The 60,948-nt window shown below is 43.0% G+C and overlaps 2 protein-coding genes across 3 annotated transcripts; one reads left to right on the top strand and one right to left on the bottom strand.

The window, feature by feature from the left end:
* Positions 1-4,703: 4,703 nt before the first annotated feature.
* On the top strand, positions 4,704-14,279 carry NAGK (N-acetylglucosamine kinase). Of its 2 annotated transcripts, XM_058550991.1 has the most exons (10): positions 4,714-5,164; positions 6,994-7,078; positions 7,223-7,321; positions 8,178-8,319; positions 9,140-9,250; positions 9,969-10,081; positions 11,551-11,638; positions 12,602-12,699; positions 13,212-13,290; positions 13,953-14,279. In XM_058550991.1, the coding sequence occupies exons 1-10, from the start codon at positions 5,136-5,138 to the stop codon at positions 14,141-14,143; spliced, it is 1,035 nt and encodes a 344-aa protein (XP_058406974.1). In that variant the 5' UTR covers positions 4,714-5,135; the 3' UTR covers positions 14,144-14,279. The 2 variants fall into 2 exon arrangements, with proteins under 2 accessions (XP_058406975.1, XP_058406974.1); XM_058550992.1 differs by lacking the exon at positions 9,140-9,250 and having other exon boundaries at positions 4,704-5,164.
* A 9,169-nt stretch (positions 14,280-23,448) lies between these two features.
* On the bottom strand, positions 23,449-51,268 carry PAIP2B (poly(A) binding protein interacting protein 2B). The gene is made up of 4 exons (XM_058550987.1): positions 51,116-51,268; positions 27,199-27,347; positions 24,541-24,717; positions 23,449-23,583 (listed from the first exon to the last, which is right to left on the bottom strand). The coding sequence occupies exons 2-4, from the start codon at positions 27,334-27,336 to the stop codon at positions 23,527-23,529; spliced, it is 372 nt and encodes a 123-aa protein (XP_058406970.1). The 5' UTR covers positions 27,337-27,347; positions 51,116-51,268; the 3' UTR covers positions 23,449-23,526.
* Positions 51,269-60,948: the final 9,680 nt, after the last annotated feature.

Raw genomic sequence — 60,948 nt, 5'->3', positions numbered from 1 at the left:
ATTAGCTCTTCGTGAGCTAGTGTAAGCCAGGTCCAGCCAACGCAGCAAAGTTACCTTTATGCATCTATGCACCTGCTCAAAGGTGCCTAGATATGCAGGATTGCTTAGGTTCCTTTAAGAATTGAAATTCTAATTCTGTACATACACTAGTACAGAAAAATGCATAGAGATATTATCTCAAATACATGTACTATAGACACATTAGTCACTTAGAAACATATACAAAGACAGTTTCAAATTGCCAAGGTGTATTTACAACACAGAAATACACAAATAAATATGTACACATCTACATACAGATCAACACAAGACAAAACATGCATACATAATACACACACACACCCCCACACGCTCAGGAAAAGGGAATAAACCAACCTGATTTTCTGGGTTTGCTGCCCTGGCCTAAGGCCCCATGCTTCTCAGAACCACTTCAGATCAACGGCAGATAATGTCCCTCTTTTCCTTCTCTTTCTGTACGTGGCTAAGGAGACTTGAAGAGCAGACTGTTTACAGTCCATCATATACATCTGCTTCTGCACTCTGGGGCCCCTGTGCCATCCCCCAACCCTGGCTCCCGCCCCTTCTGGGTTGTTTCTAGCGGTCCTGTAGGCCTGGAAAAGCCCTTCCCTTGCTTTATAGCTACCAGCCTCAGAGTCCCACCTCCACCCTCAGTGAGGCAGCCCCTCACACTCTCTCTTTCATTGTGGGAAATTCAACTCCAGCCTCTGTCTCTGCCCTCATCCCAGATCAACAGAGGGAGAGGTCAGCATGGCCCTCCACTTGGATCCCCTCCCCGTGACTTCTGCTCTGCCCTGTCCGTTATCACAGAGCGGCAAAATTAATTTTAATAATATGTAATTTTAACCCACTATCTCCAAAATATTATCATTTCAATATGTAATTCATACAAAAATTATTGGAGGTATTTTTACATTCCGTTTTGGCATTACACCTTCCTTGTTCACCTCTTGCCTGGGCCATTGCCCCAGCCTTCTAAATGTCTCCCTGCTCTAGGCTCTTCCCTCCCATTTGTCCTGCTATAAGGAACCTGACAGATTAATTATCCTAAAGCACAGTGCTGAGGTCACACATGTACTGACAACTTCCCAATGCAGGACAGATTAGGGCAAGATCCCTTTGAAATCCCCTGACCACTTGCCCAACTCCTGCTTCCTGTTTACAATTTCAGTTCTATTTTCTCCAAACATCTTTCTCTCTCCAATCTGTTCCGCAAATTGTCTGCCGTAGAATCTGCTTGCTCCCTTCTTTAGTTCACAGTGGAGCATTTACTACCTGTCTTGTTTGTGGTACAGTGCTTTATCGATTATAAGGCCTCTCAAAACTGTTTATGGACCTCCTATCATAGTACCGAGACTAAGGTTAGCCCCGGAAATATAGTGGTGAGTAAAAACAGATATGGTTGTGATTTCACAAACCAAGTCAACAAAACCTGTTGAGGACCTTGGATCCCAAAGTTCTCTGCCTCAAAATCATAAGTGGAGTTAGAAGGGAAGATATTTTTCCACTGTCCCTATTACCTGTCCTCCCCTCCGCAATGGAAATATGGCCTCCCTGGAGTCATGGGGACAAAGTGGAGAAGACAGAGAACAAGAATGTGGCTTGCAGATTCTTAGAGGATTTTACCAACCTCGTGAGTGTGCAGCAGGTGGGATGTTGCAATTCCAGCACAAAGGAGCAATACACTTTTACAAGGCTAGATAGACGTTAACACTTGCCTGCATTGCAACATCTTTATTTCCTTCCCATTACAGTAACTGCCCACATCCCTAATAAGCAACATCTATCATTTGTGTCAGCCTAGGCTCATTACTTTGATTTCAGAGCCTCAGTTTCCTGACTTGTAAGATGTGGTTAGAAATCTCTGATATTTTTATGGGGTTGTTAAAATGACCAAATGAGATAAAGGTACATAAAAGAGCTTTATAGAACTATAACGTACAACACAAATGTATAGAAGTACTATTAATCTTTTATTCAACGTCATTTTCTTCTTTAAATCAATCATGTGCCATTATTTATTCATAAACAGGCACTCAGTGACTTTGAAATATCCTGGTCTGGATGAATAGGAGACAAGATATAGAACAGTGTTGCACAATAGAAATATGTGAGCCACAAAGATGAGCCACACGTGTAATTTAAAATTTTCTAAGAGCTACATTAAAAAAGATAAAAACAGACTGGCAAAATTAATTTTAATAATATGTAATTTTAAGCCACTATCTCCATAATTTCAATATGTAATTCATATAAAAATTATTGGAGATATTTTTACATTCTGTTTTAGTACTACATCTTTGAAATCCTGAGTGTATTTTACACTTACAGCACATCTCATTTTGAACTAGCCATATGTCAAATGCTCAGTAGTCACATGTGGCTACTGTGTTAGCACACACTAATTAGTAATGTAAATAAAAATTAGTTAAGATCTGTGTAGTACTTTACGGTTTCCAAAACTTTTTTTTTTTTTTTATGAGGAAGATCAGCCCTGAGCTAACATCCATGCCAATCCTCCTCTTTTTGCTGAGGAAGACCAGCCCTGAGCTAACATCTATTGCCAATCCTCCTCCTCTTTTTTTCCCCAAAGCCCCAGTAGATAGCTGTATGTGATAGCTGCACATCCTTCTAGTTGCTGTGCGTGGGACGCCGCCTCAGCATGGCCGGAGAAGCGGTGCGTCGGTGCACGCCCGGGATCCGAACCCGGGCCGCCGGTAGCGGAGAGCTCCCACTTAACCGCTAAACCTGGGGGCCGGCCCTGCTTCCTTTTCTAAACAAGGAATACAAAGGGAAACTTGAATATTATCATACATATAGGTCCCAAGGCTCACTGCACTAGTGCACAAAAAGGCACATTCTGTCAAAAGCCACCTACAATCTCCTCTCCTCCAAAAATTCTGCCCAGTTTAATCCCACTAGAATCTATTAGTACCATTATCCTAAAAATATGTGTGTTGGATTAAGCTCCTTCCAGCTCTGATTGCTATGGATGTAAACGATATAGGTGGATGTGAACGTTGACATGAGTGGAGCTATATTAAAATAGAGCCAGAGCAGCCATTTCGGAGGAATTGCCTTGCACATCTTGTTTTCTTTATCTTCCAAACTGGACCAAACCGCCAAGAGTCCAAAGAAGTCAGTAAGGACAAGAATATCCTGTTTGTCAAGACTAGTGGAACTGGCATTTGCTCATGTCCTGATCGCTACCCAATCAATCAATGAAGGACAAATCTTCACTGAAGTACAAGCCTTGATGATTGAACCTCAAGCCAATCTATGAAGTACAAACCTAGCCTTACCTTATCCAGCACCAATGGACTCTTCTTTAATACAACTCACCTTATCCTCCCTTTTTCCCATAAAAACCCTAAGCCCCCTCTCCTGTAACCAGGACACTATTTGGGTTTCTTTCTAAATCTGTGCTCCCGGAATTGTGATTCTTTGATCCCAAATCAACGCTTTGCCTCTTAAACTGGTTTCTGTTTTTACAGGTTGACATGAGGATAAAAAAAACCTACTGCTGTCTCTGATATTCTCTATCATGTAGTGATTTACTTTTTTTTTTGGTGAGGAAGATTGGCCCTGAGCAAACATCCATTGCCAATCCTCCTCTTTTGTTTTTTTTGCTTGAGGAAGATGGTCCTTAAGGGAACATCTGTGCCAATCTTCCTCTCCTTTGAATATGGGACTCCGCCACTGCATGCCTTGATGAGCTGTGTGTAGGTCTGCGCCCCCCTCCGGACAGGTTCCAGACGGGCAGACCCAGACAGCCGAATGGAAGCGGGCGACCTTAACCATTACACCACGAGGCCACTCTGTCATTTACTTTTTAGTTACTCTTGGGGATTACATTGTAGTGTTTCAGCGTCCCAAATAGGTAAGAAATAAGGAAAAGACTCCTCTCTTCTAGCTTAAAAGGCTCACATACAGCAAATGTTCACGTCGAAGCACAACCAGAGGCTCACATACAGCAAATGTTCACGTCGAAGCACAACCAGACCCAGTTGGCTATCAAGGAAAGAAGCTCCTAGCGAAAGATTTCTCTATAAGACCGCAGGCAAGTGGGGGGGTGGAGTCGGGGACAGGCCAGCTTCAGAACTGCCCTGCGAAGAACCTGTCCCTAGGCTGAAGTTCCCGAAGAGATGCCAAGCGCAGCTGACGGCCTCCTGGTCCACGAAGCTGCCCCTCGCGGGCCCAGAACCGCCCGGAAGAGCCCGCGGAGGCCGGCAGGAGCCCCAGTTTGACTCCCAGACCTGGCCAGTGTTTTCCCCCTTCGCGCTCCCTTTCCCTTTTCCGACCCCGTGTAAGGAAGAGGAGCGGGGTGGTGGCTGGAGGGCAACAACAGGCTTGTAAAACCGTATCTGCTAGTTTGCCCGGTAGTCCATGTCCCCGCAAATACTCTCCACAAGGAACTGCAGGGGGCGGGTAGTACAAGCTGGGCTGCAAGGCCAGCCTGGGGGGCTTGGCTCCTTCCCCAGCCCGCCTCTCGTTACTCCCGGGTACGCATATTCACGCGAGTACAGGGTGAAGTCTGAGTGGGTGTTTGTGTGTGCACGTGTAACTCCCGCCATCGCCGGGCAGGTATTGGGTTAAACATTACGAACTACAGTTCTTCCAGGAGACCTACTGAGCCCCAACATGCCTGCGCAGCTCTCCCTGCCCACACCCCCGTGGGCGGTCCTGCCGTCCGTGCATCATTGGCCGTCACCGACAGCCTACGTGGCTCACAGGAGTGCGCATGCGCCAGGCTGAGCTGCCAGCAACTTCCGGGTGCTGAGGGGCGGGCAGGGCCGCAGTCGGACACCCCTTTCTGGGTCCTCCGTTCGGGATCCGGTGTCCATCTCCGGAAGCAGGGTCCAGGAGGTGGGGAGGGGCTGGCCGGGGTCCGGAGGCGCCGCTGAGGACCGCACTCGCTCAGGCCGGGGACTCACCGGGGCGGGGCCGGCTTGGGCAGGCTGTGCCTCGCGGCGCCACGCCCCGCGCACGCGTCCTCAGAATCCGGTGGACCGTGCTGGCCTTCACGTGACGCGGGGCGGTGCTGAGCGGGCGTGCGAGAGGGAAGCGCCAGCCGGGGCGAAGCAAACGGCGGGAGCAGCGGCGGCGGGAGCAGCAGCATGGCCGCTCTCTACGGGGGTGTGGAGGGGTGAGTGCGGCTCGGCAGAGGCAGTCCGGGAGGGGCGGCCTGGAAGCGGCCTGGGCCACCGTGGGTCCAAGGGCGGGGCGGAGGGAAGGCTGTGGCCCGGCCACAGGCAGGTTGGTGGTCTCCCGCCTCAGGGTCTGGCCACTTTGGCCTTTTGGGCTGCGAGGCCTTGCGGAGGAGGGGTGTGTGCACGCGCGGCGGTGCCCTTGAGCGCATGGGCGTGTGTCTTGCAGGGACCTGCGTGTACCACGGCCACACCCCGGGGGCTCCTTTGTGTTTCACGGCGGAACCACGCCCCTTTCTCCCACGAAAGACCCACTCCAGCGTCCCCCGCTGGAGAAGCTCCTTTTCCCTATTCGCGACCCCAGAGAGAGTTTTGCAGAACAGGTGTCAGGTGTAAAGTTGCAGGTCCAGGGGGTGGGGAGTGTGAGTGTGAGTGTGGTGGTAGCTGGGACAAAGATCTTTGCTGGAGGGTATCTGGGAGCTGGAGCAGCTGCGAGCCAGAATGCTAGCCTGTCTGAAACCCCTCCATTCTTGTCGGCACTCCAGGGTCCTCACGCTAGATCGAACCCTCTGTTATTGCATTTTTCCTGCTCAGAAGCTTGTCTACTGGACTTTTTGTAATAGCTCTTCCCCTCGATTTGAATATGGGCAAGACTTTTGCCCTGTCTGGGCTTCAGTTACCCCATGTGTAAAGTGAGAAGAGGGATGAAGGAGATGATCGCCAAATCCCCAGCCAGTGACAACGTTCTGTGAATCAGGGTGTGTCAAATCAGGGCATGATAGAGGGTGGCTGTTGTCTCAGCCAGGGCACTTACTTTTGAGATTGGATCACTTTTATGGCAGCCACATCTCACTGCTGACTCAGGGACCCCAGTCTTTTTTTCACATTGTTAAGGTTGATCTCCCCCATCCTGTATCTATTGCACTTTTTAAAAAAAATTAAGTACAGGAGTTTGCATTCATCCCTGTTAGGTTCATGTGTAAGATGTGATGCACTTTTCCAGTTTGTCAAGAGATTCTTTTGATGTTGAATCTGCTGCCTCATGCATTAACTATCCCTTGAAACTTCTTGTCATCTTTGAGTTATGATCAGCAGGTCTTCAGTGTCCTCTTCTGGTAGTCCTAAAAGTACTAATGAATAAAGAAACATACATCACATCCCCACAGACCTCCCTCCAAACTACCTTTTCCCCCACTAATAAGCATTTGACCATTTAGCTGCTTAAGTAGGTATAAACTCTCCGTGTCATCTGGTCAGTATTGCTCACAAGGGTGTCTTGAAGACCTTGCAGCCGGACCAGAGTCTTGAAAGGCAGCCTTTAGCTATTGTAAGAGAAGCAGAGAGATGTGCCATTCTCTTTAGTCACATTTACTGAGTGTTGCCTGTGCCAGGCCCTGTGCTAGGCATGAGGATAGATAAATGATCTGGAGCTTAACCTAATGGAGCTTGTAGTCTAGCAAGAGGCAGGAAAACAACTAAACACACTCTTAATACAGAGAATCCTTGAGAGTTATGGGGGCACTGACATGGCTTAACTAATGGAACTATAGGGGTGGGTCACACATCAGAGGTTTCAAGGACTAGGTGATGTATAAGTAGGGTCTTGCAGGATAAGTAGGACATCCCCAAGGGAAGCTACGCAGGAACTGTGTTTCAGTCCAAGAGCACAGCAGACACCAAACCACAGAGGTTGGGTTTGGGAACGGTGATTGGGTTTGCTGAAGCTGTCTCCATCACACTGGGCTCTGCCTGTGAAAAGTACTGCACAAGCTTAGCTGTTTCTGCAGGTTTTTCTGAGCAAGACTGAGTGCCCCCTTGTGTTCTGTAGGGGAGGCACACGGTCCAAGGTCCTTTTACTCTCAGAGGATGGACAGATCCTGGCAGAAGCGGATGGACTCAGCACAAACCACTGGGTAAAGGCCACACTGAGGGGACCACTGGGCTTGGTTGTGGTTTTATTCTCTGTAACTCCTGTTAAGGTGGTGGCTGGGGGCTCATATAGCAGCTTGTAGGTCATGCAAGTCTTTGTAACTCCTCCTTCCCTTGATTGGGGCCAGCTGATCGGGACAGACAAGTGTTTGGAGAGGATCAACGAGATGGTGAACAGGGCCAAACGGAAAGCAGGGGTGGATCCTCTGGTACCTCTACGGAGCTTGGTGAGTCTGGGGTAAAGCCTGAGAATTAAGTCACAGCAACATTGAGACAGCGAGTTTGAACTAGACAAGTGACTGACTGCAGGGGGAAAGGTCTTGAGGGCTTAGTCTCTGGTCTGGAAACTCACATGATGTCATCTATTGTTGTGGCTTCAGTTGTCACCTACAAGCCACAAGGATTGGCAAAGCACAGAGCTTTGGAGAGCCACTGAACCCTTGGTTTGAATCCCGGCTTTGTCATTCAACATCTCTGTGACCCTAAGCAGGTTACTTACCTTCTCTAAGCCTCAGTTTCCTCATCTGGAAAATGCAGATAACAGTAGCTATCTCAGAGTTGTTGGGAAAATAAAATATGGTACATCTCAAGGTGGTTAGCACAGAGCCTGACCCATAAGCACTCATTAAAATTTAATTAATTTAAAATTAAATGTTAGCTGTTATTCCTAGCTCAGACCTTCCTCCCAAGTTGCTCTAGCTCTGGTTACTCTCTGGACATGTCCTCAGTGAGATGTTCTGCATACACAGCCAAACGCTGTGTATTTCATGGGGTTTGTCTTGTCTCATCTTATCTCGCCTCAACTTGCTCCTCTGCCTGATTTTGCTGTTGGGGCACTATTGTCCTCCCAAGCTCCAAACCTGGCATTGTTGAATCCCCTCTCTCTGGATTCCCAGGCCAGGCTCTTGCAGCCACACCCTTCTCATGGCTCACTATGTGGGGTGGAAGAAGGACTGGGGCTAGCTGAGCAGGATATGCCCAGATGTAGAGAGCAGGGGGCAGACATCAGGAGGGGAGGGGGTTGAGAAAGGAGCTGGGTCTGGGGCCCTGCTCGCTCGCTCGCTCACCTCCCGCGTGGCCTAGGGCCTCTCCCTGAGCGGTGGGGAGCAGGAGGATGCGGTGAGGATCCTGATGGAGGAGCTGAGGGACCGATTTCCCTACCTGAGTGAAAGCTACTTAATCACCACCGACGCCGCCGGCTCCATCGCCACAGCTACGCCGGATGGTGAGGAGGTGGAGGGAGGGGTGAGGTTGAGAACTGGTCTGATGGGGAAATCCCCTTAGATGTAGCTGGCAGAACTTGTCTTGCAAATATCTGGAAGGCAGTCTCCATCATACTCCCCCTCACCCCAATTCTTTTCATTAGCATAAGTCCCTGTCAGAGCAAGGACTGGACAGGAGGGAGGGCAGGAAGGGTATCTTGATGGGAAGCAAGGAATGGAGTCAAACATATGACTCTGTTCCAGATCAGGGCACCCTGGGGCAGTGCAGTGATGAGGCTAGCTGGGGAAAGCAGTAAGTGCTGAGAAGAAAATGGGAGGAGCTCTAATAGGAGCGTGAACAGCGTTGGTATCATGGAATTGGCATTTGAATCTCAGCTCCTGTTTTGCCAGCTGTATCATCTTGGACAAGTTATGGAACTCTCTGAGTTTCAGTTTCCTCATCTATAAAATGGGGGCAAGTGTATTCATAAGGTGGTTTAGGGTACTGAGTGAGTATCACTGTGTGGACAGGATGCTAGCATGGTCTCTGGCACATAGTCGGTACCAAGTAAAGCGGGTCATCACTTGAAGGCTGGCTGGGCAAGGAGACACAGATTCATGTTCCTTTTTGTCCCCCAGAGAAGGGCTCTATGTGATTGAAGTTTATCTGAGACCCAGGCCCTCCACCTTCAGGTGGGAGACTAGCCAGGCTTGGTTTTCTCTACAAGATTGGGTGGAGATCCCTTTTCCCCTGGGCTGGATTCTGTTCCTTCTTTCCTCATTCGGAAGCTGTGCTCTGTGCAAGGCCTTGGCCACACTGAGTCTCCTGTGCCCTTTCCCCAGGTGGGATCGTGCTCATCTCTGGGACAGGCTCCAACTGCAGGCTCATCAACCCTGATGGCTCTGAGAGCGGCTGTGGTGGCTGGGGCCACATGATGGGGGACGAGGGCTCAGGTGAGCTCATGCCAGCTGGGCCTGGCTCAGGGTCTTGGACTCTTCCCTTCCTGCATCTTTCCATCTTCCTCTCCCCTACTATCAGCCAGCCAACCCCTTGGGACTCTGGGGACAGCCTCTGAATCTGATCGTTGCGAGTACAGGATAATGACTGAGAGATCATAGAGATGTGAATGCTCGACTAGTGGCTGGTCTTGCTCTTCAGCAGTGATTTGTACCCAGGATCCAGATTCGTGCCTCAGCATGATAGCTATTGCCTACCTGTATTGACTTTTGGAGTCCTTAGGGAAGAGTTGACACTATGAAGGATAAGGCCTCAGATGCCAGGAGATACTGTACCAGTCTGCTAGTGGGAAAGAGGTATAGAGGCTCCGCCCACCATCACCTCTTTGTAGGGAACAGGTGTACGTTTTCATAGGGGCTCTTGGGGTCCAGCTCATGGCAGTGACTCTAGTGGTTTCTGTGACAACTGACTGACCTTGTTTTATTTTTGGGTAGGAGCTGGTGTGACACAGCCTCACCTGTTCTGTCTTCCCCCTCCAGCTTTCTCTTATGCTGATCAGTCAGAGACACTTTAATTAGAGGCCCCCAGGCTAGGAATTGGGACACCTTATTTGCTGTAATACTCAAGCTGATCGCTAACCCTGTCTAGGTCTGGGTTTCCTTCCCTGTGAGCTCGGGGAGATTGCCCCATCTTAGCCCTCTCTGCTCTCCGCAGCCTACTGGATTGCACACCAAGCAGTGAAAATTGTGTTTGACTCCATTGACAACCTCGAGGCGGCTCCTCATGACATTGGCTTCGTCAAACAGGCCATGTTCAACTATTTTCAGGTACTCCCCCTGTCCCCAGTAAGCATGCACACCTGGGATAGGGCAGTGGGAGACTGAGCAGGAGTGAATGCAAGGGAGGACTGGGTGAGTCAAAGGGAAGTTGAGGTGCAATTGTGGATCAGAGCTGGAGGATGGAGAAGTCATAGGTGAGGACAGGATTCAGAATGATGTGGGCATTGTGTTCCAGGAGGGTGTCAGGCATGAGGAAGGGGTAGGCTGGGGATAAGACATCATTCTTGCGCAGGTAGACCCTGCTGGGAGGTGAAGGCAGACGCCGTTTTAGGCTGTAATGAGAAGTGCAGGGTGAGATCAGGAGACAGTGCACACACAGAGACAGCAGGTCAAGTCTGAGCAGGTGTTAGACAGTGAGTTGCTGCTGGCCTGTATGGGTCAGAGAGGAGAATGCGTTAAAGAGGTGGGCGAGGAGAGTTCTTCGGGAGGGATAGCTTCCTACCCAGGGCATTGGGGGGATTGACTGGCCTTCTTGTCTGGGCCATGTTCATTTGTAGTGGGTTAGGAAACAGCTGCTTTTAGCTGGACTAGAGGTAAAAGGTGGGAGAGGAGAAGGAAGATAAGTTTATTTGATGGACATCTCTGAGTGAGGGCCACTTAGTTGAGCTGGAACATGGGCCAAGGAAGGAAATTAGAGATGCTGGAAAGTAGGACCTGTGTTCTCATAGCTCAGGGATTGATGATGAAAGGAGAGCTCTGGCCTGGGCCACGGTGAGGAATAGGGAGGGACCAGGAAGAGAAATCACTTCTATAGCAGTTGCTGTAGGAAGGGGAGTTAAGCCATCCTGACTCAGCAGATTGGTTCTAAACCTCACTAATATGTCTACCGGTCCCTCTTTTTATCCTTTAGTTGTTCTTATAAAGTCGTTGCATGGATTAAATGAGATAGTGTGTATAACATGGTTAATACATTGCTGTGGGTGCTCAAATTTTAGCCCCCACTTCTTCCATTTTAGTGATGTGTTCTGGGCAATCACTGGTTCCTCAGGACCTTCAGAGGCATTACAGGTGTGTAAGTTTGCTGGGGTGGAAGAAGGACCTTCTGTGGTCAAATAAGTTTGGGAGAAACAAATAGATTTCTTGGGTCAGGACTTCTCAGAGCCTTTAATTTGCTAATGTGCATTGTGACTCTCTAAGGGAGAAAGTTCTTAGATTCCTTTAACCAAAGATGTCTTTTCAAGAACAACTCAAGGAACTGGAGAACACACTTGGGTGAGCACAGATCTGTGCTCTGCTGCATCCAGGCTAGTCTGTAAGGAGCAATGGAGTCCATGTTGGGGAAACAAAGAACTTGCCTCAAATGAGAAATCTCAAATCCTTGTACTCGCTACAGCTTAAAACAACAAACATTCCAGCTTTTCCAACAGTAAAACATCAGGAGGGCCAATTTGGGTGAGCAGATGGGGAATTTTCCTTTGCTTCTGATGACTATCTTGTGCCCTTTCTCTGTTTCTCAGGTACCAGATCGGCTAGGAATCCTCAGCCACCTTTATAGGGATTTTGATAAATGCAGGTTTGCTGGGTTCTGCCGGAAAATTGCAGAAGGTACTGGAGGCGGGGCAGGGTTTTATCTGGCTTTGTTCCCCAGACTGCCCTAATTAGGGGGTGGAGTAGGGTTCAGAGGGGGACTGGAAGCCAATTTCCCTTTGACCGAGTGACCTCAGTTCTCTGCCACCGTGGGCCTTGGGTGCAGGTGAAGGACGTGGGTTATGATGACAATTGTTTTATATGACCTATGTTTCTCTTCTTGATAGCTATCATGGCTTGTGCAGGCTGTATGTCTGTTTCTGAGAAATTTATGAAGTAGTTGCCCTTTGGGCAAATCTATAACTTTTTCTTTTCTTTTTAAACTAATGATACCTAAAGAACTAGGAGATCATGAAGAGGTCAGGCATATTTGGTTGGGTGTCAGGAGAAGCTGAACCGTAGGGCTTGCGTGTCTGCACATTGCTCTTTCTCCACTCTGGGGTCCGTACTCCCTTAATCTGGATTCCTGCAGCCTCAGGGCATTTTAGGGCCCTCTTAGATCCTGTTGGACTGAGGCCCTGTCAGAGCAGAGCTGGGAAGGGTCTGACCAACAGCAGACTGTTGGAGGTGGGTGGGGGCCCCAACAGGAGCACCAGCCAGCTGCTCAAGTAGAGTCCTGTGTCCCCAGAGCTGAGAGACCTTCAGGGACAGACTCAAAAACTCAGTGTAAGGTGGATACAAAGCAGGTGCCAGTGTGCTTCTCTACTGGGGCTGCCTTTCCCAAGCGCCTGGAATGAGCTACCTCTCTACAGGACACCCCTCCTAGGGTGGAAGTACCTGGTTGGGGCAGGGGGAGGAAGGATGGAGAAGCAGGTCTGGAGGCTTCCTTACGCACATGCCACGAGGTGGGCATCCATTCCTGACTTAGACGTCTGTTAGCGATAGGTGGTCCCTCTATTGCTGCCCTGCAACAGAGAGAAAATAACTGGAGACTGGCAGCTCCTGGGTATTCACCAGCTCCCTTCGCTCCTCCTCCCGCAGGTGCCCAGCAGGGAGATCCCCTTTCCCGTTATATCTTCAGGAAGGCTGGGGAGATGCTGGGCAGGCACGTTGTGGCAGTGTTGCCTGAGATTGACCCGGTGAGTTGAGGTGGGAAATGAAGGCTGGGAGCTCTTGGGCCATGTTTGGCCTTTTCCCATTAGAGTTGAGATTGTCCCATCAAACTTTGTAAATTGGATATGATTTTAAATGAACTTAGAGTATGAGAAAAATGCTGTAGAAAGTCTGTAACAAAAAAAAGTTCTTTGATCCAGTGCCTCCCCTCTGGCTGGTCCGTAATCTGTATTTATGTGTGGTAAATTGGTTTAATGTGGTGCATGTGCTGTGCCCTTTTTTTCAGTCATGTTTCTGTCTGTTTCCCTCCCTTCTTTCCTTCCTCTGTATTGTTGTTTAACCCTTCTCCTTTCCCTTCTCTCCCTTGCCTTTATGAATCTCCCTGTTTTCCTTCCTTTTTTTCTTTTCTTGAGTCCACCTTCTGGTTCTTGGCTAGAGGGAGAGTAACTAAGATAGGATGGGCTGGTCTTAAGAAACTACCTCCTTCAGCACTGGAGAGGCTTTGTCGCCCCCAACATCCATTTCTGCTCTCCCGCAGGTCTTGTTCCAAGGGGAGATTGGCCTCCCCATCCTGTGTGTGGGCTCTGTGTGGAAGAGCTGGGAGCTGCTGAAGGAAGGTAAGTACAGGGTGGGGGCAGGAGATGACAGGCAAGGGCGAGGGCTGGGGCTGGAAATGAGGTGGCCCAGGAAAGCTGCTTGCCCCAAGGAGGACCTGGCCCCTGAGGCCTGGATAGGCCACTGATGCCTCAGGCCAAGGCCCTCAACCTTCATTCTGCCAGGGAGCCTTTTTCAGTGTCCCATCCAGCTTCCTTGAACTCTTAAAAAGATGTTCTTTTCCAAAGGATTTATTAAATAAGCACCACTTTAAAGATGAATCTTACTTAAAATCAGAGCTCTGACCAGCATGTGGTGACATCCCTAGTCAGCATAATCCTAGCCAGAAGGAACGAAATGTGCCTTCTTCACCCTTGCAGCCTTGTTTCAGGTGGCTGTGTGGTTTCCATTAGACTTTCTGAAGTAGCTTGAGGACCCCCGTTGCTACCTTGGAGTTCCCAGCATTGGTGCTCGGCGGCTGCTGGCCCCAGTACCACACAGCTCTTACTGGGCTCAGGTACGCTGGTGCACTGTCTGTTAGGGATTTGGCATGTGGGCCCCTCTAGGACCTCCACAGGAATGCCTCAGGGCCTGGGCTGCTTCTTTCCCTCCCTCTGTCCCCTCCTCCTCCCTGGTCTCCACCACAGGCTGCTGGTTTCCTCTCATCTCTGTCCTTTTTCTCCAGGTTTCCTTTTGGCGCTGACCCAGGGCAGAGAGATCCAGGCCCAGAGCTCCTTCTCTAGCTTTACCCTGATGAAGCTGCGGCACTCCTCCGCCCTGGGCGGGGCCAGCCTAGGGGCCAGGCACATTGGGCACCTCCTCCCCATGGACTACAGCACGAATGCCGTTGCCTTCTACTCCTACACCTTCTCCTAGGGGGCTGGCCTTGGCTCCACCCCCTCCAAGCCCAGTGGACATTGGGGGCTGGAAGGAGGAGGCTTTTTCTCCTTTTCCTTTTTTTAAAAAAAAAAACACATATAGAAGAAAATAAACGCACTTTACCCACTCCCCAGTTGGATTGTGTTATCAAGCACACTTGCTGTGTACATCCTCAGTGCACCTGCCAGCCGTATTCCAGAGAGCTCAGGAATGGTTTTAGCCCAAGGTTTAAAGCCCCACCCCTGGGTGCTTGACCCATGGTCTGCCATCTGCCCACCATGCAGTGGGGCAGATAATTTATCTGTGTGCCGCCCCTCCCCCACATTAGCATAATTATATGCTATGCGGCTGCCAGTTAACCTGTGACCCCAATTTTCTCCTGTCAAAGTGGGTAACGAACCCTGCCTGACCTTTTTTTAAAAGTAATTTACTTTTTGCTGAGGAGGATTAGCCCTGAGCTAACATCTGTACCAGTCTTCCTCCACTTTATATGTGGGTTGCCGCTACAGCATGGCTGACGAGTGGTGTAGGTCCACGCCTGGGATCCAAACCCATGAACCTAGGCCGCCAAAGCAGAGTGCACCGAACTTAACCAGTGCACCATGGGGCTGGCCCCCTGCTCGACCATTTTCAGTGGAACTAAAAACATCACCAAGAATAACCTTAGGCATATCACACCCTCTCCCAATAGTCCCACTAGGATTTAGGGGACAGGGTACAGTTCTAGTCTGGGAGAATTTTTACCTCACTGGATTTGGTACTTACAGATAAACAGCATATTTTGCAGTATTTCCACATGAATGAGTTCTTGAGAGGTTATGAGGATGGCTGAGATCTAAGAAAGCTAACTGACACGACTAGGTGGCCTACCTATTGCTAGCAACTCCTAGCCTGGCTCTGGTTACAGGGTGACACTTTGTATTTGTGGTGTGGCACTGGAAACGATGAACACAAGTGAAGAGCAGACATGATTCCTCTGGATACTGTGGTTTGATTGGTAACGACAAGCCCAAAGCTTTCTGTTCTGCCCATGCTGCTTGGTGAAGACTGCAAGACGGTCTTTTTTTTTTTTTTTTTAATTTTATTTATTTTTCTTTCCCCCAAAGCCCCAGTAGATAGTTGTATGTCATAGCTGCACGTCCTTCCAGTTGCTGTATGTGGGACGCGGCCCCAGCATGGCCGGAGACGCAGTGCATCAGTGCGCGCCCGGGATTCGAACCTGGGCCACCAGCAGCGGAGTGTGCACACTTAACCGCTAAGCCACGGGGCCAGCCCCAAGACAGAGTCTTGATCCACAGTGGCTGCCTCTAGAGTGTTGAGGGTGTAAGCTCTTGGAAGGCGTGGGTCATGTCCTGGGCGTCAGTTCTCAAACTTATATGTATCAGTTATTCTAGAGCTGGCTTTAAACTCTGATTTCTGTCTTCTCCCCCTCTCTTAAGGTGTCTGATTCAATTGGTCAATAATGAGATGGGGAATTTTCATTTCTACTAAATACCTTGGGTAATTTCTGCTGCAGAGGTCCAGGATCTGCACTTCAGGGAGATCTACCCTACAGCTTCTGAGTTCTGATTAGGCCCCAGAGGGGTCATGGATACTTGTTTCCCAAGTCATATGACACTGTTATTTCACAGTGTGGAACAGAATGACACCAGCTCTCATCCCATCAGCTCTAGCCCAATACAGCAAGCTGGAGCTTTGAGCAATTACAACTCAGGCCAAGTCCCTTCTGACGGACAGCCAGCCATCTTCACGTCCAGCTATGGTCCAAACCACTGGGTTCCAACTCGCAGCAAGTCTTCAACACATCTGATAAAAAGCTTGCAAAGAGAACAGGGACACAGTGGAGGTGCCTGTGCTGTATCTCATAGTCTTAACACTAATTAGTGAGCTTAGGAGAAGTTTTTTTTTTTTTACATAATCTCAGGACCAGGACCAAGCGTATTTTGGATTTAGAATCTAAAACTTGATTGGTGAAAAGCTTATAGAGACCTACTTAGTTCTTCAGGATACAGCCATCACTCTTCCTTACCACTGTCTAGGCTCTCCTATTCCAATTGGACAGTGGAGGTTTTAGAACAGAGTAAGGAGCACATCTTGATTGATTTTTTAGTCCTAGCACATAAGTGTTGAATAAATGTTAGCTGAAAAAATGCAGGCAATGTTCAAGTGCACAAGGTCAGATGTGTTCCTGGTTCCTTTAGCCAAAGGGGATGTGATGAGGTAGCTTATTCTCCAGTTAGTGAGACTATTAGAGGTTGCATTGCAGAAAGTCATAAATGATTTTTGATGAGTTTCTTCCCCTTTAATCTTAAACTTATAATCTCTGTCCCTAATAAGATATCAGGAGCAATTAATGGGATTCTGTATTACCAAGGCATTGGAGATATGTATATTCATCTCATCTGAGCCTGTAACAGCCTTGTGACAAGAGCTTAGAACAAGAACTGGACTTGAGTGAGGCCAGCCCTGCCTTAATCTACCTGTGTGACCTCATGAACAGCACAGCCTCCTCAGTACCATTCATTCAGCAAACTTACTGCATGTCTTCTAGCTGTGATGGGTGCTGTAAGGATTGAAAATTAGTACACTCAACACTATACCAATTGAAAGTTGGTGAAAATTTATGGAATTGCACCCTTAAAATATCTGAGCTTGGGGCCGGCCCGGTGGCGCAAGCGGTTGGGTGCGCGTGCTCCCCTGCGGCAGCCCGGGGTTCGCCGGTTCGGATCCCGGGCGCGCACCAACACACTGCTTGTCAGGCCATGCTGTGGTGGCGTCCCATGTAGAGTGGAGGAAGATGGACATGGATGTTAGCCCAGGGCCAGTCTTCCTCAGCAAGAAGAGGAGGACTGGCAGATGTTAGCTCTGGGCCAATCTTCCTCACAACAACAAAACCAAGCAAAAAATCTGAGCTTTTCTGTAACATACTTCAATTAAGTTTAATGAAATTTTTAAGATGCATACACCATTCACATCTTCAAGGATATGAATAGTTTAGGTCCTGTATATACATAACTATAGTATCTCAAAAAGCTATAGACAAGTCAGCTCATATTTTTTTTTTCTGGTTTTAGGAAGTAGGCAAAGAAATGACAGCACTCAAAGCAAAACCCATGGGCCACGGTCTGGTCCCATGATCTTTTTACTGTATGATAAAGCCCATCAGGGAATCACTGGGAGGTTCAAGTCAGGGGTAAACTAAATAAGTACGAATTACGAAACTGATCTCCCCAACAGCAGGGACGACGTCTACTTGTTACCCAGTAGCCCTGGTACCTAGGACACTGCCTGGTACCTAGCAGGCTTCTAAACTTGTTCAGTAGGTGAGTCAGTTTTGCCTAGAAACAGGAAAATAACAGCTATCTAATTTCCCTTCAAGCTCAAGGATTTCCTGTTACCACCTCTTTGTTCAAAGCTGTACACATTATTGCCACTATTGCTACCACGTATTAGGTGCCTAGTATGTGCCAGGCAGTATTTTGAAATTAAATTAGGTCTAATTTTCACAATAGCCCCAGGAGGGAGGTGTCACACCTTTACAAATAAACTGAGGTTCAGGTGGTGGAGGTGGGGTTCACCCAGGTCTGTGACTCCCAAGCCAATGCATTTATACTATTTTGTAACACTATATAGAATGGAAAATTATGCAACTAAAACTGCGATCCATCTTGAGATAAAAAATGTCTCACAAACACACACACACATACACCCCCTGTAGTATGATATATAATGACCCAATCCCAGCAAATGCATTTTATTCTCATTTTATTGAGATTTTCAACAGCTGCCATTTGGTTTGTATAGCAAATTTTTTAAAAAGTAACTTTTTTTTCCATTTTTGATATTTTTATGAAAATTATTTTCCTCTATTTTAAAGCCCTGCCCCTCCCCCAAAAAGTATTAAATAACTACCATGTAATGTTTATTTAGGGGGAAAAAAGGAACAAAAACAGCTTTTAAACACTTGTGAAACGGATAAAGGTCCAAAGTCAAGACCTGGGCTGCCCCAGGACCCCATCAGCACTTCACCGTCCACACCAACAGATGGGTGGGCCGTGCACAGACCCTCTGGGGGCGGCTTCTTCCACAACTCCACTCCCCTTCTCCTCTTGACTTCCTCTGCTGGACATCCTCCTTCCCTTCAAATCAGTCCCACAAAGGCAGCACGACCGTTAATACATGTTCAGCTTTGTAATGGAGACGATACTGTATTTCAAAAGTTCAGAGATCCCCCTATCCATAGTCGAGGAGGAAAAAGTACCCAACATAGTACTGATGGTTTCACTTTCTTGTCCACTCAAACACATGCTCATACCTATTAAATTATCAGATGCTTCAAAAGTCCTGATACATAGACAGCACAAAAATTCCTTATAAAAAAGAAGTTGCAAAATTATCATAAAAATTTCTGCAGCAGTTCAGGCTCCTCATGTGGAGCTTCTGATGACAAAGCTGGTTCTGATAAGTAGTTCCTCTGACATGCACAGCAGTTCCCCCTATGAGTTTTATGTTCTGAGAGTTCCACTGAGACCACAGGAGGTTGAAATCCAAGTTTAAAAGACTCCTTGCTAACAAAATGTTGTATTATCTATCAATGGAATACTATTCAGCAATAAGAAGGAACAAACTACCAACACAAGTTACATGTCATGGATGAACCTCAAAAATATGTTAACTGAAAAAAGCCAGAATCAAGAGAACATATTTTGTATGATTCCATTGATAACATGTCCAGAAAAGGCAAATGTATAGAGACAGAAGATTAGTGGTTGCCTAAAGCTGGGAACAGGGATTATCATGTAAATGGGCATGAAGGATCTTATTGTGGCCGATGAAAATGTTCTAAAACTGAGTATGGTTATGGCTGCACCACTCAGGAACGTTACTAAAATCACTGAATTGTACATTTGAAATGGGCGAATTTTCTGATATGTAAAATATGCCTCAATAAAGTTGTTTAAAAAAAAAAAAAAGTCCCTGCCTCCCAAACCACCCATCAAGCATTAAACATTCCTGAAAGTTCACAATCAACAGGGCAGGATTATCACTTAGTGTTGAGTTACAGAGTGAAAACACTGTACTATTTTATAGCAAACAGCCTAGAATGTTTCTTCATTATTTTGAAATAAAAGGTAGTCAGTAAGAAGGTAGGATTGGGAAAGAAATCTCACAAATGAGACTCCTAGTAGTGACAAAATCTAAGGGGGCTTTTTCTTTTAGAATAAAGATGGTGCACCTGTCCCTTTGCAGATTTCTCTTCTGTCCCCTGGGAGTAGAGTGGTGAATCTCTTGGTTGACACCCTGTAGAGATCAGTGTACCATACTCAGCTGTCCTATTCGTATGATCCCCTCTAAAAACTAAACTGACTGGGGACAGCAGTAGGGGGTTGGATGGTGAGGGCTGAAGGCCAAGTACCAAGCAGGAAAACTTGAATGTCTCCTTTAGTCAGCCTCCTACTCCCCTATTCTTTGTCACCAATTGCAGCTTCAAGATGGGAGAAATAAAGACAGAAGATTAAAAACAAAGGGAAAACAAAAACCTCTCAAAATTGTGACTAACCAAGTCTGTGGATGAAATTCACAAGGCAGTAGAGCAGTGGCCACAGGAAGTACTCTGCATACTTCACAGGGTGGGGTCAGGAGAACTATTGATCCCTGCGGACAATGAGGGGGAACTTGATTCACATGGGGAACTGTGGGCAGAGGTAGGGGGAGATCAAGGTTCTTGAAGCATACCAGATCCGGGTCAATCCTCCTGTTCTTTCCACACACTTCCCAAACTAACAAGGTTCGCATTATCCCAGAGAGTGGCTGGGGATATACAGTCTTTCCCAACAGGCAGACATCTCCAAGTCTTGGTCAAATTTTTCAGGTCTCTGCCTGTTCCCATACCTCAACATCACCTAAACCAAGAAACGTTAGTAACCTGTGATGCTGGGACCCTTCTAGAAGAACACTTGCCCCCTCCAATCACAGTAGGGTAGATTCCCCACGATGTTTCTACACGGGGTTTGCAGCAGCACTAATGCAAGAAGATTCAGTCAAGTTGTTTCCTTTGGCTACTTCTTCACACATCTTTCCGGTCTGACATATATTAATTGCCAGAGTATTCGAGTGACCTCCTTACTTCCTGGCCTCTCCAAAATCGAGACAAAACTTTGACATTACAGCAATACACAATTTGAAAAATGCTGGTTAGTATTTCACTAAAAACATTTTTTAAGTCATAGTTAGCATTATAGCCTTAATTAAAGAGACCCCAGCTGTTCTGACTTTGGAAACTAAAGGTCCAGCCTTTTCCTCACGATCCTTTTTGGTCTGACCTTATATGATCCCCAAAGTCAACTGCTGCAGTCAGAAACTGGCCCACAGACCCAAAGCTGCAGGCGCTCAGGCCTGGGCTCTACCCATCCAGTGCTCTGCTGCAATTCTAGGGCCAAGAGAAACTGAAAAGGCATCGCCTTTATTTTCCTCCCCTTGAAGAGCAAGAGAGAACGATCTTCATCTTGGAGTTTTAGAGTCCAATAATCACAAAACTCAGAAATCAATCATTAATAAACTAATACTGGGACCAGCCAGAACTGGCAATTGTTAAAAATACATATTCTGTTTCGGTGCAAATTCTCAAATTTCCAGTTGCCAATAAAAAAAGTTTCAACAGGGTAGTGGCTTAAATTCAACATCAAAATGATCACCTACAAATACCAGCCTCACCCTTAAAGGGTAAAGGTGTCCAGCCTGGCTTGCACCCAGAACCTCTCCTACGAGAAAAGTCTGAGACAGGGGCTCCCAGACTTTCCCCAGTGAAAGTCCAACAAGACCCACACGCATTTTCTGCTAAGGAATTGGCAAATTCTAACTAAAGCTGAGCCTGTAATCTGGTTAACAATTGGGTTCCCACCTCACAACATAAAATAGATGCAGAAAAGAGCTGGGCTACAAGAGGAACCGTTGGAAGCACAAGCCTATAATTAAAAAAGGGTCACACTGCCAGCTGCTTCCTGATCCCGGAGTCAGCACACCCTGTCTGAAGAGAACTGGAAGGTCCAGCCTTCAGGTCCACTGCTCATCTGGCAGGAAGCTTTCTTAGTCCTGACCAAATATGCCTGTGAAACCATACTGAAGTCTGACATCCAAAATGGGAGACCACAGCAGATGGAAAGACAAACCCTTTGGACTATACCTGACATCTTAGCCTATCCTGGTGTCAGAAGAGCAAGCCTTGTTCAGGATGAAGAAACAACTCGATCTCAACCCCTGTAGGACTTTCCAGACCAGGAGCCACACAAGACTCCATTGTACTCTTTGTGATGGAGACACCTACAGTCTAGAAAGTGGCTCTTTCTGCAATCCCAACACATTTCCAACAGCCTTTAGAATTCTGAGCTTGGACAAGCTAATGGAGACTGAAGGAGGAAAAGCAGCCACAGAAGAGACAGACCTCTATTTCTGCACTTCCAAGGCCCTCTCCTTATTAGAGGCAACAACCCCAGCTGAAAGCTGAAGCTGGATTAAAGTCTCTTTATTCACAGCCCTTCCTGAAAATGAGTTACAAGTTCCATTCTCTCAAGGTAGAGGCTTTGGGAAGTAATGTGCACGTCTGGCAATACAAGCTCCCTAAGCTACTCTCCTATGACATGTGACCTAACAAGGAAGGTCACTTTTCAAATGATGCCATCCTATAGACCCAAATGAGGAAAAGATGTGAGTTTGTATTTTAAATCAGACATTAGCCTGGGGCTGTTCAAAAAGTCAACAAGGGAGCTCATAAGAAAAAGGAAAAATTCTTAAGCTTTCCAGACCCTAGTCCTTTCCTTCCAACCTCTGTCCCACGTCCACATACTGAATTTACACAGACTTTATTTCAAGTTACATGATCTTTTCCTGATATGCCTATCACACAACACAGTAGCAGTCACACAGAAGCCACTGTGCTCCTCAGGCCTCTGCAAGTCCTCGTCCTGGGAGAATCACTAGGACTGGACAGGCTCTCTTTTAGACCTGACTCTGCCACCTGCATCTCTATCACACAAAGGCAGCTCCTGGTGCCCAGTTTAGTTCCTTACGAGTATCAACAAAAACTCCTGTGACTTACAGGCAGAAAAGATAAAAGGAACATACCCAGAGAGCCCCACCTAGAAAACTTGCAAAGCTGGGTGTGTGGGAATGGCAAAATTTTATAATTGCTGAAACTATTCCGGTGGATCACACAGTCACCTGGGTCAAGCAGGACTCACTCTCCTAGGCCATTTTTAAGTTCTCTTGCATAATTCTGTAAGGTGGGGAGAAGCATCCATATTGTGACTAGAGCTTCTTGCTAGTGTCCTGAAAAACATATTTACTGGTAAAAGTGCAAAAACCTTTCTAAGGGAAGTAAGATACCAAGAGGACAAAGTCTTCATGGGGCTGGAAAAAAATTAATTGTCAAAATAAACTTAAGACACAACTAACATGATTCAAGGATGACTTCTCCAGCCTGAAGAGAAGCCAAAAGCTGATGGCCAAAGCTCTCATATACCTTTGGTAACAATATCTTTCCTTAAAAACAAGAGTATGGTTGGAGTGGAAAGGAGACAGGGGACTAGATACCCTGAGGGACAAAGTGGCAAATCTACCCTAGTGCTCTTTTACCTTGTAATTAATGAGTTTGATGGTAGCTGTAAACAGAGGCTTAAGAGTAGGCCAAGAGTAAATGAATGATTCAAGTCTCAATCACCATCACAGTCCTCCCCTTCCGATTTACAACTTCCATCAACCATCAAAAGAGTTACCATAAACCAGTACTTTAAGTCTCTGTTTTCTTGAATGGGGTTCAAGGTAGGGAGACACGGGCTTGGCAGGCCATTGGTAAGCCCAGTTCATGGCAGGAAACCCCCAGGAGTCTGGGGAGCTGAGCTGCGTACTCTGGTTTGCAACACCTGCTACTTCCACTCATCTCTCTTCCCATCTAGCTTAAAAGACTTGACAAGTAGTTCTCCAGGTGTTCATTGCCCTTGGTAAGTATACAGCAGGGTGAGAAGGGCATTCTTAAACACCTAGATTTTCTTGGTCAGCTTATTTTGTTTAAACACACACAGCAGAACATTCCTGATGGAGGGGAATAAAAAGATTATCATTTCCTTAACTCAAAAAGCTAATAATAATAATAGGAAACTGCTCCAAATGAAAGTCAGTAGAACAAAAGGGAAATACTCAGAGGCTTGCCGAGTAAGACTGAGCACATTGGTTACTCCAGTCACAGTGTCAAGTTAAACTGCTGTTCCCCACCGCCCCGCTGTGCACCCCCACCCGCCCCACCCCCACCTTCAGCTCCGCCTTTTTGTGCAGCGCTGTCCCCAGACATGGGGACACACAAGTCCTCCTCAAAGCTCTCTGTCAGCTCAGTACTTCACTCCTGGAATAAATTCCTTGGCATCCGGGTTCAGCTTACTTTTGCTCTGAAATAAGAACCAAGAGATAATAAATCCCAAGGAAACCTGTACTTTAAAACTTATTTTCTCCCTGCTTCCACTATTACCATACCTTCCTCTCAGCCTCAAGGAGAGAAAAAAACAGAATTCCTTGCAACTCAGGCTGTTTTTGCTGGGCTGCTCTCAATGGCTCCTGGCATACTAAGCCCCAACCAATCTCATTTTCTCCTTCCTGCTTTAGACTTCTGGTACCCTTCATGATGTTTTCATTAGAGGCTTGTAAGTTCGACTCCAAAAATAATTTTTCAATTCACTGAGTACCTTAACTTGATGAAATCAAAGTATTCCATCAAACCAGTTACTACAATTCCTATTTTTTTTTCATCTTGCTGTACTCTCTTTGGTTATCCACTCTCATGAATATCCAAAATCTTGGCAAACTGCAGGGCAGAATCATTCAGAACATGAGTTGTGTGAGAATTATATCACTCACAGAATTCTGACATTAAGTAAACATGGGAGGCAGGGAATTCATTTCTCTGGTCTTCTAATTATAAGTGGAAAATGGCCTCTTAGGAGTATTTTCCTTCCAAAATGAGCAGGCCATTTTTATAACAGCATCATTCAAAACTATAAATATAGATATGAGGGACAGTAAAAGGAAAGAACAGCAGAAAATGATAATTTGAAACCAAACCTCTTCCATGTTCAATTTTTTATTCTTAATCCCAACTCTACTTTGAAGAGCCCATTGGGGAAAATGAAAGCTGGTAATGCTGCAACAATAATGTTCTCACAGTGCTTTACGAGGTGCAACGTGTCTTCAGTGCACCCTCTTATAATGCCCATGTGATGAGTGAAGAAACAGTGCCTCAGAGGGCTCCAGAGACTTGCCCAAGGTTGCAGGGCCAGCAAAAAAGTCTGTGACTCCAAATCCTATATTCTTTTCACTATGTCACATGTGGAACTACATATGGCTCTTACCAAAATATCTTCAGAATCATGACCATCTCCGACCGACAGTCCGTTTAACTGCTGTTGCAACTGTCCCATGGCCTGAGGCAGGTCTCGTGATGGAATAAACCAGTCTTGGTCTTCTTCATCCAGCATCTCCTGGAAGCAGCGGTCCAAAAAGTCTTGCTCCTGCAGCTCCTCCTCCACCTAGCAAGCAAAGATGAGGAGCTCTGACTTACTGTCGCAGTGGGACTCAGCCCTTCCAGTTTTTTCTGCACTTCTTTCTTTCAGAGGTTATTACTCCGAAATTAAGAATGATCTTGTTTGACATTTACTAAGAATTAAGATGCTTCTAATGACTGACTAGAGAAAATAAAATTTTCAATTTTCCTACCAAATTCCATCAACAATAAGACTGAGGAAATAGTTATTCAAAATAGCAGAAATTCCAAGTATACACAGATCTTCTAAGATCTCTAATATGTGACACAGATATTACCCATTCATGTGGCACATGCAGAAAATCATTTTAAAGCTTGAAATTCTTTTCTCGATCTTGTTAAGAAGCAACTCTTCTTAAATTTCCCATTTTACAAGTATGAAAAAGGTACAGGAACTCTGTAACTAGACCACTACCTGGATAGTGGAGATTAAATCAAAACCAGCTCTTAGCTTCTGGCCCACTTTTCTGGTAATGAGGCCTCAAAGGGAGAAAAATTCTTCTAGAACCTTAGGAGGATAAAAAACACTTTTTGGCATACCAATAGAAAATGATGTCCTCGATGCAGTATTCTTTCAAAACAAAAAATAATAGGACTATTTAAACAACTCCCTATTTCTTAAAGATTACCCTAAACTAAAGGAATGTATATCTAGGATATTTTACACCTCTTTGCTGACATTGTTAACTCCTAGTAAAGAGTATGGTTCACTCTGCAGAATTCGTGTGATTTTAACAGGCCTTCTGCTTCACATTTGGCTATCCTTTTCCTGCAGGCTGCCTGGTGACAGATTCATAGCTCACTGGCGCCACCACCAGAGGGGAGGTCAAGCAAAAATAATCACCCAGGGCCGGCCCCGTGGCTTGGCGGTTAAGTGCGCACGCTCCGCTGCTGGCGGCCCGGGTTCGGATCCGGGGCGTGCACCGACGCACCGCTTCTCTGGCCATGCTGAGGCCACCTCCCACATACAGCAACTAGAAGGATGTGTAGCTATGACATGCAACTATCTACTGGGGCTTTGGGAGGAAAAATAAATAAAAATAAATAAAATCTTTAAAAAAAATAAATAAATAATCACCCAAACTGGCCAATGCAGTTAGCCTCATGAATTCAAAAGAAAAGTCACTGGTAGCAAGACTTAAAAACAGTATTTCAATATAACAATCAGCCATACTTTTTTTGACCTCAAATAAATTAGATAGTTACGAAGTTCTTATAATAATAACCACAAAATATTTCCAAGCCACCAGATTTAACATGACTGCTCAAGATCTGCCCTAACTCTCCCCAACAGCATAACAGCGTGTTCCCCCTTGTTAAAGCTACCCTTATTCACAGGCACAACCCACGAAAAATGTTACCTGGGCACAGGAGTGTGACAGGAAGCATGGTCTATGTGCTAGTCACATAAATCATGACACGGTGCGCCACTTGGGGTGGAAACTGCTGGCTGCCCCCACTAAACTGGTTTCCTTCTTCCCAGAGCACCAGGCTGTTCGGTTAAAAACCACATTTTGCGTCTCCCATGCTGGATACAGCTGTGTAACTATTCATCACGTAACATTTCCAGAAGGGATGTGAGTACTTTGGCATCACTTGGTTAAAAGGAGATCCCTTGCCTTGGCCTTCGGCTCTCTCCCTTTCCCAGTGGCTAGACTTCTAATTATCCTTCAGCTACTCAGTTGATAAATGCCCTGGGGGTGGCAGAGCAACACCATGAAAAGGATCATGTGGTTGCAGAATCACCTGTCTACCGGGAATGCTTACCTTGGGCTGTTAACATCACAGAGATATAAGACAAAGAATTACTGCTAAATCTTTGTTGAAGTAGTCTAACTTTTCCCCACCTAACACACTTCTCTATCTCAGACTCACATTCTGCCAGTCCCTGAGTTCCTATTTGGGGCATGCCAGGTTGGCCTGTCTGTTCACAGCTGCTGTTTCCCAGAAGTCTATACCAGGTCACCATGGCATTAGATCCTCTTTTATTTATTTATTTTTTTTCTGTGTGAGGAAGATTGGCCTTGAGCTAACATCTGCCAATCCTCCTCTTTTTGGTGAGGAAGACTGGCCCTGGGCTAACATCCATGCCCATCTTCCTCCACTTTATATGGACGCCGCCACAGCATGGCCTGACAAGCTGTGTGTCGGTGCGCGCCCGGGATCCGAACCGGCGAACCCTGGGACGTCGCAGTGGAGGGCACACACTTAACCGCTTGCGCCACCGGGCCAGCCCCTAGATCCTCTTTTAATCAATGTGGTAAAAAACATCAGTATCTTCTTCCAAAGTACTGTCACTCTGGTCTCTTACTAGCTGAAGATGCTTCTGGGTCAGCCCAGACCAGGCCTCCCTGTATTTTTAAGTTATTCTAAAGCCAATGAACCCATTTCTTTTGTGACAGACTGATAGTAAAATAGTAGAGCTGCTGAGTTACACATATCAGTAACCTTCTACTTCTTTCTTTACCTGTCTGTTGAAATCCTCTTCATTCTCCATCCACATGTACTCTGCAAATGGGTTTTCCTTCTCATCGTGCCCATTTAACCCCTGGTCCTCTTTGGATTTTACACTGGGTGATGTATTCGCCACACTGGATCCATTCATTATGACAGAACCTAAAGAGGAGCAAAAGAAAGGATAAAATGATACAAGGATCAAGCAAGTGAAAACTCATAACATCTAGATTCTTCCAGAAACTTCTGAAGTTTTAAGTCAAAGTTATTAACTATAGATGAACAGAAACTGCTAGTCTGTAACTGTCATAAAACTAACCATGTCCTGCAGTTATCAACTATACAGATGTATAATTCTTTAAGAGTTAAAAGAAGAAAATGTCTAGGCTTAGTTAGCCTTTCTAGGCAAGTGGGTAGGTGGGGGGAATCTTTTCAAGGCAAATTTCTGTAGGTTCTAGAACCTAATCAAGATCACACAGCTTCCTTAACATTTAAATAGGTAGAGAAAATGCATTCTTAATGAACACTGTAAGCAACTGCCCCTTATTCTGATTCTCAAGCTCTGTTTTTGTTTAAAACATATTTCAAAAAATGATAGGGGCTGGCCTGGTGGCATAGTGGTTAAGTTCACGCCCTCTGCTTTGGCAGCCTGGGGTTTGTGGGCTTGGATCCCGGGTGCGGACCTATACCACTCATCAGCCATGCTGTGCCAGTATCCCATATACAAAGTAGAGGAAGACTGGCACAGATGTTAGCTCAGAAACCATCTTCCTCAAGCAAAAAGAGGAAGATTGGCAACAGATGTTAGCTCAGGGCCAATCTTCCTTACAAAAAAAAAAAAAAAGGATACACATTCACTGTATTGATAAGCAAAAAGAAAATTAAGGTCACCAGTTGTCCAACCATCCAGAGTTAAAAACAATTAACAATGTGGTGCATATAACCTTCCTGACTTCCCCTATGTTTAAGCAGATACATATACACACACACACATTCCCCAAGTATGCATTCTTCCAGTAACAGCATGAAGCTCCATCATTCACGTTTTCTCATTTCTAGGTTAACATACCATACCATCTTCTGGGGTGTTTCCAACGTTTCTGTATTATAAAGGTTGGATGACCTTCTTGTGTTCATCTTTCTAATGATTTCCTAAAGATAACTCCTAGAAATAGAACTGCTATATGGGAAAGTACGTGTTTTTTAAGGCTTTTGATTTACTGCCACACTGCCATAAGAATTTAAATTCCCACCAGTAGTACGTAAGTGCGTGTTCCTCTGCATTCATGAGTATTATTATTTTTTAAATCATTGCCAATTTCATAAAGAAAACTTGCAATTTATTATTTACATTTACATTTCTTTGATATTTACTGAAGCTGAATATTTTGAGATGGACTTACTGGCCGTTTATATTTCTCATATTGTAATTTTTAGCTAAAATGATTTTTTTTGCTAAAGTACTTTGCCCATTTTCCTATTAGGGTATATATCTTTTCCTCAAAAAAATTCTTCTATTATCTTTCATAAAGTAATTTATAAATAAAAAATATTTTATTTGCCTAACATTTTTGGTGGGAGTTTTTGCCAGGCTTAATTTTTGTCTACAGCTTGTGTGAGTGTCTATCTTTCTATGGCCTTTTAAACTATGTACTTTTTTTTTTAATTGTTTACACTTTGGCTTCCAAACCCATTTTGATGTGTTCACTATCATCTGGAATGTGTTTTTTTTTTTCTGTTCTTTATTTAAATCTTACTCATCCTTCAAAAACCACTGCAGTCTTTACTCATCTCTTCCCTCCTCTACAATCTTATACCTAATGAGCAAGGAGTTAATACTACTTAATTGTTGTATCTCGTATGCATAATTTTCCTCTTTCCTATTAGATTCGCAACTCCTGAACAGTAAGATGGAGGTTTATACGTTTTGTAACTCATCTCAATATTAGGAACTCAATAAATACCTGTGGATCATTGTGCTTAGGCAACTTTCCCTTTCTAGCCTGTTTCCCTTCAATCTCAACTCCATCCCCTCCCCCATCCTCCTTGGTGCATCTTTAAGTTTTCTTTAACAAATTATTTCCTCACTCATTTCCATCTTGGCAACATTCACGAAAAAGTCCTTGTCTGCTTCTGGGTATGCTAAAAAATTATTGCTTACTCCCCTTTAAAGTTTTTGCAATTTTCTAACCTGTTATGGACATTAGAAAATCTAATCTTCTTAAAAGACAAGGGAGAATGGTGAAGAGTAAGGAATAGATGGAAAAACAACTCACTGATAGTTCAAAAAGAATTTCTTTTAAGACAGAATCCATTTAATTCACTGTTGGCTTCAATAGCGCCCTTAGTATGAAATATATCCGTTTAACATTTTAGATAAAGACAAAAGAAATCAATGATTATTCCAAATACTACTCCATAATAATAATTCCATAAGGCTACAGAGGGGAGGAAACCAGTTCTTTATTTTCACCACTTCCATTTGCAGCATAACAATGATAGAAGCAAGTCTGCTCTAAATGCCAGGGCAACTGCATACCTAAGTAGGGTATTCCTAGGCACAGAGACTCTTAAAGGTCCTGATCCTTGCTGGGTAGCAGGTTATACAGTTTATATTTTCAAAAACTCATTTGGCAGTTGTCTTCAACCAGCACAGTGATTTCTCCCTATCAATGTGGAAATCATCCACAGAGAATCAGAGTTCAGTTTTCTAAAACATCTGCCTTTGCCCAAAAAATAAATCCGAAGTGCACATGACCATAAGGAAAAACGGAAGGCGGAGGAAGAAAGAACAGAATACCCTTCTAATTTAAGAGCAAGATGTAGCACAGAGAGCAAATTGCAGGATGCACTAGTTCAAGAGAAAGAGAATGGAAAATTACCATAATCTCAACAAGGGGATGTTACCCAATTTAATGCAAACACTTGAGAAGAAATGAAAATACTGAGATACTAGGAAAGTGGTTCTCTCACAGTAGGCTGTACAGTGCAGATTTGTATTTTATACCCTTCTGCCTGAGTCTTCCACACAATTGGAAAATTCGGTTTCTCTAAATAGCAGCAACTGAACAACTTAATCTGTAAAGTGCTTAACAATTTATAAAGTAGTTTCATATCTATGATATGACTTAAGGTATATAATCTGTCCAACTTCACTTTAAAAAAAACAACCAGGGTCGGCCCCGTGGCTTAGCGGTTAAGTGCGCGCGCTCCGCTGCTGGCGGCCCGGGGTTCGGATCCCAGGCCCGCATCGACGCACCGCTTCTCTGGCCATGCTGAGGCCGCGTCCCACGTACAGCAACTAGAAGGATGTGCATCTATGACATACAACCATCTACTGGGGCTTTGGGGGAAAAAATAAATAAAATTGAAAGAAAAAATTAAAAAAAAAACAAAACATCTAGATAATGCTATAAGAAGACCAAAGAAGGTACCAGATCCTGGGGTTAAGCAACCTGAGTTGCTGGGTTAGTTCAAGAACAACACTAGTTTATGGGCCTACTGGGTGACAGTGAACTGGTGCTTAATATGCCCCTCGACTTCAGTGGCAGAGTGGGAATGGGAAGAATTTGCTGGAGACTGGTAACTCCTAGGTAAGGCATTTGGGGAATGACTTCCAACTTGGGAAAGACACCAGCTAAGATAGGACCACTGCCAGTAACTTCCCTGACTTTCCTGCTTCCAGAGTTTCATCTAACATTGTCTTTCTGTTCCCAGCTCCTCTCCAGCTCACCATCTACCATGCTTGCCCTCTAACAGCACAGTGTTTCTCTAACCATCCTATTTTGACCTTTTATGTTCATTCTTTCACTTGATTTCATCCATATCAAGACACATCATTGTGAAATTCTAGTGTAGTGGGGACAGAGAAAATACCCCCAAAGCTTCCAGAGATGGGGGAAATCCTTGGTTACATAAGAAGGATCATGAATCAGAATGGCTGCCATGTTGTCAGCTACACTACAGAGGCCCATGTGCAAGGAACTGAATCCTCTTAACCAGGTGAGTGGCCTTAGAAGTTCATCTTACCCCAACCAAGAAGCCTTCAAATGAGACAGCCATCCCAGTTGACAGCTTGACTGTTAACTTCCTGAGAGACTATGAGCTAAAGACACCCAGCCAAGCTGCCCCCAGATTCCTGACCCACAGAAACTGTAAGATAATAAATGTTTGTTGTTTTACCTGCCAAGCTTTGGGTAAGCTGTTACACAGCAATACATAACACAGGCGTTCAATAAACAATGACAACTAGCTCTGCCACACAAACCACTAGTTGCCACATCTTTCCTCTTATCCATCAGGAGGACAAATGTGCAGTTTGAAGTAGGTCATTGCTTTAGAAGTTCTTCAAGAATTTGACCTCAACAGGAGATAAAAGAGTTTATGTCTGGTCTGTGTCTATACTGCATTATGAAATCTAAGAACTATTTGAAACTTATTCCCCCTCCACCTCACTTTCCCTCTTACATACGTGGCAAATATGCTGAAAATGGAAAATAACAGTAGTCATTTTGGCTGAAGATGGGAAAGCACATAGGCCTGTTCATAGCCAAAAGAGGGGTGCTAAAGCCTGCCAAGCATTTGATTTAGCACTTTACCATGGTCAAGGGTTTGTGTCTAAAATATCTGGCTTGAAATTGGGACCTTGGTTCCCAGCCATGAAGAACTTCAGGACTTTTGATGTCTCTAGGCTATTTCTAGAATACATGCTTCATCAGTTCAACACTTTGAACACCCACAACTTTCAGATCCAACATGCTCATACCAAAAACTAGCTATGCTTTGAACCTAAATGAGATCTTTCAGAAGCTATAAACCTGGATTGTCCCCATGATAACAGCTTGACTGTGAAGAATACACGGCACTTTTGACTAAATTACCTGGGAAAAGTCTATTGAGCAGTTGATATAAAAACTAGTCTCTACTATTCTGTTTCCTACAGTCTTGTTAACTTTGTTCAGTCTGGTTAATACCATTTTAAAATTAAATATTATGGATAACAGTTTTAAATTTTATTTTACTTCAAATATGCTGCCACTAGATTCAGGTTTTGTCCATTCTCAATTACATCTTAGCAACCCAGGTCATTAGACACACTCACTCATTAATATCTGAGTGCTCTTTACCCTAGGCACTGTGCTTGACTGGTGCTTTGACAGGGTACACAGTCCTTGCCCTGGTGGTATTTACATTCTCTCAGGAGAGAGACATGCAAATAATTAAGAATAATTATGATCCATCTTATAAAAGGACAAGTAAAAGGGACAATTAGAAAAGAACAGAAGGACTCAATCAAGTCCAGAAACGTGGGATGGTTAGGAAAGGTTTCCCTGAGCAAGCAATATTTTCACTGATTCCTGAAGAATAGAAGTTAGCTAGCAATACAGAGAAGAGTGAAAAGCATGTGCAAAGACTCAGAGGCAGGAAGGAACTTGCAGGAACTAAAAGAAGGTAGGTATGAATACAGTTGGAGGGTGAAAGGAGAAACAGTGGTGAGAATGGCAAGGAAGAGAGATGAGGTTGGGGGCAAGCCCACGGCCTAGTGGTTAAGTTTGGCATGCTCTGCTTCAGTGGCCCAGGTTTGGTTCCCGGGCGCAGACCTACACCACTTGCTGGCAGCCATGCTGTAGCGGCAGCCCCCTTACAAAACAGAGGAAGATTGGCACAGATGTTCATTCAGGGCGAATCTTCCTCATGCAAAAAGAGGAAAATTGGCAACAGAAGTTAGCTCAGGGCAAATCTTCCTCAGCAAAAAAAAAAGAGTGAGAGAGAGAGGAGGTTACTCAGGCAGACTGGGCCAGATCATGCAGGACATTAGAGGCTACATGAAGGATTCTGGATTTCATCCTAAAAGCAAGGAAAGACATTAAAAAGGGTTCTTGGCAGCATAGTGACACAATTCAATTTATATTTTGACATCATTCAGCCTGCCATATGGAAAATGGATTAGAGAGATGAGAGTGGACAATGGGAGACCCATATGGTAGCTAATGTGTTAATCCAGATGAAAAAATGGTGGCTGCTTGGACTAAGATAATGGCAGTAAGAAGAGAGTAAGCAGATTCCAAAACTATTTTAGGTTGTTTTTGGTGACGAACTGGAAGTGAGGAGACAGAATGAGGGAAAATATCAAGGATAACTTTGGCACAAGCAACTGGGTGGATGGTAATGTCATTCACTGAGCTAAGGAACTCTGTAGGAAGGGCAAACTTTTCTTGGGTGGTGATGGGGAGTGGGGGTAAAAAGGGTGATGAGTTCTATTTTGGACACATTAAATTTGGAATGCCTCTGAAATACTCAAATGGTGACATAAGTAGGTTGTCTATATGCATCAAGAAAAGGGTAGGTTTGGCTAAATATGGAAATTTGGCATAGTCGTTTATATAAATAGTAAGAGAAGTCATGGGACTAGAAGATATTGCCTAGGGAGAAAGGGCAAAGTGAGATGAGAAGAAGGTCCAAGACCCAGACCTGATGCATGTGAACATTTAAAAAATTCAGGTAGAGGAAGAGGATAATATAGAAAAGAAGACTGAGAAGAATAAGCCAGAGACTTGAGAAGGAAACCAGAAGAGTGTGGAATCACAGAAATCAAGGGAAGACAGAACCCTAGTGTAGTGATTTGGATGGTAGCCCCCAAAAGATATGTCCACATCCTAATCCCTAGAACCTATGAAGGCTACCTTATTTGGAATAGGGGTCTCTGCAGAGGTAACTAAATTAAGGACCTGAGATAAGCAGATCATCCTGGATTATCCCAGTAGGCCCTAAAGCCAACGATAAGTGTCCTTATAAGAGAAAAACAGAGGGAGATTTGAGACAGAGAGAAGGAGGCAATGTGACCATGGAGTCAGAGATTGGAATGCCAAGTCAATCTCTGGACAGGCAAGTCAAGGAATGCCAACAGCCACGAGAAGTTGAAGAGGCAAAGAAGAGACGCTCCCATGGAGGCTTCAGAGGCAGTCCAGCCCTGCTGACACCCTGATTTTTGACTTCTGGCCTCCAGAATTGCGGGAAAATAAATTTATATTGTCTTAAGCCACCGGTTTGTGGTAATTTGTTACAGCAGCCAAAAGGAACTAATACACCCAGTAAGGTGGGTGTGTTGAGGCTGCTGAAAGGTCAAGAGGAAGGCTGAGCAGTGTTCACAGAATTTAGGACCTTGGAAATCTCTGATGATCTTAATGGGAAAAGTTTCCATGAACAGAAATGAGAGAGAAAGCCAAATGGAGGAGGTACGAATTGCAGGAGACGGGAAGTATTTGATAACTCTTTCAAGGAGTCCAGCTGCCAAGGAAAGGACAGGAACGGACAGAAACTGGAGGGGTAAGAGGTTCCTGGAAACTATTTTTAAAGACTGGAGAGTATAAAGCATGGTTAAGTGTTCATAGAAAGAGTCTAGTGGAGAGGGAGAGGCTACAAATAAAGGCGAAAGAAGGAATAACTGATAGTGTAGGCCATGGGAAGGCAGGAAGGGATATTTATTTTTTGAATAGCTAATATATTCACATGATTCAAAATCTAAATGCCTAGGATTCTTAATTAGTTAATAGATGGTGGCATGGTGAGCATGAATTCAGAGCTGACGGAAGAAGAGCATGGTGAGAGAGATTTTATCCATTACAAAGCCACATGAAACATCCTTACCCCATGGCAGGAGATTTCACTCTCCTAGTGGCAGGAATGCTTCTGTTGCTGCCTGGACAGTTGCTGGATAAATCTATCAAACTCCAGCTTTGTGATTTTCTTTTTGTTTCCTCTTCTAATTATTCACAGGGTCATATATATGTGTAGGGGTGTGTGCATATATATACATACATATATACATATGCATACATTTTAAAGCTACATAAGCAATACAAGAAATAATTTTATAAAACCTTTTAAATTCATATAGAACATATTTTTATATGCCATGTTATACTTTGCACTAAAATAATTTCTCTCTCTCCTTGTTTTACAAAGTCTTCTTTTACTAAGTACATAAACCCCATCCACTTTTCTCCATCATCTGGTGGAAGATCAAGGTAGAAAGGAGGCAGGATGAGTAGTTCAGCTTTTTGGGGGGTAGGGTGGGAAGGATACATAGGATATGTATATAGAGATTTAAAAAACAGGTTCCAGGCCCATGGGTTAGTGGTTAAGTGCAGTGCGCTTGGCTTCAGCGGCCTTGGTATGCGGCTTCAGATCCCGGGCGCAGACTTACACCACTTGTGAAGCCATGCTGTGGCGGTGACCCACATACAAAATAGAGGAAGACTGGCACAGATGTTAACTCAGGGCTGATCTTCCTCAGGCAAAAAAAAAAAAAAAAAAAAAAAGAGGAAGACTGACAACAGATGTTAGAGTGAATCTTCCTCATCAATCAATCAATCAATCAATCAATAAAAATAAAAAACAGGTTCCAGGTCAATCTCTAATTAGAATGATCTTGTCCTCTCTATTTCCACTTCATTTGTTCTCGGAGAAGCTGCATGGACTTTAACAGAAAATAAGGAAGTAATCACCCTGCTAAGTTTTCCTGTCTTGACCTCAACACACAAATGCTCCATTAGTTATCTTCCATTTGATGCAAGAAAACGGCTTGCAAGTAGAATATCAACGTGCTTGTTAAGCACACAGAAAACTGAACTTACCTGCAATTAGAAGTTGACAAGAAGCTTTCAAAAGCTTATTAGTTGACAAGTCAAGAGGAAAATCATTTGGGTTCCCTAACAGTAAAATACATTAAAAACAAAAGTAAATTACAAATAGAAGCATCTTCTAAATTAAACTCAAGGCTGCCATATCAGAAAGAGAACATAAATAGAACACAATCTCTTTTATATTGTTTAAAATGTGTCCTATACTGACCTATAAATTTGCCCTACTGATGAAAAGGAATCTGAAAATCTGGATACAGACACTTTGGGAAGAACAACAACACTGAACTTAATTACTGCAATAGTCTAGTCCCTGGAACAGAGCCAAGAATACAAAATAGAAGCATACTCAAATAGGTTTAAGCTGCATTTAGCAAGTGTTAAGAAGGTATATTCCTATTCAGTGGTTCTCATTCTCTAGAGTACAATAGAATCACTTAGAAGCTTTTCCACAATCATACCTTTCAGATATTATGATTTGTTAGGTCTGCACCAAGACCCAACATTTGTATTTTTGCTTGTTAGCTGCTATAGGTGATTCTGATTATAGAAAGGCTAAATAAAGACTAAGAACAATTCCTCCAATATAGTGGCAAACTCTACATGGAATAGTCCAAATTCCAATTACCCTAAATCCCACATCAGCAGTTCCCAAATTGGTGAATGCTCTTTGCAAAAAAAAAAAAAAATCCATGGCCAAGTAAATTCATTGCTCTGAGAAGTCCTATTTAACTACCAAGCATTTCCCTAATTAATTGTCTTTATTATTTATTTATTATCTATCACTTTATTTTTTTTTTGATGAGGAAGATTGGCCCTGAGCTAACATCTGTTGCCAATCTTCCTCTTTTTGCTGAGGAAGATTAGCCCTGAGCTAACCTCTGCACCCACCTTCCTCTATTTCGTATATGGGATGCCACCACAGCATGGCTTGATAAGCGGTGTGTAGGTCCGTGCCTGGGACCCGAACCTGCAAACCCCAGGCCAGTGAAGCAGAATGTGTGAATTTAATCACTATACCATCGTGCCGGCCCCTATTTATTACATTTTTAATCTAACACCCATTAACACTCCACAAACTTTTAGAAACAATGCCTCAAGGATGTTCTGTGATATTATTATTACCCTATTGGAAATGTACAGAATAGACATAAAATGTACTCCATAAAGCATTCAAAGGCACTTCCAAAGGCAGAATCAACAGACTTGCTGATAGTCAGTGGTAAGCTCTCTGTACCCCAGATCCACCCTCAAGTTCTACTTGCCCAGATAAAGGCCATCAATCTTCCTCCCAGGATAACATCAAATGATGGTCATCACAGGGACCTTGACTTCTCCATATCCAGCTCCAAAAAGATACTATATGCTATTAACAGGGAAATATAGTGAACTGAAGTCTTTAGCAGATAACATTAATCAAAAACATTCCTATGGGCAAATTATTACATATGAAATATGTGTAACCTTTCTCAATAACAAAACAAAAGCCTCGGGGCCGGCCCTGTGGCTTAGTGGTTAAGTGCATGCACTCCGCTACTGGCGGCCTGGGTTCGGATCCCAGGCGCGCACCAACGCACCGCTTCTCTGGCCATGCAGAGGCACCGTCCCACATACAGCAACTAGAAGGATGTGCAACTATGACATACAACTATCTACTGGGGCTTTGGGGAGAAAAAAGGGGAAAAAAGGAGGAGGATTGGCAACAGATGTTAGCTCAGGGCCAGTCTTCCTCAGCAAAAAGAGGAGGGTTGGCATGGATGTTAGCTCAGGGCTGATCTTCATCACAAAAAAAAAAGAAGCCTCTAACTGTCTTAGACTGATCTGATGACAGTTTAATTTGTTTTTTAAATGCACAATACTGTCAGAAATATCACTATAGGCGCCGGCCTGGTGGCACAGTGGTTAAGTTCACGCACTCCACTTCGGCGGCCTGGGGTTCACAGGTTCAGATCCCACGTGCCGACCTATGCACCGCTCATCAAGCCATGCTGTGGCGGTGTCCCACATACAAAATTGAGGAAGACTGGCACAGATGTTAGCTCAGGGACAATCTTCCTCAAGCAAAAAGAGGAAGATTGGCAACAGATGTTAGCTCAGAGCCAATCTTCCTCACCAAAAAAAAAAGAAAGAAAGAAAGAAAGAAATTCAGAGCCAGAATTCCATCTCTGCCTAAGGTCTCCCCCACCTCCACCCGGATTTCATTTTTGATTACATATATATTCGAGTGAGCATTACTCATTACTTGTTTTGGAAACAGTCTATTTATAAACTTAGAAGTTTCTTGCGGGCAAGAATCAAGTCTTTTACAGCTTCTAGCACGTCTCTGTGTATCCACAGAGGTCCTTAATAAACAATCTGTCAATTAACTGCCATTTCTAGAATGCTGTATTCTAAATTTCATTTCCTAGGAAGGAAGCCCATGCCCTGAGGGGCTAGGATATTTGTTGAGCACTTTTCTCTGAGTATTAACAGTAATTCCCCAAAGCCAGTAACAAATTCACTCAGGAATCTGTTTTTGGCAGGTTAAACTACTCTTGAGAGGGAAAAAACTCCTACTTCTATTCTAGAAAATGTTTTTATATGTTCTTGTTTACTATTTTAGCATTTAATAACACCAGGTGGCTATAACATTCCTCTCATGAGCTATCGGCTAGGCATAAAAGCTTGCCACAGCGAAGTTATCTAAACTGGAAGAAATCCATACCATGGATCCCAACAAAAATCACCAAGAGGGACCACATGCTCATTTTATTTGATATATTTCTGGAGAAAAGGATTGTCTGCCACAGCAAAGTGGGGAGAAAGGAGCCAAGCAGTTTAAATACATATGTAATGAGGTAGAAAAAACTGTATTCACTAGAAGTCTTTTCAGGAAAGGTACCATTTTGGGTGGGAGAAACTCCTTGAAAATTAATTTGGGATAGAAGGAGAGTCCTTGAGGAGCCAGGGTAAGAGCAGAACTGTTCCATGGGAGAAAGGGGAACGTTTCCCTGGCTAATGGAAGCACAGTGCTGGAAGAGTAAAGAAGAAAAACATGAGTCAAGAGTGGGACATTTCAGATAGTGAAAGGCCTCCCACTGCGTCATGTGATCTCTACCCTAAGACCTTCAGTTTTCAGTAAAACTAGCAGGGTCATCTAAAGCTTAGGAGCCTATGGAGTTTTTGGGTGTGGAAACCATTGAAGAGGCAGGATTTGACGTCTAAATTGCAAGGGCAGCACAGAAATAGGTCATGAACTGGGGAAATGTTTGAAGCAAGTTTACCCAGACCTCTAAGGGAAAGAGGGCTCCAGAGGACAATCGAGTGACAAACTGATCTACCCAAATACAAGGGGAAAAGACAAGAATAAAGTAACAGCTCTTCTGAGTAATTCACTGACATTCTCTCTCTCAAGCTTCACAACAATCCTATAAGGTACATGCTGCTATTATCCCAGTTTTTCAGAGGAATTCTCTGCCATTTCAGAGACTTATTAAACACCTTGCCTAAGCTACAATCTAGTAAGTGCCAGAATTGGAGCCTAAGTTTAGGTCTTTCTGTCCCCAAAGCCCATGCTCTTAGCCACTACCTTACACTCTCACAATTCTCACTTTAGTCCAGAATCGCTATGACATAAAACTCTGATTTTTCTCAGATACTGCTAATGGGAGTGTGGGAACCAGGCTGAAGAAAAATGCAAATCAACAAAGGACCAGGTCTTTGGAAGGAAAATACAAACAAGGTCATACTACATGCTAGTGTGTTTAAATCAAAATAAATTATATTCTCTACCATAAACATTCAAGGCTCCATTTAATTTGAAGCTTGCCAGCACTTTTAGGATGAGAAAGCAGACCTCCAAACAGGTCTATAATCCCTCATGCACAATTCCAAAATCCAAAAAGCTCTAAAAACCAGAAATTTCCCATATGTTTCATGTCAAAATTCAGTTGACACTAAAACTTGGCCTGAACTGATGTGAAGTTATATATAGCCTTCATTTATCCCACTTAGTGTGAACACTCCTGTTTTGCGCAGAAATATTAATGTGTATGACTAAGGGTGCTGCACCAGACTACTGGGGCATTATATAACATACAGAGAAAGCACCTCTCCAAAATCTGGAAAACTCTGAATTCCGAAACTCATCTGGCCAAAGGTTTTGGACACTCTATGGACTTGTATTCCAAAGTATTTTAAAAATGATTTCCAAGAATGACTAGATCAGAGGTATCCAATCTTTAGGATTTCACAGATCAGTAAATTTTCAAAAATACTTGGAGGACAACATAGGACATTTTTTTTTTAAATAAGTAAGGATGGTAAAAACATCCTTACCAACATCATTTTATAAAAGGATGTTTTAATACCAAAAAACACAGGAAGGCCTCCATTCAATGCAAAAGACAATTCTTTAAATTTAATAAATTTCACTTTACGAAAAACACTATTTGGTCCTAATTTTTCTTATTTTACCACAGGCTGGTGAAAATTTACCTGGGACCAACACCAGTCTGGTCAGAGGCATAGAGCCCAGCCAGCTACATAAAATTACTTCAGGAAGTTGTTAAAAATGTAGACCCCCAGGCTCCATCCTCGGAGATAATGATTCAGAAGGTCTTAGAGGTGGGGTCTCAAATCTATACTGTGTTTTAGAAAGTTCGTGGGTTGTTTCTGATGTGCAGCGAAGCTTCAGAACTACTGGTCTAGTCCATAGGATCTAGTTCTACTCCTCTTTTCCTCACCCAAATTGTTCTCTGAGGGGGTAAACGGAGCAAAACAGGAATGTTTCCAAGTAGGGAGTCTGCCCAACCCATTGTTTGTAATACCAGTTATTTCTCCAACAGTCAATGCTAGACTAGCTGGTCAACTTGAAAAATGAGGCTGTTAGCAGAGGAACAATAGAAATTAGATGGCAGACAAGTGAGAAAAACTTGTTGAAGCAAAACTCCTCCATGGAAAGGTGTGGCTTCCAGAGTTTCCTTTCTCTTCAACTTGAAGATTCTATATGATGCCTAAGTTCAGCACAGGTCTACCTGTCTTTAGCTAAAAAAAATAATAATAGTTAAAAAAATATATGTGTGCATGCATGTGTATTATACGTATGTATATATATATGTGTGCATTCTATATATGTGTGTGTAGGATATAGATAAGGAATCTATCTATTCCTTCATAACTGTCTCCTGTATCCAGCTTCTATGCCAGGTCTATGATTTTGGCCTTCGTTTTTCATCTTCAGAGGGACTACAAGAATTACTAGTATTACTTCAACCAATGCAATGACAGATCACTAAAACAAGTGAAAATCCATAGCATGCCTGATGTTTTATGCAGCAGACTATATTCTCCAACATTCCAAAAAGATAAAATCCAATGATTTCTCTTTTTTTTTGGAAAAAGTTTCTCTTATTCTCTTAAGTTACTGCTTAAAAAAAAATCTTAAGGATGAACATAGCTAATACCTTTAAAAACACACAAAACTTACAATTTAATAAGTACTCAAAGTTCTTTCCCAGTTAAAAAAATTACTGGACCCTTCTAAAGCAAGGCTAAATGGTAAGGGATATGGGGAGACAAAAAGGACATATAAATAACCCCTATTCTCGTGGGGTTAATCACTAAATCCTATTTGACCAGAATCCCTTGGTCTCTAAGCCTTGCAAATGAAACGGAATTTCTTGCTTTATATTTGTCTAGGACTCCCAATCATGAAACAAGGATTGTGTTATGTCACTGTTTATTGCTATTTACCTGAACACAACACTATGCTGGCAGCAGACAGTTGAATCTTTCATGATTTGCTCCACAACCTGTGCCCTTCTTATACTCCCAGACCAAATTCAATTTTCTTCTGGAACTAGATTTCTAGTATTTACAGTTACTATACAGCAGTGGTTCTCAAAATATAGTCCCTGGCCCAGCAGCATCAGTATCACCTGGGAACTTGTCAGAAATGCAAATTATCAGCCCCGCCCACCGCCCCTGCCGAGTTGAACCAGAAACTATGGGTGGGACCCAGCAATCTGTGTTGTAATAAGCCCTCCAGGTGATTCTGAAGCACGCTTATATTTGAGAACCACTGGTAGACAGCAAGTAGAAAAATGTGTTTCCTTCTGTAGGTCCAAAGCTAGGGGTACTATAAATTCTATCTTGATAGGAAATAAAGACCTCCAATTAAAAGACATAATCTCCTCACAACTCCCATCCTCAATCTAATGTGTTTTATTTTCATGAGATAAATAAGAAAACAAGCTGCAATCAGAGATTTAGTCTGAAATGTATACTTAACAGGCATCAGTTCCCATCCAGCCTGATTTCATACAATACCATTTACATCCTCTTACATCTGAAGTTCTAAAAAAGAACCTTCAGAATATGAGCCTCAGACACTTTAGGAATTCTGTATAATAAAATATGAAATAGGTATGAATATATCAAACTTACTAGAGAAGAAAAGTTCAATTATTTGCTACACCTTAGAATTGTATTCAACATGGAATTAAAGTTTAGGATTTTTTTTCACCTTCATACTTCCAAGTTAATAGAATTAAACCAGAATACACTATTCTTCAAAAGCTTCTAGCTAGGCAAAGTTTTACTGCATTACTTCTTGCTTTTAGTGCGGATAAAGCAGAGCCCTGGCAGGCACATTCTGTGTATCTGCAAGGCTGCAGAACAACACAGTTACATCCGTCCAACAGTATTAAAACAAAGATCCCGTAAACCCTGAAGGTGAGTGTCATATCTCAGCACTAGCCTTGGTAATAAAAAGACACCAAGAACACTACCATGAAACAAAAGTAAGCTCTCACTAGATAATTACATTCTGTTCTGCTCCTATTTATACTAAAATCACTATGTTAAAACTTCACTTCCCCTGAGATTACTGCATTTTAAAGGGTGGGCAAGACCAGTCTATAGTCCACACAGCACCTACTTTCAAAAAGCAGGTGATTGCCATGTAACTGTTTCAGAGTACAAACAAACGAAGAGAGCCTTTTAAGGATTACTATACAAGTAGCTCAACACATCAAACACAACACAAATAGCACAAAAGAAACCCACAGACCAATCTCCATGTTACAAACATATAATTTCAAATAAAACATGAGCAAATAAAATCAAGCAATTTATTTAAAAATAAAACAAAACAAAAACACTTTGATCAAATAGAGTTCAGCTTGGAAATGCAAGCATGGTCTAAAATTAAGAAATATCAAGATGCATTTTGTATTAACAGGCAAAGGAAAAAAAAAAACTACAAGTACCTCATAGTTGCCAGAAATACATACATATTATGATTCTACTTTTAAAAACGTTTATAGGTATTAAAAAAGGTCTAAAAAGCAAAAAAAGTCAGAATGTTTTAGGTGGCAAAATTAAAGGTCATTTTTCTTTATATTTTGTTTTCTGAATTATCATAAAAAAGAGTGTGGTTTCTTTTATAATCAGGGAGAAATGTTATTTATATATATATATATATTTCAATCTCTTCTTTTTCTTATTTATTCTCATGTATGTGTGTCACATGTAGACCAGAGGGCTTGAATTCCTGCCTCATGAGGTGATCAGCCCACTTTTGGGATGTGCATTAAACAAAGCTGCCCTACCTTCATTTTTTTTTTAAAGGTCCTTCTGTAGCAACACACAAAATAATACAATCTTAAGTTCAAAAATATGAAAAGTGTGATTTCAATTGAAAATAATATGTATGCATATGAAAAATACTACAAGTGAATATGGACAAGAAAGCAGCTCTTAAAGCAATGAGGACTGACATCTGGAAACGTTGTTTTAAATTCCTTTATTGTTCTCAAAGTATTTTTAAAATACACAAACTTGAGTAAAAGGAGAAAAAAGAGGCTGCCAACCCCTTCCTGGGGTTGCTGCTGTTGCTATGTATTCACCTGGTACCAAAAAGATGTGCAGCCCCTCAGATCCTTTTTTCTTCCCTCTTTCTCATAACCCCATTTCATTCATTCACTCGAATTTTTTGAAAAGGTTATACAAATACGATTCAAAAAATTTTTTTAAATATATAAATATATACAAAGATATGGTGAAATCCCATTCCCACTCCTATTTCTTTTATTGGTTACTTATATACCATTTTAGAATTTCTTTTTTGCAATTATAGCAAATACGAATGTATATTCCTATTCTACCCTTCTTTCTCTCTCAACACAAAAATTAGCATACTAAACACACTGTTCTATACCTTGTTCCTTTTTTAAAAATCATAATATATTTTAGAACTCTTTTATATCGGTACATAGATGTTCTTCATTCTTTTTTACAGCTATACAATATTCCATGGTTTGGATGTACCAAAGTTTATTTAACCAGTTTCCTGCTGACAAACCCTGGAGTCATCCGTATCATGCCATTACAAACAATGCCAAGCATAACCATGCACATACTGACTGTGCCTTTCATGAAGGTTCTGAAGTAGTTCAGGATATTAGATTACCACAAGGCCACATGTTCACCAGGCTGAGAAGTTAGCTCCTTTTCTAGTTCTCATTATATACAACAATACGTAGCAAAAGACTTAACAATTCCTTGAACCAGGCACTTGTACTCTTAGGGGACTTATCTCATAAAAATAAAGTGACTAAACAAAACACCCACGATGAACCCATTTCTATAAAAAAAAAAAAGCATACACACACACACATGCATACACATAGAAAGTATAAAATATATCCATCAAAATGTTAACCATTGTCTCAGTATGGTGGATCTACGAAGTGCTTTGTAGTTTTTTTCCCCCTTTTTGGCTATCAACACTTTCTAATTTTACAATGGTAAATATGTACTATTTTTGTAATGTAAAATTAAATGTTAATTCAAATTAATTTGGATACATTCCATCAGTCTGTCTTATATCTGTATAGTGCTTCAGAGTTCATAAAGTATATTCATGTGCATCATTTATTTCTTACACTAACCCTATGTATTTTCATTTTATCAAAATGGAAAAGGAGGCAACAGACGATTAGGTAGTTCTGCCCAAAGTCATTCAAATAGAAAGCTGGCAGAAACAACTTGCAAACCTAGATCTGACTTCAAATTCAGCACGCTACAAAAACATGATTGTTGCTTCCTTAATTTTAACAATACCGAGAGTTAATCACATAACCAGAATTTGACAGATGAATTAAAATTACACAGCATAAGGCCTCAGTTCCTAATGCTCATATAATCAGATCTTACTGAAAGGAGAACATTGGCATACAACCTCCAGAATTCCAGAGTCAGAAGAGGGTGTGGATTTTCAGTATGTTCCTAAATAAAATACCTAACTGGCAAAACGTATGTCTAATATGGCCTAAAATGCATGCATAATAAAAGCAGTATCCTCTCCAGCTGGAAGATTCTCACTTTTAAGACAACGTTTGCCTTTGCCACCAGCATTGACTCCTGCTCTGGTTCTGCAACACCCCGGGGTGTCTCCAATCACCTTATGGAATTTCAAAATATGAATATACCATGCTTTTCAGGGGAGGGGGTGATTATATAACAATTTTTTTAAAGTTTGGGACTTACTAAGATGATGATAACTTAGCTAGAATGTAGTCTTTCTCTCCAAATGTCTTTGCTTCTTTTCTATAAGATTAGACAGGTTATTTTACAATGCACATAGAGACCACTGATAAATCTTGGTTTGGTATGTATTTAACTCATTCCTCAAACTCTGTCTCATATAATTCTGTTCCACAAGATGTTTAGGTATGCTGCAGGGGGGAAAAGGAGAAGCCATGGTTAAATACAATGTACCCCTTTTGGAGATCCACAAATCAAAATGGACATTAATATAATAAAGGCTCTAGAGAAGTCCTGCACTATAGATACCTTTGTTTAACTCAGTTTATTTTGACACAAAATTCTACTATGGCATAATCATTCACATCTTGTGCTAAGAGAAATTGGTTGAAAAAATTTAACTTTTAATTGAACACCCACAACAGATATGGCAAAAATGGATAATTCTTAAATCTTTCCTACTACACAATATGTCTTCAAAAAGTCCCTGCTTTCAGTCTAGTGAACTCCTTCCTCTTCACTCACCAAAGCCTAGCTCAATTATTACCTCATTTGAGAACTCTTCCCCCAGTGCTCCACATAGTACTAACTAGTCCTTTCCCCTGGTTTACACTGCATTTTATTCATATATCACCTCACTTATCACATGAAAAATCAGTTCATCCGTCTGTCTCACTGCTAGCTTGTGAGCTCTTTGAGAATAGGTTTGACCATATTTTCAGTACCTTGAACAGTGTGGGACACATGTGAGCTTCGTGATGAAGAAGTAAATAATTTCACTACAGTGTGCTAGTTCCCAGAATTCAATACTTGTATTTCTAAACTGATGGATACCCTACCAACAACTTGAGAATGTTATGCTTTCTCTCTAAAACTTGCATCCATAACTGAGCAGCTATTGTCATGGTTAACTCAGTTGTGACATGCCCTTTGGCCAAATCCATTCATAGTTTTTACTTAGGTGATTTTTGTTTGTTTGCTTTTTCTTTGATTTTTTTAATCTACCAGGAGTGTCCAGTAAACTTCATTATCTTTTTAGATCTCTGTGCCTTTGCACCTGCTGATCCCTGCTTGGAATGCTGTCTCAAGGTTTTATTCATCCAGAAAATATGACTACTCATCCTTTAAGAACCAGCTTAAACAATGCCTTCTCTGGGAAGCCTTCACATCCTCCCATCCTTTCAGGAGGAGTTAGGAAGTCCTCAAGTTATACATTTGTGCATCTATTACTATATTATCAGGCACTGAACTAAGTGCCAAGGATAGAAGGATGAAGATGTGGACCCTGCCCTCATGGAGCTCATAGTCTAGTAAGGAAGCAGCCACATGAACAAATAACCACACTATAATCATATTAAATCCAACACCAAAGGAAGATTTATGGAAATGTTGTGACATGCGTCAATTACTTTGTTAGGTGCTTTATTAAACATTACCTATGATCATGTTAGATAGATATTTGAATTAGACAGAAGTCCATGAAACTCTAAGGATTTCCATACCCTCAGTTGTCTTCTGAAGAAACTGTCTCCAAGGGATTCTTTTTGTATATGCTACAGTCTGTGGGACAGACAACGCATGAAACCAACCCTACTTCTTTGGCCACAAATGACTGGACCAGGACTCAGAGCCCTAACTAAAGACAATCTGTAGGTTGAACTTGAGGGAGATCACCTAGGACATGGCTTGGCTCAAAATTCTGCACAATAAGGGTCCTCCGTTTTAGAAGGGGACAAACCTATCCAATCAGATGATTTCTCTTGGGAAATACAAATGTTGGTGAACAAAGTAAAAGAAGGCAGGTCTCCAGAGTTCAAATCCTATTCTAAATACTGCTAAGTTATTGTTCTATAAAGTTTTGAAAACACTAGGGCCAAGGGACAATATGGCTGCTGAGATGATTTCCCATTCAAGTTTACATTAAACTCTCATCATTGAAGGTAATATGTGTGTGCCTCTTCCTTGTAACTTACAAGGGCCTAACAAATCATATCACCACTTTTGAAATTAGGAATCAGGCTTAAAAGCTTCGACAGCTTGACCAAACTCACTCAGTTGGTAGGTGGCAAAGCCAGAAATCAAAGATCAGGTCAGCCTGATTCTTCTAGAATATCTTGTCAGTTATATGGGTAAATGGCCTCAAAATCAACTAATGGCAAGTAGAGGCTGACACAGGTCAATGGAGCAAGGCTCAAAAGGAAGAGTTTATGCACAAGAGAACAAATGTTCTGGAAGTCAGTATGGTAGGGGATGTGAAGTGGTGGTGGTGGGGGGGGGACACTGCGTTTCACCTTCATCAAGTTAATCTATAATTCCAACCTGGACCTCTCCCCTCAGCTCCAGAACGTCTGTCCCTCTTACTCAAATATAACATCTATAAGGGCAGAAGCTTAATCTCTAGTTTGTTCATCACAGTCTAAAACAGAGCCTGGCTTATAGTAAGTGCTTAATAAATATTTGTTGAATAAATGAATACGTGAACGAATTCTCACAGAAGCTAAGGGAACATTTTACAGTGGTTTGGGGGAGGGTTACCATGAAATAGACCCCAAGGGTCATTTACAAGTACAGGTGACCCTCACCTCTTGTGGATCCCATACTTGCAAATTCACCTACTTGCTAAAATTTGTAACTCCAAAAATCAATACTCATGGTGCTTTCACAGTCATTCATGGGCATGCACAGAGTGGCATAAATTTTGAATCACCCCTTGGGCATGTTCCCAGCTAAGGTTGAACAAGACAACGCTCTGCCTTCTTGTTTCAGCTCTCAGAGATGACTAAAGGACACTGACGGCAGGGGGCAGTGCAGTGTAGAGCAAGAAGCTCTGGCTCCCGGACCAGTAGGACAGGGTTTGAATCCTAATTCTGGCACCAGTTAAGGGGGCAGCCTCAGGCAAGTCATGTGACACTTCTGAACCTCATTTTCTCTTTTGTAAAATAAAGACAATAGAATCTGTCAGGGTGAGTTGTATTTAGGATTTAAGATTATAATCAATGTGAGATATTTATGTATGTACATATTTTCCCTGCAATGGTTCAGTATTTGCTAATTTAGTGTTCTAGGTGACTTTATAGACCACAATTACTGTGACTAATGAGAATCAACTGTAATTATTTATAACAAAACAACAGAAAGATATAGAACATAACTATTTGGATGGAGTGGAGGCCAGCGGCAGGCTTCAAGAAGATTTTGAAACAGGACCTCCCCAGGCACATATGATGTGGAAAAGGAGAAATAGCAGAGCCTGCAGAAAGAGGCCCAGGTGTGTGAAATAAACAGGCAGGTTCAGGAAATGGCACTTTGGAAAGTCCAGAGCAGTAGGAGATGACAAGAGGTTCTGACACAGGGCCACAGTGCTTCTCTGTGCCCTGTACACACCCTATACTGTACAACCTCTCCCTCTGCATTTTTCTTGGTTTACACGTCTCTCTTCCATTAAACTATGAACTCCTGGGCCAGCCCTGGTGACCTAGTGGTTAAGTTCGGCACACTCTACTTCGGTGGCCTGGGTTTAGTTCCCAGGCACGGACCTACACTACTCCTCTGTCAGCAGCCATGCTGTGACGGCAGCTCACATACAAAATAGAAGACGACTGGCAACAGATGTTAGCTAAGGGTGAATCTCCCTCAGCAAAAAGAGGAAGAACAGCAACAAATGTTAGCTCAGGGCGAATCTTCCTCAGCAAAAACAAACTCCTTAAAGGCAAGGTCTCTAGGAAGAAATCACAACTATAGTCTTTAAATGTGCAAATTAGTAATTACTAAAGACAAAAACACCTGAAAAGACTACAAAAACTAACTTTGGTTTTCAACTGCAACCTTATACCAATTCACAATAGTGACCAACTCACAGACTTGCAATTTGTCCAGGACTTTTCTTTAATGACTGCTAATAATTCTGTCATAAATTCTGCTTATTGTTCTAGAAACGTGGGCATTTGTCAGAATAGCTTTAAGATCTTCCTCTTTTTAGTGTGATTTACTAACAGGGCTCAAACATATGGTCCATTAGACAATGCTGCCTCCTCAGAGTAAAGATTCCTTTTAATTCACTCTACTAGACTTATTTCTCTATATAGAAGATACAGTCTTACCATAGTAAAATACAAGGAAGCATACTGATATATATGTTACGAACAGAATAAGAAAAACTAAGAATTTTTCACAAAAGTTTGCAGAATTCTGGCAAAATACAGTGGACATGATGTTAAACTCACTGCTTACATTTCACCACTGAGGACCAGGAAAAACAATTCCAATTTATGTAAAGTCATGAAACTACGCACTGTTAGAATCTACTACGTTTTGTACACGTGTATTTTCTCTCCTGCACGCTCTCTCTTTCATACACACACAGCCTAAGGGGCCCATCAGGCTTATCCCAATACTTCAATTTCCTCCATCCCCCAAAACAAAACCCTCACTGTCAATATCTCAATTAATATTTTCAAAACTCTAAAGTCTCAATCAAAACCAAATGTGGTGAGTTACTTTTTCCCTATAAAATTTGTGGCATAATTTTATTTAGGCACAACATAGTCTGCACTATTATCTAGAAACATATGGCTAGAACCAACACTATTGAAACCAAATCGATACACTATGAAGGTGAATACAAATTCTCCGTGAAAGGGGAATAAAGAAGGTTGTTTTAAAATATATTCAATACTATATTATCCATAGGCTGGGTGTGATCAAATTACACTGTGCCATACAGCTAAAGTATGTCCTATATTTTATGACAAACTAGCCTCCTCAGGCCCTTACTTACACTGCAAACTCTCTGCCACACCAGTTAAGCTGTTTAAAGTATAATCCAACTCTATCTACTCAAAAAAATAATAATAATACATTTTTAATTTCTTGCTGCCAGTAAACTCTCCTCACTTGCCTTTTCAGAAATTATCACCAAAACAATCGTCCTGGGACAAAGATTCTAGAGAGGATACACTGATCAAATGCCATTTTAAGGAAGACAAGAATGGTTTACCACTGACAAAACCGATTAAAGTTCCCAACCTTGTAAATCTCCCTGTACAGTGTATTCCGCCTCTCTTGCGTTCACCTTCCAGCTGCCTGGAAGGGGCAAGCGGAAAATGTTAGTTTCCGTGAGAGATGAGAATGAAATTTAAGGAGTGGGAGAGGGTAAAGGGCTCACTCGGGAAAAGAAAGGAAGAAGGCAAGTGGCCAAGGTCCCTAACTCAAATTAGGTACCAAGAACGAGGTCTGGAGTAAAGCGGGAGGTGGAAAGAGTAGAAGAAACGCAGAGAACGCCCGGGGAGGGGGGGTGGTCCCGAGAATGGGGGAAGGGCGAAAATGCGCAACTCCTCTCCCTGCCCGCCCCGGGAAGGGGACCCGGGGATGCAGCACTGGTCCATTTGCCTAGCAGTGTTGCACTGGAGTAGCAGGGGAACTCGCAAGCCAGAGATTTCAGTCCGAGCGTTAGAAGTGGGCTGAGGGGGCTCAGGAAAGTTGGGGGGCGGGGAAGGAACAGCGCGCCTGTGCGGGGAGAAAGGGACTAAGACCCCCTAGCGCCCCCAAGGGGCAGAGGTTAACCCCAGCGGACACCCCTTCTCGCCGACCGCCGCGACGTGGGAGCCGCCGGCTCACGCTCCCCACAGTAGCTCGGTCAGGCGCGCGCCGCCCCTCACAGCCCCGACGGCGGCAGAAAGGGAGGCGTAGGGCGCCCCCAGAGCCGGGAGAGCGAGACTTCCCGCGGGGCCCCTCCCCGGCAGCCCAGGAGCCCGAGCCCACCTGGGCTGACCACAAGCCCTTCCTCCAGACCGTACTCCGCCACTTCTCCGAGAGCCTCAGCCGTCGCCGCAGAGGTTGCCGTCGCCAGAATAGCCTCGGCCTCTAGTACCAAAGCGTGAGCCACAGCACGGGAAAAGCGCCGCTACCACTCGCCAGGTTACCCCTTACCGCACACTGGCTCCTCACCCCGCCCCCGAACCCAAGCCATTGGTTGCTGGGCACCGCCCCACTCGTTTATTGGACCAAAGAGGATGCCGCTCAGTTACCTAGAAGGGCATGTGTAGTGCTTATTGGTCTAAATGTGAGGCAGTTCCCGCCCACTCCTTCAGAAGTTCCAGCTTCTGATTCGTAGTAACATCTGTCTTTTCGCTCCCTTCGTTCTTTCCCTCCGGGTGGAGCGCCTCCTTGCGGGAGACACTGGCTCTCATTGGCTGAAAGAACACTACGCTAGTCCTGGACAGACATTGGGCCAGGGACGCGTCCAGCCCCCCACGTGGGGGAGGAGCCCAAGGCGCAGCATCTCTGGGTTTGTTTACACGGGCTCTTGCTCCTGCTTCCTTCCATTGGCTGAACCAGCAGCCCCTCCCACTTGGTTGCGCCACTCAGTCCAGCAAGGAGGGGCGTGGGGGCGGGCCTCCGTGGTCTTTCCCCAGCTGTCAATTATAAAGGGAGGAGCTTCGAGCAAGGCTGGCTAAGAGTTGGTGCTGCGCTCCGTTGCGGAAAACAGGGGAGCTGGGCTCCTTAGAGGAGCTGGAAGGAAGCAGAGGGACTCTTCCACATTTCTAAAAACAAACCTAGCTTCTTGAGTGCTTTAAAAAAAAATAAAACCTTATTTTCCCCTTGGATTTCCAATCTTTGCTTGCTAAGGACTTTGAATTTTATCCTTCAGAAGTGAAGATTTCTTAATGGAAGTCTTACTTTATACATCTTTGTCTCTCCCCACCTCTCACGCTAACTATATACATAACATAAAGTAGAAGCTTAGTAAATGATTGCACAATGAGTGGATAAATGATAAAAATGAAAAAGACAGTTAAAGTCAGATTAAATAACATAGTAGTTAAATAAATGTGTTAAAAATATACATAATACAAATAATATAATAAAGACATAAATTCATTCATTCAACAAGTATTATTGAGCATATGCAATGATGTTCCAGGCTCTGATTTAGCCTCTGGGTATGTAATATGAACAAGACAATGAAGATGCACCCATGGTGCTTATTCTCTAGTGGAGGAGACTAACAATAAACAAGTAACCCATAAATAATAAAATGTCATGTTGTGATTAAGTGCCACAAAGAAAAATAAAGCAAGGTTAAGCAATGGTTGAGGGAATGGCTGTTTTAGGTAGAATGGTTAGATAAGAGCTGGAAGGAGCATTGAACAGAAACATGAATAATGTGAAGTGAAGAGTGGGAAGGAGGCTGGAAAACAGGGCCACTACATTGCACAACACCAAGATCACTAGTCACATTGCTTCATGTATTTGCAACTTATGTTATTAGGTATAGATCATTTTAAGATGCCTACTCCAGTTTTAAGTTTTATCTGATTAAATAATTTAAATGGATCCTACAGGAAATACTTATCTCTTTTAGAAAAAAAATCTCTCAGATTGGATTGGTGGTTACCAGACGGGAAGCGGAGAGGGAGGAGGGCAAAAGGGGTGATTAGGCACATGTGTATGGTGATGGATGGTAATTAGTCTTTGGGTGGTGAATATGATGTAATCTACACAGAAATCGAAATATAATGATGTATACCCGAAACGTGTACAATGTTATAATCCAGTGTTACCACAATTAAAAAATATATATATATATATATATAAAAAAAAGAAAGAAAAAAAAATCTGTCTCCAAGATAACTTCCCCATACCTTCCACTGCTTCTTTTCCTAAGGTGGCCTTCAGGTGCATGATGAGAGAGGGGCTTATGTGATGTCATAGCTTTGAAAAATAGGATCTTTAGGTCCACTTTATGTCCTTACACAATCAGAAATACTTTTCAAGGATGATTTATTATCAAGATAGCAATGGGATATAGGGAAGGGTTGGTGGGCTCTTGTTGTTTCCCTCCCTCCCACTGAAATTGTCTCTTATAACTTCATGACTGGATATCACCAATGAAAAAGAGAAAATTTTAAAAGCAGACAGAGAAAAAAGGTATGTTACATACGGGGGTAGGGGGGAAGAATTACAGCAGACTTCTCCTCAGAAACTATGGAAGCCAAAAGACAATGAAGAAGGGAGGTAGCTGTGTGGTGGTGATATGCAGAATAAAGAGGAGTTCAAATGGACAGATAGGAGACAATCACCAGTCATGAAGTTAACGGGAATGGTGTCAGTTGGAGAGAGAGAGACAGGGGGAGTCTACCAATCCTTCCCCACATCCCATTGGTGTCATGGTGATAAATCTTCATCCTTGAAGAGTATCTCTTTTATTTTTATTGTGGTAAAATACACATAACATAAATTTTACTATTTTTACCATTTTTAAGTATACAGTTCATTATAGTTCATTAGTACATTCACATTGTTGTGCAACTATCACCACTATCCATCTCCAGAAAGTTTTAATCATCCCAAATTAAAATTCTGTACCCATTAAACAATAACTCCCTATCCACCACTCCCCCATCCCCTGGAAATCTCCATTCTACTTCTGTCTCTATGAATTTGACTACTATAGGTATCTCATATAAGCAAAATCATACAATACTTGTCCTTTCATGTCTGACTTATTTCCCTAGCTATAATGTCTTCAAGGTTCATTCATATTGTAGCATGTATCAGAATTTCATTCTCTTTTAAAGCTGAATAATGTTCCATTGTATGTATACGCCACCTTTTGTTTACCCATTCATCTGTAATGGAGTTTGACTACTGTGAATAATGCTGCTATGAACATTGGTGTACAAATATTGGTTCAAGTCCCTGCTTGCAATTCTTTTGGGTATATACCCACAAGGAGAATTGCTGGACCATATGGTAATTCTATGTTTAATTTTTTGAGGAACCACCATACCGTTTTCCACAGCAGCTGTACCATTTTATATTCCCACCAACAGTGCACAAGCTTTCCAATTTCTCCATATCCTTGCCAGCACTTGTTATTTTCTGTGTTTTTTTAAATAATAGCTAATCTAAGGAGTGTGAAGTTGTATCTCATTGTGGTTTGGGTTTTCATTGGCCTAATTATTAGTGATGCTGAGCATCTTTTCATGTGCTTATTGGACATTTGTATATCTCCTTTGAGAAAGGTCTATACAAGTCTTCTGCACATTTTTAAATCAGGTTGTTTTTTTGTTTTTTAGTTTTAGGAGTTCTGTATTTATTCTGGATATTATTCCCTTATCAGATATATGATTTGCAAATATTTTCTTCCATTCTGTGTGTTTCCTTTTTTCTCTGTTGATAGTGTCCTAGAGTATTTCTGATAGTGCAAGGTCTGGATGACCAAGTGGCTAGTTAAAAAACAGGGAAAAAATCTAGAAGCCACCTACATTCCATGGCTTGTGGCCCCTTCCTCCACTTTCAAAGCTGGCAGCATAGCATCTTCTCTCCCTCTGATTTCTGCTCGCATGCTTACATCTTCTCTCTCCTACTCTGATTCTTCTGCCTTCCTCTTAATAGGATCCTGGTGTTTACATTGGGCCCATCTGGTAACCCAGGATAATCTCTCCATCTCAAAATCCTTAACTTAATCATATCTACAAAATCCCTTTTACCATGTAAGATAATATATTTGTAGGTTCTTGGGATTAGGGCATGGACATCTTTGAGGAGACATTATTCAGCCTATCACACACATCTAGGGATGGAGACAGGATTCAAATCCAGGTAATCTATCTCCAGAGTTCTTACTCCTAATCACTATGCTCTGCTGCCTCTATGACAATATTTACATAGTCATAATCATGTTAACACTGAATATGGAGTTAACAAAATTTGGGATATAACAACACTGGGAGGATAGGGAGGAGGAAAGTATGTAGTGAGCAGCATGAGAGAGCTCATTCTCCATATTTCACAGCAGAAAGGTGATAGACTAAATAGATAGTCTAAAACTAAAAAAATTTCAAGAATAAATATATAACCAAGTTATTAATAAATGAGGATATATACATATCAAAAGAAATAGGTAAAAATGTTGGAAAAGATTTCCTCAATAGCAGAGAAGGGGACTGGTGATTTTTGTTAAAAGCCTGGTTTAAAAAAAAAAAGCCTGGTAAAACCAATTGATTTTGTAAAACATGTATAGGCATCTCTTTGATTAAAGACATTTAATTAGAAAACCCTAAAATGTGAATATGGGACCCTGTTTACAGAGTTTCTATTTGCAGCATCCTCCCTTCTGGTCTTTAATTTCATGTTCCCCAGCTCCCTGACCTTGTCTCAGGATCTTGTTACTTGCTTCTGGCTCCTTGCATGATGACTAGATTTGGCTGAGTTCCTCAGCATTGGCACCCTTCCTTGGACACAGCTTTGGTATTTGTCCTCCAGCTGCAAGTCTGGGACTCTGAGTGTCTAAACCTCCCTTGTCAGAAAGGGGCCAGGCAAGGACTAATCTGGCTTTGGTAGGTTCCAAGCAGAGTCTGTGGGCAGAGCACCTCTTTCTGTTTATGTGGCCTGAAGCCAGAAGTCAGAGACCAGAATCAGAGGCAAAAGTAGAGATCATATAACAGGGAGTTCATCTGAGGGGCAACGCAGAGAGCAGGAACCAGGTTGTAGAGCAAATGTGGGATGAGTGAATACAGGTGAAGGAATGGAAGTTTCTTCCAAGAACAAGGAGTAACAGAGGGGACTGGGGTACTGGAGTGGGCCCTGATTGGGGTGACAAGCAAATGGGCCATAACAAGTGGGTTCTGGACCTGTCATTAGGATAATTAAAAAATAATCTAGTATTTTTTCTAGACTCATGGGAGATTTCACTTTTCTTCCCCCTCTAAAGTTACGCATGGGTTTGTGATTTGCTTTGGCCAATGAAATGCGAGTGGAAGCAATGTGTGTTATTTCTTGACAGGTATCTCAAGAGCCAGAACAATATATGCCCCATCTTCTTCCAAACACAGTGATCATGTAGCAGGTGTTGAGATGGAGCCTCTATCAGCTTGGGTCTCTTAAGTAACCACAATGAGCAGAGCCCCCTGCTGACTCACACCGGACATACAGAATGAGTGACAAACTTTTGTTGTACTAAGGTTCTGAGATCTTGGGATTGTTTGTTACCACAGCCTGACCTAACCCATCATGACTGATGTACCAAAGCAGTGAATATAAGGCAGAGTCTTTAAGGACTCTATGGGTCAAGCCCAGAAAACCAATTTCATTCAGTGAATCCAAAGGGCAGGAACAAAGCCTCAGATGAGGGCAACGTCAAGAGTCCAGAGCTGAGAAGAGTTGGATTGGGATGAGAACAGATTGGAAGTAAAATTCAGAGGATGCTAGTTAATTCCTAGGGAAGCAACTGAATTAATGCGAGCAATAGCTGTCTTTATTATTCTCTCATTTCTGATCCACAGGCTGGTCTGGTGGGTTTGAAGGCTCAAGGTCAAGTGGACATGACAGCAGTTGGAGCATCATTATTATGGAGCTTGTGGAGCTTTAGGTTGGTAGTGCAGAGGGATGTGGGAACATGGTAGGGGTGCCCTCATTAGAGAGAGGGAGCACACTGTTGAACATAAACCTTGCAATGATGAGGAACTCTGCCGAGGCACAGCAATGTTGATGATAGGTTCCCTTTGAGCCTTTGGATGAGATGCTCTGTTTGGTCATCACGGTGTGTGGTGGGCACTGTTCAGATGGACAAGGATGTACCCTTCTAAACTGGGAGGCATACTGGGGGCTAGGTCAGAAGTCAAATGACTGGAGGAAGATGACCTCACTGATTAACAGATTGGCTATGGAGGTGCAGATAAAAGCTAATACGGAAAATGTCCATGATAGGAGGCTGGGTCAGAAACATGCGAGGAAGTTGAAGGGAACTGGAAAGGATGCATTAATTCCTCAGGCTTCCCAGGCATTCCTTGACTTCAGGGTGGAAGTCTCATGTAGCCGTAATGCACAGGATGTCATTTTTAATTCTGTACTTTGTAGACTATATTTAGGGCTAGTTAAAACTAGTCAAGAAGCATGGTGACAAGAGCATCAACCTGAGCACATGCTCCTTGAGCTTTAGGGAAAGAGCGTCCACCTGGCAGTTTTGGCTGTCTAGAGTGAATGAAACCAAAAACTCAGAACATTAAAAAGAGGCGGCCTGCCTAGTGTGAACAGAACTTCCCTGAATGTGGAAGCTGCTACAGGCTGTGATGGGATGTGTGTCCTAGCTTCAGATGCGGAGCCCTTAGGAAACAGTGGCTAAAAGCTGACTTTAGGCTGGAATTCTCATTCCCTGGGATAACATTTGACCTCTACTAGGGTCTACCCCTCTAGGGTCATCTTCCATGAGATATGGGCACAGGGTTGAGGTTACCAGATCTTATGTCCCTCTGAGAAACAGTTGTTCCATAACTTTGTTATAAGCTAAAAGTCTAGAGACTATAAAATGTCAGACTGGCTCAGATAAGGTCAGAGCAGAGATAAACAAAGCCTACAGCCTCTGGATTATAGAGCAACTTCCAGGCACCTAACAAATCACCTTGCCGTCTGAATGAGTCGTTTCTGGTGCTTTCAGAGTAGGAAAGGAGTGAATGAGCATTAGTAATATACAATGCCCCTGGATATGGTGATGAGCAATGCTGAGGCCTTGGTCGTCCTGGTAGGAGTTCTTTACAAAGGTCACTAGGGTCTCATTGGGGAATTGTTGTTATGGTTTGTGAGAAGAACTTCAGCTTCAAGCTAGAAGAGGGATGCAGCTGCTTGGCAAGAACTCAGGCTGGGCACATGTTCAACTGGACACTTGTACTAGGGAGGGGGATGATCACAGGTTAGCTTCTCAGCCTCCCTGTAGATGGTGTACATCTGGAATCTCTGGCATTGAAGTGACAGGGTAGCTGAGGCTCCAGGGGCCCAAGCAATGCTGGTGGGTGCAGGCATGAGTCCTTCAAGAGATGCTCTGGTTGTTGGCCTTCAGTCTGGAGAGGCCGGGGAACTCAGACAGCATGGGTAGCATGGGACTAATATCAGCTGGCTTCGGACACACTTCCCCAAGAACAGCTGGAATAAAATGGTTTTCTGGGTCACTACCCTCTCTCCCTGCCCCTCTCTCCATTTCAACCTCAGCAATATTACTTCCTCTCTTCTCCACCGTTATTTTTTAAGAAGAGTGGGTCCAGTTAACTGCAAGCCTTTGTTTTGCTGAGTCAAGTATGCTAGTGGCATGTGACCACCTATAGTCCTACTCCACACTTCTAAAGAAACATTGAACAAATATTCTTCAAGCATTGATTTAATGGAGCATCAAATTATTAGCTTCCCCCGGCACCCGTGTGTCCTGATCTGGCCCTTCTCTACCTACCATAAGAAGGAAGACTCTGCCCAAGTACAACTGGAATGCAGAAAAATCCCTTTTGTAGTTGAGGCTTGGAGCACAGCACCAAACATATAGTTCAATGAAGCATCAATATGAAGATGCCAGATGGAGAGATGGGAGCAGGAATGAGGCCATGGAAGAGTGGTCAGCCACAGCAAAGACAAGGTAAGACGGGTAAGGTTGAATTATGAAAGTCAGATCCTCCATGTGCTTGAAATCCCCCTCCACCCCACCCACTATGAGATAAATGCAAAAATGTTCTAGCCCCCTAGATGGGGACCCCAGTAAACCTCAAAGGCATAGTTTGGCTTATGTTGGCACCACTTTGGTCAAGTAGGGTAGAATAGCTGAGATAAAGAAATCCAGAAGGAGGGTCCAAAAACTGTCCAGGAGAGAGCCAAGGCCAAGACTAGAGAGGGCAATGGTGTCAGGTCTGAGGGATGACAAAAAGCAGATAAAGCTAGGAAGTTGGGAGCCAGATAAAAGGAAGGTGAGGAACAAAGGCAAAAAACGGGAAAAAGGGTCTAGCCAGGACTTTAAAGAGAGCTGAGATACCCAAAGTTCCTTTGTGTTAGGTGTCAACCTAACACAGGATAGGAGGGGACATTATGTAATTAAGAAGATAAGTGATATTAACAGTAGTTATTTAATAGTAATGATGATTTCAATGACCATTTAAGTAGCAAGCTAAAACAGCTGTAAAATATATTTGGATAAGTTGGGAAAATATAAATGGGTACTGGATGTTAGCATTAGTGAATTATTGTTCATTTTGTTGGTGTAATGGTGGTATTATGGTTAATAGGGAGAATATTCTTAAATTTTTAGAGCTACAAGATGAAATATTTAAAAATGAACTGTCATGATAACTGAAATTTACTTTGAAATGGTTTAGTAATACACACACATATACACATAGATAAAGTCAATATGACAAAATGTTAACTAGTTTTGGATTCAAGTAAGGAGTATATGGCTGTTTGGTGTACTGTTCTCTCTACTTTTCTGTTTGCTTAAATATTGTTCCTAACACAATTTAAAAATAAGAAACCTAATGCATTAGCTTTTATAAGTAGTTCAATCAGAAAGTAAATACAGCTATGTAATAAATGAGTATAATAATAAGAAATCAAGACTATGTGGGTGAAAATGTTACCAATTTTCAGTGTTAATCACAAACGTTTGGCCAAAGGTCCTTTTAACATAAAGAGACTTTGCAGAGTAAATCTGAGATTAGAACTGGCTGATAAAATAGTTTTAGAATTTCTCCAGCAGTTTCTTAGGTCTCTCTTGATTTCAATAATCTAAATATTCATTTGCAAATTAATCTGTTTTAAAGAAATTGGAAATAATGATTTTTTTCTTCTTCTGAGTGCTTGTATCTGTTATGTGATCCTCATCATTTTTTTGTCTAGCATTTTTAATTATGTCTAATAAATCATGACTGCCTGGTTTATTCCTCAATAAAAGTGCCACCTCTTTAAGGGTTATGTTCTAGTATTCTTGATTTCTCTATTCCACATGCACATACCCAACAAATATTTATTTATAGATGGACTTTAAAGATTCGTGTTGTGAATATGTTTGCAGAGCCCATAAACTCCGCTACCACTACCCCATTTATCTTTTGCAAACCATTATTTTTATATAGTAGCTTGCATTCTGATAGCAAAGCTCAGCCACATTCCCAATGATCAGAAGGGTCCTACTATACTCTCGGAATCAAAATTCCAAGAATGCCTCCAGGTTCCAAATTTACCCCTTCTGTAATGGAAAATCCAGTGCTGACCTCTCCTGCTGAGGTGGTAGTTTCTGATTGCACAATATTGTGTTCCCTTCCCAGGGCCGCAGGAGCCCAAACACTCTTTTGAGAACCTCTCTCCTCACTAGAAACACAGGCTGTTCATTTAGCAATTAGAGCTGTCAGCACAGCAAGCTGGCAAGACAGAGAGCAGCTTCTGTCCCTGGGTGAGCCCTTGGCAGAGTCCGGACTTCAGGGCCTGGGGAAATAGGTAGGACAGTGACTCTAATTTGTTACTTCCCCAGCACTTACTTATTTGCATCTTGTATCTTGGCAAATGACGTAAGTATTAATCGCACCTATATGGTAGAGGGAAAGTTAGACATGAAGTGTAGGAAGGAAGAAAGAACAGGAATGGTCTGTGGGTCTCTAAGGGCTCCGATCTACGTGATGCTGCCTCATCCATTTATCCCTCTATTCAACACTCACTTACGGACCATCTCCACCAGCGCTGACCTTGGTGCCGGGGACTCACTGGTGAACGTGACATGGTTCCTGTCCTTGAGGGACACACAGTGAATGGAAAAGACCAAAATATAAATAAGAGCAATGGGT

Source organism: Diceros bicornis, chromosome 12 (genome assembly GCF_020826845.1).
Source record: "Diceros bicornis minor isolate mBicDic1 chromosome 12, mDicBic1.mat.cur, whole genome shotgun sequence".
Classification (NCBI taxonomy): domain Eukaryota; kingdom Metazoa; phylum Chordata; class Mammalia; order Perissodactyla; family Rhinocerotidae; genus Diceros; species Diceros bicornis.
The sequence above is the reverse complement of the archived record's forward strand: the minus strand, read 5'-3'. Positions and strand labels throughout refer to the sequence as shown.

Excerpts from the sequence above, each read along its gene's own strand:
- PAIP2B (XM_058550987.1), bottom strand. The coding sequence starts at position 27,336 with ATGAATGGATCCAGTGTGGCGAATACATCACCCAGTGTAAAATCCAAA. Across the intron at positions 24,718-27,198 it reads AAGAGGATTTCAACAGACAG|GTGGAGGAGGAGCTGCAGGA; the intron begins GTAAAGAAAGAA and ends TTTGCTTGCTAG. Across the intron at positions 23,584-24,540 it reads ATGATTCTGAAGATATTTTG|AGCAAAAGTAAGCTGAACCC; the intron begins GTAAGAGCCATA and ends TTCTTATTTCAG.
- NAGK (XM_058550991.1), top strand. The coding sequence starts at position 5,136 with ATGGCCGCTCTCTACGGGGGTGTGGAGGG. Across the intron at positions 11,639-12,601 it reads CTGCCGGAAAATTGCAGAAG|GTGCCCAGCAGGGAGATCCC; the intron begins GTACTGGAGGCG and ends CTCCTCCCGCAG. Across the intron at positions 12,700-13,211 it reads TGTTGCCTGAGATTGACCCG|GTCTTGTTCCAAGGGGAGAT; the intron begins GTGAGTTGAGGT and ends GCTCTCCCGCAG.